The sequence below is a fragment of the Platalea leucorodia genome (assembly GCF_965183815.1).
Source record: "Platalea leucorodia genome assembly, chromosome: 11".
In the NCBI taxonomy this organism is placed as follows: Eukaryota; Metazoa; Chordata; class Aves; order Pelecaniformes; family Threskiornithidae; genus Platalea; species Platalea leucorodia.
This window is the reverse complement of record NC_138833.1, coordinates 16953592-17025680: the sequence shown is the minus strand read 5'-3', so window position 1 is coordinate 17025680 and position 72089 is coordinate 16953592.

Genomic DNA, 72089 nt, shown 5'->3' with positions numbered 1-72089 from the left:
TGGTACAGCTGTATAAAATGATTCCTCATACAAATACATGCTCTGCAAGTACATTTATAAGCATTTTTTTAAAGGCTCTCTTGTTAATTTGTTGTTTCTTCCACTAAAGGACTTTTCTTTAGCTAAAATTAACACTTTTTAAGTACTTCTCCCTTTTTAAAGTTTTTATGCAGCACTGAAAAAAACCAATTTTACGTTAGCTTGAAAGATTTTTATTCACTTTTTCAGTAGAACAAAATTTGAAAATAATTAAACTGTGAATTTGGTGAATCAAAATTATCACCTGAAAATGCCAAAACAAACTGGTTTGAGTTTTTGAAAGACTTTTAATGTTAATTTAATAAATGTTTTGATCAAATCAAATCTGATTGATTTGATTTATTGGTTCTGGGTTTTTCAGGGTAGAAAGGGATAGAAAGTTTCAGATCAGTTATTCACTTAATTCCAGTTAGGATTTAATGTTTTAATGTTAGAGATCTATAAGTATGTCCAAACATTTTTATTTGCAACAGGTAAATTTTAGGATTTATTCTCACAGAAATAAAATATTAGGTTGACTAGAATTCGATTATGTTGTGCTAATTCATTTTTTCTTTCATTAACTTAGCCTACCAAATGGCTGATTTGCTGCGTAAAGTCTTGCTTTGCCTAAGACAAAAATAGCAATTGCTCCGCAACAGAAATAGTTATGAGCAAGAGTCAACTATCAATAACCAGTAATTATAAAATTTTAGAAATGTAGATTAATTTCTCTCCAACTGAAATAATTTTAGCTAGAGTAGCTTAAAATACATCATAAAGTACAAAAAGAAAAACTACAAAATCAGGAGAAAATGCATTTTCATAGGGTGATGCCTTCTGTATTTATGCCGAGGCGGCTGAGTTTCTGCCCCTCCAAATGGCTGCCTGGATGTTTGGTTAAACAGATTCAACTTCAGTGAAAGTGAATCTTTGAGAAGTAAAATGAATTAATGAGATAAGAAATAGTGTTGTCTTCTCTGTAAAAATGGAACAGTCAAAGTCATCAAAAGAAAGGTGAAAATGAGAGCTACCCGCTGGACGAACCAACGCAAATGTGTGCGTGGAACTCAGGGGAGGGGGGTGCCATGTGCATCCTCCTAGTTTGTCTAGTCTAGCACAGGGGTTTTGTTGCCCAAGTCTGAACTGAATTAAATGTTGAACTGGTAAGTAGGAGTAAATTCACTACATGCTTGTCTGCACAACTGGTGGGTGTAATTTAGCAGTGATGCCTCAATGGCTTTCAAAGTGGCATCTCACTTAGAAAAAAATGGAATAGAAAGCAAGCCAGAGGTCTGCAGCAGTATGTCAAAGTATTTTATAGAGCCAAAGGAAACTATAAAACAAAACTGAAAAACCCTGACAGCCAGAAGAAATGGACAGCCTCAAGCAGCTTGCTTTCTGCTTGTGTGATTCAGCGTACCGCCTCTAAAAACACATTCTTTCTGGAATCTAAATGGGTACCGTAAGGCACAATTGTGTTTTCAGCTAGGACAGCAAAGAATTTTTTTTTTTTTTTGTCCAAGTTTACCTGGTTTGGGTTTTGGTTTGGTTTTTTTCTGAGCGAGCAGTGTGCAGGAGCATTGAATTAATGCGTACTTCAGGTAGCATTCAGATGCTGTACCTTAAGGGCACTTTTCACTATGTTTGGAGCACAGAGTTGTTGACCGGCTTTGGAAATCATGTGAAGGTAAAATACTTCTACAAAGGCATCACCAGAAAGGTTAAAAAGTTGAAGGTATCTAAAATGAGACCCTCTTTAAATGTTACATCTTGTATGTAGAAAATAAGCTAATGCAGAGTCTTTGCCTGAGAAGGAAAAAGGTTTCCTTGCTGGTACCGTCAATACTGCTGGTGCAGTTTCTCTATCAGGAGCTGCATCAGGCAGTGGCTGAGACCTGGAAAGCAGCAACTCCATCAGAAAACTGAGGGGCAGGTGGGGAGTAAAGAAACCTGAGGTTGATGAAGGAAAGCCAATTTGGCTCGAGTCTGTAGCATGTCATGCTGGCAAGAAGTGGGGGGGAACAATCCATGTCTTAATTTTATTGAGATAATTAAGTCATTAAATTTTAGTATTTAGATATGGAAAACTGAATGCAGAAACCTAGGTGCAGTTACCAATATCATTTGAAGAGGGATTACAGTTTTTTTGGCTTCTTAAAAATGCTTCTGTAAATTTGGGCAGATTCATTCTTGGCATGACTCTATTAACTTACAAGTGTTATTATCAAGAGCACCAAAATGCCAGCAAGCTGTGTATTACAATGAAGCCAGGGACGTACAACAAAAATGATTAAGGAGCTTGAAGAATTTAGAAGGAAAGATTAAAAGAACAAAATGTTTCAATTGGATAAACAGCGACTAAGAGTGGCTGCGATAATCAGCTACTGGTGTGTGAAAGGTACAAATGCCAAGAAGAGAACATAATTTTAAAATGGATTTAGCTAGAAGTAGTGGGATAAACTATAAGACATGGATGAGACTTTTTTTTCTTTTCACGTTTAGAGCTGTTGGACTAGAAAAATGTGTCCAGATGTTTGTCTCTGTCTAGGTCACCTCTTCAGGCACCAAACTCCAATTTCTTTTCCTTGCCTTTCATGCACTCTCCTGCCTGGGTTTGGATGTGTCTTTTACAGGGTACCTAGCTCACTGCTGTTGGGCAGCAGAGCACCTTAGACATAAGCAGTGTTCGAGGATCCACACATAAAACAGAAGAGACTGTCCCTGAGAAGCCCAGGTTCAATTGGCATTGATGGAAATGAGGATCCTGAGCGTCTAAACTACATTTGAGAAAAGATGTGCAAATTACTTAGAGCTGAATACCCTGGCAGATGGCAATACCTGGAAAGGCATTTACATACCTAAGGCCAAGGTCTAGGCACCACTGTCATTCATTAAGTTCCCATTCAGTTTTCACATAATTCTGAGGTTGCCTTAGCATGAATCCTTACCTAGGAAGCTTGCACTGGTGAGCATGTCAAAACCACCTAAAACCTGATGTTCACCAGTTGCTCAAAGTCCTGGATCAAAAGGAATTCCTGCTGATACTCTTGCTTAGCACAACATGCTTATCCACCCGTTCAGTGCAGCAATGGGCAAAAAGGCAAAGTGCACTCTGTGGCAATGGCATTGCAACAACTCCCAAGTCTGCCTTAGAAATCTAGATCATATGTCTCTGGGTGGTTTTGAAAATCCAGCCTGGATTAGTTAGAACTCACTGGGGATGAAGATACACTATGAAAAGCAAAATCTTCTGCAAATAAGTACAGAAACTGCTGGATACAACAGCACAGTACAGAGCTTTTCACCTTTAGCAGATGGGTGCAGACAAACAAGGCCAAATGTGCCAGGCACAGTTTCTATGATCAGCAGTGATGATGCTCCTGTAGCAGGGTTTGCAAAAGCGGGGGAGTGGGCATGACCTCAGGTGGTCAATCAGTGATGCTCAGCTAAGTGCTCTGAAGTGGTGATGCATAAAACTGCACCTGGAAATCTCTGAACCATGTTTATTTATGAAGAAGCCTGTAATCAGCAGCAAAACTCATGTTTGTTTCACAAATTGTATTGGGAAAGTGGAAGGAGAATGTCCTAATTGCTTTCTTGTAGGTAAATGTGTTCTTCCATTCATCAGGGTCCCACCTTAATTAACAGTATTGTTTCCTCTTGGTGTATTTCCAAATCGTGGTTATATAGTGGTGAATTTGGCTTTAACACAATCCGTCTGATAATTAAAGCTTTGTAAGGTGCTTAAATGAGAGAGGCAGAGAGAGCTCAGAGGGTATGTGAAGGGGTTGTGCTAAAGTTTTACTAATGAAAGAATTGGAAAAAAGTTAGAGAAGACCCACAGTATTAGAAGGCTGGAAAATGGCTTATCCTGGAGAAATCCCATAGGGTATATTGGAGGTGAAATCTGTGGCTTCAACCAAACTGCTTGTGCTTTAAGATAAACATGTGCAAAAGTCATCTTGTTGGTATTTCTGTAACAGTTACGTTCTGCTTGAATCTACCTCCTCTCCCCAACAAACCCAAATAGTTTGGAGCCCTGCATAAAGGTTGGTGCACAAGTTGGGTGCACCAGTATTTTATTCTTCATGCAAGACGCTGCTTCTGCTACTGACACAGTAAATATTGTGATGGCTGCTATTAAGGAATGTTCCCTTACCTGAATTTTTTTCCCAGTATGAACTCGGAGACTGCAACTATATATGGACAGCTGTTGAGCTGAATATAATTTCAAGTACATGCAGCTAGCTGTTGTAGGTAGGTGTACCCCGGGGTGTAGGGCAGAGTTATGTTTTACGGCACATGAGAAATGACATGAATGCTCTGGTGGAAATCTATTAAACTGTGGGGGGGAAAATACCCACAATGCCCATAAATACTGATCAGTCTCACTTCAGGGTTTACCCAATAGAATCAACACAAAATATATTCTACACATATAATGTGGCCAGAAAATCCTTCCTGTAGATTGGGTGCAAATATTTTACTGAAAGGGAGAGGAAGTTGGGATTATCATGAAATCCAGGGTGTTAGCTGGCTGGCTTTTGCTTCCTTAGCGCCTGCTCTGGCATAGTGAGATGCTGCTGGTATTTTAACAAGTGATTTTAATAAAAAGCATCATTCTTAGGCTAGGATAAGCCTGGTACCTCTGCAGAGAGTAGGGTAAAAGCTGTTTGTATGGCAACAAAGCACTTTATAATTCCAGCAACCAAAGAGGTAACATCATTTGCCCAACAAGCTTTTATTGCTTGGTGTTTGTTCAAAGCACTCTTGAAAAATGTCTTGGATAGGTTGCTAGTAGAGAGTCTTCCAAGTATTGCTTTGAGGCAAGGTGTGGAGGGGAGAACTTGTATGGACTCATAGCTCTTAGGGAAACCTTTTGCAAATAGCTGTTGTATAGCTCAGCCTGGTCTATCCTGCGGGCACACAGGTTGTCTTTGAGAAACATTTTTTGGCCACAAGAAGTCTGTCAGGAATGTTCTGGGGGCTTTCAAAAGCCTCCAAATAGGTGATAAACTGTACCGGAGGCAGGAAAATCCCTTAAGGCTTTGCTAGCAGTAATGTGTCAATGACCTTTTGGGAGCCCTCTGCCATTAACCAGAACTTGGGAAGAAGATGTATTTGAAAACAGCCAGCTGAATTTAGTGGATGTAGCTGTGTGGGACAATGAAAAGGCTTTGCTTGGTGCTGCGATATTGATCTGCTGTGCCACCTCATGCTCCTCCCTGTGATGCATTACACGTGCGTCTGTCCCAGCAAGGCAATGGCATTTCCAGTGCCTGTGTGCCCAGGGTCACTGTTATTCAGGGTTTCTGAAGCACTGCACTGGGCCTGACAAACTGTCAGATTTGAGCAGTGTCTGTACCCGGTTTCCTACTTCCCAGGTGCATACTAAGCTATGTTTTGCTGTCCTGCCAGCCACTCTTTGCAGTGAGGAACCTGATGGGACAACCTTGTGAGCTTGTCCTGGCCATCTGGCTGCCAACTGGGTTTGAGGGAAATGGATGTACTTGTTGGAAAGCCTGCATGCCACATTCAGGAGTGCTAATAGCAAGAGTCTTGCAAGAGATCCTTTTACAAACCTGTCAGTTTCCAACTCAAGTTCTTTTCCGTGTTACAAGCAGGATACATTTGCTAGCTTCTTGTTTCCATGGTAGGGAGTTTCATGTGGATGGGAATATTGCAGCTGGCATACAGTTTGGCTTGCGAACATCTTTTATTGAGGGTAAGAATAATCTTACAATGGCTTCATCCATTAAAACAAAAATGCAACTACGAGGAAGCAGATTTTCAATTAATTTAAGCTTTCAGTTGTGGTCCTAATCACTCTAACAGCAATGCTGTGTATATCAGTTGCCTCTTCTGGTCATTTGTTCCTTTGTTTGCAGTAAGTTCTTGCAAAGGTGAGATGCATATGACATCTTGCACAGAAATTATTAGAAAATCTGCCCAATGTTACTCACTATTTTTTGCTTTCCTTTACCACTAAGTAATTGAATTCTTACTCCACAAAAGCAGTCACCAAATTACTGAAAAGATTGTGTTTTTAGTGTTCATTCAGAACTAAGATATATATTTACCCATGGCTTTATGTTGCATTAAGTGTATGATCAAGGAAGCTGAATTGTTTACTGCATTGTTTTTCTCGTTTTGGAGGGGTCTGCATAGGACAAGCCCCGCAGATGATACTGGTGGCTGGCAACTGCAAGAGAGACCAAAGGTTGAATGAATTCCTGAGGTCAAATTAAATATGTTCATAGCTTTGATAAGGATTGTTGCAGATCAGCGTTGAAGCAACCTGTTCCATTTATCAGCATGCACATCCATACCCTGCCACGGCCCATCCTTTCCCCCTTCTTTGTTTAGAGGAAGGTTCCTGTAAATCCCTAAGCTGCCATTTAGTGCTTCTATATTAAGTATCCAGATCAAGTGACCGTAACAACATGTCCAGGTGAAGAGGCTTCTATTTAATGTAGATTATAAACCGTTCAAGAGAATGCTTGCCTTACTGTATTCATGTTCAATGCTTATGACACCTCTTTGGCTTTGGTGTGCTCCTACTTACACTGACAGGCAAGAGGGATGATAATGCAAACCAGGTAACATGTTGGGCAAGGGATCCTCATGTGAGAGTTTGAGGCTCAGCTCATTCAGATTTCTTTCAAAAGCGTTTCCATATGTCATAGCTGGGTGCTGGTGGCCATCAGACCGGTGAACCAGAAGCAACTGGTAGCAGATGCTGACCATTTGGTTCCCGCAGGTTCCTGTAGCCGCAGGCTCCGATTCAAAGTTTGTCCTGCATCTGAGAGCTTTGGGTTGATGTAGGTAGGAGATGTGTTAAGCTCTCTAAATCTAGGAGAGGCTTTGGATTGAGCATGGACTGGAGTTACACTTGTCTGCTACCAAAGAGACAGTTTTTGTGAGCCAGCCACAAACTGTGCTGGTGCTTTCTCTCCATTCCTTGTGTGATTTGAACCTTAGTGATAAGCAATGCACCATATTGTTATTTTCTGTAGATATTCGCTTTCCCTGACCCTGGGGACTGTCTGTGTGCCTAAAATGATGATGGATTTAAATGCTTGCGCTCATATGCAGTAGCCTGATTATGTGGCTTAGGGTTTGGGAAGTGTGTGTGGGGCAAAGAAGGCTGCGCAGTGACGGTATGTGGGGTGCCTGCTCTTGCATGTCTAATTACTACGCCTCCTGCAAAGTTTACTGAATTTTGGCCTCTGGGGTCAGGGAGCTTAAATAAAATCTTCAGACCCAGAGGGATAAGCATATTCTGTGATGCCATAATCAGTTTGGCGAATGAGCTTTTGCTGCAGCTTCAAATTGTGTCTTCAAATGGTGGTGCAGTTAATAGGATTTTACATGTGTTGTGAAGTTTCTGAACCTGTCTACATCGTTGTTTGACATGCAAAGTGCGATGTTGTCTTTTTATTAGCAGGGATGCATGCCTGACATATCTCCGTACTAGTGCTGTGGATAGACATCTTAAAAGCAAATTGTAATCGAAATTCTGAGCAGGATGAGATGAGAATTAGCTGCCTGTCTAGTGCTTTTCTGTTTATCTCCAAATGTCAGCTCTCTGTACCGAAAGTTTTGATAGGAAGGCATCTGCTGTTCTAGGCTAGAGAATTAGCAAAGGAGAGAATTAGGGTGTGGGGAGGGAGAGGGCTAATTGAATCACACTGCAGTGACAATAGCTCTGGAATATGCTCATGGTAGGTCAAAAGAAGTAACAAGTGTGAGGCGCAGCAAGAATGACTCATGCTGATTTGCAAAGAAGCCCCTTGTAGAAAGTCTTGTATTGCCAAACGCCTGAGACAGAGGCTGAAGATAGTGATTTCTGTACCTTAACGCAGAACGGGGAAGGCATCTTGCTAACGTAGCTGAGGACATAAGCTTACGCCTGTCTTCTGGTCTTGAACTCAAAGCTGCTTTCCAAAATGATCCAGCTACAAGCAGATGTTTGAGCAGTGGGACAATGGCAAGTGCATCGCTGTTAATCGCTTTGATTGTTCCTGCGACGTTTGCCATGCCTTATGTTGGAAATGATTTGCTTGTTCTGTGTGAGATTTAGTAATATGATGTCATCAGCCTCACAAGCTTCAAAAAATGTGAAGTCACAATTTCGCGAGGTTCAGCTGTTACTCTGTATTTCTGGAAAAGTTTTGGTTCAGTGTATTTATTCTATGATACATTTACAGGTATGTTTCTTTCCTACTTTTTGTACTTCAAGCTCCACTCTCAACAGTGTTCATACTTAAGGTGGTCTATTAGCTACTTGCAGTGCACTGAAAATAGCATGTGAGCTCTCTGTTGGTCTTCCTTTTCCTTCAGAAGCCACCCAGATCCTACTGGAGTAGCTGTCTGTGCATATATGTAGCTCCACTTTCCTTGTTTTATCCGCTTAGGGAAGGTGATTTGAATCCTGATGTAGCTGCCTGGTTGCTTTCAGAATACATTTGAGCTAAAAGATGTCATCAGTGTAATAAGGTACATTTTGAGAGTGACAGAAGAGGCTACAGTTGATAGTGTGCTACATGCTTTCATGAGATTTTGGGGATCAAGCTGTGAGCAGCAGGTTAATGGTGTTCTTGGCAGGATCTCTGAAAGTGAACTGAACTCACAGTAATTCCCATGATGACTCTAATTCAACAGGACTCTTTGCATACTTCAAGACCTTTATGTACTTCTCTGTAACAAGTCTCATAAAATACCATGTTTCTACCCTTATTTATTTTCCTTCTCTTGATGCTGAAGTCAAGAGTAACATACACTTAGGGCATTCAGGCCTTATTTTTCAATTCAGCAGGATGATTTTCTCTCTTCTGAGCTACCTTTCAACTGTACGTGCCAGTTCATAATTTGTAGTAACTTCTACATCCTTTGATTAAAGGACTTGACCCACAGAACATCAGCTGCTGTTCCATACACACTAAAGTAGGGATTGAGTTGCTTTAATACTTTATACCTTCTCAGTCAAAAATGTGTGTATAGATAGAACTGTATAGTTTGAGGTATCCTAGGTCCTTGTCCCTTGCCTGTGTGATACAGTGTGAATAGCATTTGCTTCAGGACTGAGATGTGCTGGCAGAATCAGGGTGGAAAAGTTTACGTTGTGCTTTCCTGGGTGGTGTGCTGTCGAAAGTGGGCACTGGGTCTCCAATCTTTTAACCCAAAGCCAGGAACTTGTGTTGAATAATCTAATACAGTCATCAGATGTGCTGTAGCAAGCTGTGGACTGTATCACCATGCTGCAGAGACCGCAGTACCACATTGCATGGCTGGATACATTGCAGCGGCTGTTGTCGCTCTTCTGTTAAGGAGAGTGCAGAATGTGCAGCTCCAAACCTGCTCGCTGAGCACTTTTCACAGTATTTTGTCACTGTTCTCACACATGCAAACCTCCTTCCTCTCCCTGTGGCTTTTCAATCCACACTCCCGGCGGGCTGTTTTATTTTTAATACCTGTTCAACACTGGAACTTTCTCACAGGTTTTTGCGATCCCTGGTAACCACACCAGTGCTGCTATTTTTACCAGGAGCTGAGAAATGCCAGCACAGCACTGAAAATTTTAACATTCCAACTGTGCAGCTGTATCTGCTCAAATCTTCATTGCGTCACTGAGCTTCAGCTCGGTCTGTTCTTTTCTGGCTTTATGTTTCATTATTTACAGCACACATTTTCTGACCCAAAATCATAATCTCTCTCAGTTCATTCAAGTTACAAAACTGTGCATGTTTGGTAATGCACCTCTAGCATGTTATTTGCACGTTCTTCTGTACCTCTTAGGTATCTGTGACCCATCGTTATAGCAGCGGAGTGACTCTCGTCGATGCCCCTTGGTCGTGCTGATTGCAGTACTGCACAGCACACAGCTCAGCCCAGAGCAGCACCGGTTGCTGTCTGTGTCTCCCACCATCTGTTAGAGAATTACCAGTTCTTTGCTTGTTTTCCTATTGATCATGCTGCTGGTGTATAGCATTACGATCAGCACTCTCTAGGGAGTGTTTGCTGCTCCTTTCACCTTCCTCTCACCTTCTTTACTACCAGTATTTCCATCTTGGCAGCAAAAATGGAAAGACCAAATAGATAGCAACCTTTTCCTCTATAATCTCTTCAACAACCTGTGGCATAAGATGAAAATTTAACAGCAAGAATGCTATTTGATGATGTAGTTGGGTAAGGGCTGTATTGTCATATGATAAGCAGAAAGAGCTATGTTGGAGCTGCTTGGGAAGTGAAACCTGGTTTTTTGAAAAATTTGAATTAATTTGGGAATTAAATTGTCTTCTGACAACGCTTTTCAATTCGCCTTCAGGAGTACCTTTTAGACAAAAATTCTTAAAAGTATATTAGAGACCTGAAAGCTTAAAATGCCGCCTGAGGTTTTCTGTCCTGCAGGATGAATGTTACTGAATAATCTTGTGTTCCTATGCAGTGCACTCCAGAGAGATGATACTTGAAATCTTTTGGATTGCATTTAAACTTTCATGCAACTTTGATGTTGTATCTTGCTTTATGCACATCAGTCCTGCTTATTTTGAGTGCAGTGACACAGGTTTTGCTCCACCTGATGAGGTTAATCCTCCCAGTGCAGCTAACGAGGGTTACCAAGTTCCTGTGCATCAGCTGGTCTGTATGAATACATGTGGAAAGCACAAGGAATTTCAGTTAGTGCACTTTTCCATCAAATTAGGCTGATTTATCTGTCTTTATTTCCATGAAGTGAGGGTGCTCTTGTAGAGAGAGACATACCATGGATCAGTTCATATTACATATTAGCCTAAGTATCTGACTGAAAGTGGCTGAACCTTAGGGAGTGAGGAACCTGAAGCTCATTAATGTTGATTGGTGTTGAGTAGGATGCAGGAACCCCAGATCTTACTGCCTTCCAATGGCTTTAGGAGCCTTGCAAAATCCCAGCTAAATCCAAACTACTTTTTTCTGTGACTCTTGAACTAAAACAAATGAGAAAGGTAAAACTAGAAAACAACCAAATTAATTTTTCTCTTCATTTCATGATTTGGTATTACTAATTTTTCCTTTAATTGAGATTTTAAAAAGAGAACCTGGTGCAATTATTCTGCACCTACTGCTGGGTTTGCTGCAACGCTCCAGTAAGTGGACAATCTATCAAATGCTGAAAAGAAGAAAAATGGCCTGAGCTATTGGAGAAGTTGATCTGGTTTTGCAAGGACTCCTCCGGAGGTGTTCCTATACTCCAGGCTGCAAGCAGGCATGCTCTTACACAAAGAGCCACCACAATGCTTGAAGGCTCAAACTGGTAAAGTTACTGTTTATAACAGATGCTCCATCAGAAATAGTGTACATCTCTGCGCAAGTGAAGAGTTATAGATCGCGCAGAGACCATGACAGTGTCAGCTCCAGCAGATAACCAGGAGAAGGTGACTCCCTGTTGCACCCTAAGCTGCCAAGATGTGCCTTGGGAAGAGGAAGATTTTCTGCTAACAGGATTACTTTAGCCACAGTGAAATACCAGTAGTGAGAGTCTTAACTGTTCCAGGAAAAAAGAGCTGGTATAGAAAAAATGCATCTTTCATGCAGGGAGACCTAAAAGGAAGAGAGAGGAAATAAAAACAGCGAGAAGCTTATGGTGAAAGGCCAGATCAGCATGCTGACAGCAGACCCACAGTGCTCTTGTTAGCAGTAAATGTAAAGCTGCATGCTGTGCCAGACCCTTGACAGCCACAGAGGCAGCTGTACTGCACACCCATTTGGCAGGTCTTGAAGGAGAGGAGAGACGACTCTGCAAAGGTGCCCAACGGCTATGGAGAGTAACTCAACGGTTATGAGAATATCTGTGCAATGACTGGAGAGAAGCAAGCAGGCGCTGAGCCATGGGAGCAGAGTGGTTGGGTTCGCTCTTCCAGTGCATCACCCCAGCCCCCCACTGCGGGCTGGACCTGGGGATGGCTCCGATCCCTGTGTGCAGAGCCCAACCTGCGGGAAGAGGTGAACATGACACAGGCCATTTAGCCAGCTTCCCAAACGGAGTGGTGATTATGTCTTAGCATAAAAGGAGGCGAACTGCAAAGTCTGGTTGATGCTGGAGTGAATCTTCTTTTGTTATTATGACAATGCAATCCAATATTGACTGCACTGATTATTGATGGCAAATTACAACTGGTTATCCCACTGCAAATTGCAACTGAGAACACTTTCCTAGAAATTTTCTACACTTGGTACCTGGAGCACAGTGTAGGCTTGTCCTGGGCGGAAAGGGGCCCTGCTGCTCTGCTTTTTTTAAGGTTATATGTACAAAAAAGTTATTTTTACCATCTTTTTTTATTCATTTATTTGTATTCTGTTGTCACTATAAGCACCATAGAGAATAAAGACTCAGTCTTTGCTTCTCAGAGCTTGCAGTCTAAGAAGAGAAGAAATATTAGGCCTTCCTCCCACAAATGGATTTGTAAGATAATTATAATACCATAGATACACTTTTTATAAAACAACTGCCTATAAAATCAGTATCAAACTGTTCTGTTGCCAGTACAGCTATTTGTAATTTTTCCAATTTCAGTTCCTCAAAATGCTAAATGGCAGTGAAGAAGAGAGGGGGAACCATGGAAATTTTTGATAGTATTCGTTCCATTATTTGTCTGGTTTATTCCTTATGAGTCATCCTGTGGCAGGGCTTCTTTTCAAGAACACATTGGTGAAATGTGGAGCGAGTGCTGAAAAAAAGGTGCTGTCACTTTTCTGTGGCTCCAACGCATGCAGGAGTTGCTGCAAATCTTTCAGGAGGAGCACTGCACTCTTAAAAATGAAATGGAGACACATGGTGTTATTTCATCAGGTGATCAAATGTAAAGATGATGGAAAAGTTGGTGATGAATTAAATTCTGGTGTACATGTTTAACCTGCAAAATGTACTTGTCTTGAGGCTGATTTATGACAAAGCTCTCTTATGCAAATGAGTTATAAACACAAGTGATGAAGTGCTGTCGGGTTCTCTTCATGTGTATCACAGACTAGGATCGATGTACAATAACTAATGTCACTAAGAAACTGCAGGAGAGGGTAATATAGGGGGAGAGTTTGGGAAGAAGTTCTTTTTAAAGAAATAGGACTAAAAGCTATCTTTGCCAAAATTAAGGGGAGTAAAATAAAAGGTCAGGATTAAAAGCTAAGTTTTGGAAATGTTTATAGCAGGAATTTGTCACCTGAGGTGAGAAGAAAAAAAAAGTCCTGTGGTGTTCTTGTCTCTCACTGCAATGAATGAGAGAGTTGTTATCTTGTACAGCATGAGTGAAAGAGCTGCTCACACAGCTACTAGTAGTTGTAAAACCAAATGAACCTTTGCATGGAAGTGCTGTGTAATGCTGGGGGTTTCAGGTCCATTACTGCCTACAGCGTAAATGGGTTTAGTTTGTTAGCTCATGCAATAGGAACTGTGTTGACCTTTACATGTCCATATGTTGTCATCTGTGTCTGTCTCCACCCTGCCTCGTACTGATCCTACTCCTGCTGAAATCGGGGAGAGCTTTGATATCGACTGCAATTTAACATTAGCTTCCTTAGGGTTTTTTTATCATCTTGAGTTTTGAATAGCGAGGTTTCGATCTTGCTCTGTGGGGACTGACCTCCTCATGAACTAAACATCTGGTATACAATACACATTGGTAAAAGAATTAATTTTAGCTCTGCGAGGAATATGTGGCTCTCAGGAGCAATGGGGAGGAGCAGCAGTGTTCCATGTACTAGGAGTATCGACTCCTTGCTGCATCACAAGTTCATATCCCCCCCCTTTTTTTTTTTTTTGTTCGCCCTGGCAGCAATGCAAAAGGATGGGAGAAAATAAAAAACCTGAATGTTAATCTCCTCCCCCTGCTTGCCTTTAGATACAGGTTTCAGAAATCATTTGTTTCTGTACAAATCCTGTTTTTTATACCTTTTTATTAAACAAAACCTCCAAATAAATTGTAGCTGCTTTCCTGCCTACCTAATCCTCATGTTTTTGTACAGATAAATCTTGTATAATTAGCTGTACCTCAGAAGCCTGTAGTGCCTGATGAGAATGAAATGAAACATCTCATCGAGCAGCAGTGAGCACGACTCTGGGGTTCAGCATCCTTCGCCCCAGCTTGGTGTCAGTGCAAGTTCTGGTTAGTGCAGCTCCCACTAGCTCACTTTTTTTAACCACTTCAGCCCAGTAGCAGAACCTTTTTTTCTGCCTTGTTAGGGTTGACGAAGAGTGTACTGAAGCTGGTGGGATTTCCATGTGGGTAGAAAAGTATTCTCTGGTCCGATTTCTCTCCACTCACCGCCCTCTATATGCAACTCCCTCAGTGTTCACCAGAAAAATACATACACAGGGAAAAACAAATCCCACCAGCTTGTATGTGGAAATGTCCAGTTGCTGAAAAAACAGACATTTTAGCTCATGAGTGTTAAAATACGATTCTTTTGTTTTCTGTAAAATTTTAAAGCAGTTTTTGAAATAAGTGAACTGTGTGTTTTATCAATCAGACACCTCTGTAAAATGAAGAAATCTTGCTAAGATACACTTCAGTCACTTTTGGTCTTGTATGACGAGGGCCTCAGAGAGCTGTGGGCAGCTACATTCATTGGCTCAGTCCCAATGTGCATAATATATTTTGAACAGATTTTTGATGTGAACTGTGTGTTTAGTCATTTTCCGTGTTGTATTCTCTCCTTTTTCTTTTAAATCGTTTGTTGTTAAACTGATATTTTATCTCTAAAATTAATACTTAGCACACAGTTTATGGGTTTTCATTTCAAATCACAGAGGTAAGATGTCAATCATTTATAATTCCCTTCAGCTGTGGATCATATTACAGGGACTTTGCATAGCACAGGAAAAGCTTGCCTTCTGAGTTTTTTGTTTCAAGTAGAGAAGGACTTGTTTTCCTTTTGGTAAATATGTGCATTATTTTTCAGGTGTTTCACAGATTTTTTTTCTAAACTATTTGAGTGGGAAGAGGAGGGCTTCCCCACTGTGTGACTGAACTAATGGTATTAACAGCAATAGGACTGACAAGATGAGGGTTTTTTTTAAGGGTGAACTTTATGTTGAATTATGTTACATCATAAAGCAGGATGTCAAGTTAACCTGTTTCAGCTCGTAGCTTTGACCCCTCTCTTATCTCTGTGGATCAGTACATTAGCACAAGGGCAGAAGCACTGCAGGATATATGAGCAAGGAGTATTATCCATCAGACCACTCGGGTGTTTTACTTGCTAGCACCATGTATTGGTTCTGGTAAAACAGTTTAAAACGAGCAGCCTTATGTTCTTTTCATAGTCCAGGCTCTGTGCAGTTGCTTCTGTCTCACTAATCGACACAGCTGAATTAGCCCATCACTTAGGTAGTTCTTCATGTAATGGTAATTGGCATCTAAATGTTAATTTCTCTTGCTGGTTTCTTCATGATCAGACAGTCCTTCTCCCCTTCTTCAAAGGTGGGAGACAGGCAGTTGTGTATAAAGAAAATAAAAGAAAAGAGCAATTGGTAGAACTGGTTTTAAACCGCAGAACTACCCTGATCCAAACACGCATCAAAGTATTCGGACATCAAACCAGCCTGGTCCAGAGTTCGTGAGAACATTTCCACTTCAAACTATACGAGCTTAATATTTTTCAAGGAAATTTTTCTTCTGTGTTATCTATCTATATATACACATACACATATATGAAAGACAAAAGAAAAGGAGGACTTGAGAATCAAACGTCATTTTTTGTTTATTGAGCAGGAAAGATCACATCAGGCTCTTCTTTATTCAGGCAGCTTTCTATAACCTCAAATTCTCCCTCTGTAAGGAACATCCCCCACCTCTCCACTGGCTTGTGACTGACACACCCCTAGCATCTCTGCATCAGTGACCTGCCCACTTGTCCTCCTAAGGGGCACAGAGAGAGTTTGGTCTTCCCAAAGTACTCAGCACCCACTTCACCACAGAAGTGGGAGAGAAGAGGCAAGAAAAAAGAATGCAAGTTCATCTTGGGAGCTTGGGACAAAGGCCAAAATAGGAACGAGTTTTCTGGACCTTTTCTCAAATAGCAGCTGCTGAAACAAACACTCCTAAAATTCTGCATTAACATTGTCTGTGCATAGCATGGCTTTTGCTTACTTTCCATACAAGATGGGTTAAAAATGTTCTGCGCCTTTGCTTCAATTCTGATTGAGTTGAAAATGAAAAGTCACAGGAAAAAAATTAATTTCTTGGGAAGGAAAGGGACTGTGCAACTGAACCAACTGAGCTCAGCTGATATTTAATTCTGTTGTTCAATTGCAATGGGTATGACATCTCAGACTTCACAGAAGTATAGAGAAAAAAGGACATACTATTATCTTAAGAACATGGCAGGCTGATAAAATTATTAGAGATGAGACTTTTGCAAATGCTGTTTAGACCTTGCCTTCCTTTCCCCAAATACAAAAATGAATCATGAGAGGAGGACAAAGCTTATAACCTCTCAAACACTTTCCTTTGGGTTTGATTTTGTTTCTCTACCATGATGGCCGTGGCTTTTGCCTGACTAAGAGTTCAGGCAATAAACTTGAGCATGAGTGAAAACTAGGTTATTTAACCGTTCTTCACCTGTAGCTGGCTCTGTGGTTCAGGGTGGTCTGGTTAATCGCTCCACTGATGTGAACTGCACCTTCCTTTCCATTTGCGCAACCTCTTTGAAGCTCTGCATTTCCAGAGGTCTGAACTGGGGGACTTTTAGGAGAACAGAAACTTGAAGGAATGTTGAGGAATGTGGAATTTTCTTGTTTAGTGCATGTAAGCAGATGACTTCTGTGTCCTTAAGTATTTGAACAAGGATTTCTGTGTGCTAACGCTCCAAAGAAAATGCCCATCATTTTTTCTTTACCAACATGATCCCTTCTGATTTTTCCGCTATGGTGTTCTTTAAGCAATCTAGGAACAGCAGTGGAAAGAAGAGGTTGCTAAATCTTTAAAATGAAGCTGAACAAAAAATGAATGCATTCCAGCAATAATTGGTTTCTGTACACAGAGATAAGCTGCCAAAATAACAAGACTGTGATTTGAAATGCTGGCTAGCCTCCTACGAGAAACTGTTGGTCTAGTCCTTAGCTGGAGTAAAAAATAATGAAATTCTGTAAGAGTAATGGTGCTATGGCAGCTTACATCAGCTAAGCATATGACCCCATCGCATTCAGGGCATAAATAAATATATTGGTGCAGATTTCTGGAAAGCCCAGAACCCGTCATTTTGAAATAACTCTGAAACCTTTTCCATGAAGACATGGTAATTTATGCAATCACCACAGTGGGACCTTGTTGATTTTTCAAAAAAGGCAAGAAAAAAAAGTGCTAGCATGCTCCACTGCCTCTAAGTTGTAAGGCTATAGAATGAAGTTGGCTGAGCAACAGATTAATAGGAAAGAAAATCAGAAATGTAATAAGCCATGTACATGCCAATGTTCCTAGGCAATTGGAGCGCTTCTCCTGCAAGGAGAGGCTGAGGGAATTGGATTTATTTAGCCTGGAGAGGAGAGGGCTTCAGGGGGATCTAACAGCAGCCTTCCAGTAACTGCGAAGAGGTCAAAGAAGACAAAGCCAGGCTCTCTGTTCAGATGCACAGAGGAAGGAGGAAAGAAGATAGCCATAAATCAAAGGAGGGGAGGTTCCAGAGAATCAGATTTTGACTATGAGGATAACTGAATCCTGGCCCAGGGGGCTTATGGAATCTCTGCTCTTGGTGGTGTTCAAGACCCAACTGCCCTAAGGAACCTGACCAGAACTCAGCATTGACCCTTCCTTAAGCAGAAGGCTAGACTAGAGACTTCCTGAGGTCCCCTGCAGCCCAAATGACTCTGTCATGCCCACCGGAGGAAAGGGAAGGGTTTCATCAACCCTGGGTCAAGCTCACAGCATATTCTTCTGTTTTCTGATTTTGTGTTCATGGAAGTTCTCTATATTCACTTTAACATGGAGTAGGACCAGGAGCTTGGCATGAAAGGTTAAAATATGACATAGAACACAAGTATGAAATTCTTCAAGGTCCAAGGCTGCCCAAGAGTTTTCACATACAAAAGTCTATGCATTCAGTGTAAATACAACTTAATTCTGTGTGGATTCAAGAGAACAGCACATCATCTCTCTGAGGCACAATTTCTTCATTGAGATAGGGGCTCCACTGGCTTCTGAACTGAAACAAGCTCAGTGGCTGATTTCAGTGTTGTTCTAAACACCAGGAACTTTAAAGAAAGGCTATTATGTTTTGATAATCATTTAGCTGCTCTTAGATCAGGCACTAAACTCCCAAGGATCCTCATTTGTGCAAATTATGCCCTGATGCTTTGAAACATACTTGCGCAGGACCTGGCATGATGCATGATCTGAATGCTTCAACTCTCTGTGCAGGCTTCCCTGCAATAACAGGTGTCCAAAGAATAGGCTGGCATCACTCACTAGGTCATTAGAGACAGAAACATTCCAGTGTAATTTAAATTATTTTTAAAAATGTACAGTGTAATGCATAGGATGGGAGTGAATAGCTTTTTTTAACACAAAAACCTCTGCATAAAAATGAGTTGAAAATACTCAGTGATGCATGGAGCAGAAATAAAAAGAATTTGTGTTTTGCTCCCCTACTTACATACATCTGCTGGCAGTAATTGAATATATCATTCCCAGGAGGAAAGAGAAGCAACTCACCTGCTAGAATTCATGCATTAATTGGTATGAATATTAAGAGTCTCTTGAGAAAATACATGCGGGGAGGGGGGGTGGGTTGGTCAGAAATAAATGAATGAAGAATTGCAAATACACAGTGGCTAAAATGTTTGAAATCCTAAAGTCAAAGGCTGTGACTGTCACAGTACATTTACAGTAGATGTTTACCTTAACAGATATATAACGCTGATTTATATTGATGTATGTACCCGCTATTCACCGTGCTAGAAATGGAAAAAGGCAGAGAGAAGTCTATAATCTATGCAGCTGAGATTTCTCCAGGTTCATCCTCTCCTCTTTCTCCAATTATAAAAAGGATGCTGAACCTCTTAGCTTTGCTGTGCAGTCTCTTATGCTGTTTGAATGTTTCCTCTTTAGGAAAGTGGAATTTCCCAGTATTTTCATTTTCTGCCAACTAGTCCTAGAAAATTTTCTTTGGTCTGTTCTTTTGACATAGTTTTTGCTAGCAGAAATCTACAACCTTGAGCTATAGCAGGGAAAGCCCAATGAACCTAAAAAGTGTCAGTATTTTTATATGGGATCAGAACTTTTCATTTGAATTGTGAGCAGTTTGGTCTTTCTTTCAAGAAAACAAAACCCAGGCAGTGCTCTTTGCTTTGTGTCATGTCTAGAATATCTACAGAGAGAAATTAGGCTTTACATCTGCAAGCAGTATTTAATGTATGGTGTACTACTGATTATAGTATAATGTGCTTTTGGCAACTGTGAGATAATTATGAAGAATCAACAAAGATAAATGATTTCATGAAGCTGAAATTGTGATCAAACCATTATGTTCATACCTTTGTTTACAGTAAAGTCTTATACGTGGCTCCATGGAGTTATATGCCATGAAAGTGGTTCAGAGCTGCATTTTGTGTGACTGATGGGGTGATTTGGTGCCTGGTTTTACAGCGCTGTCATCCCTGCAAATGCCATCTTTAATTTGAATGCTCTGTGGTACGTTTCAAGGCTGCTAGGTACCCTGATTGCTCTGCTGTAACCTATTAATATTCTTTATGAACACTATGTTAATATCCATTTTTTAGAAATTCTAGAGACTACAGGAGTGCAATAAAAGGACAATTACGAAACTTGCAGATACATCGATTCCCCACCCTGGAATATCATTGTTGTGGTGGATTGCAGCCATGTAGCTGTGATTATGATGATAGAACATAAAATAAATCTAATCCAGAATGCTTAACTGCAGTTACTGAGACAGGAATTTGTGTTGAGGGACTTATGCAGATTGCTCTGCAAAATCTTGTGGTTACTTTAACCAGCTTTTATTTTGCTTATTAGTATTAGGGTAATTTAGTAAGTCTTCAAGAGAGCTTCAACCACATAGGCAGTGGCAATTCCAGGAATATTTTTGATCTTTTTATCAGCTATATGCTGAATTGAGTCTCATGTTAATTTAAAAATGTGAAAAAAAGGTATATACTGGCACATAGGGATGATGTCTGTTTGTACTTCCTTTCAAGAGAGCATGCATAACTGATAATATATGTTAGGAAACTCAGTTTTTTTGTGAGCTGACTCTAGGCATAGTAAAGCAGCTGTGTCAGGTGGATGCCATTTGATGGGCTTGCAAACAGGGAGGTATTTTTTCCTGTCTTGGGACTGATGACCACAATCATATGAGTGCTCATAGTTGTCTGTTGCAGCTTTCTTTGTTCTGGACTGCTATAAAAACAACCTCAAAAGACAGGGTCTTCAGATACGATCTGAGCAAACTTCCAAACAAGAGACTTACACGCACTGGAAGGTGGAGATTTGTGGTAAACATACAGTGATTTTTTTTTTTCCTGTACTAAACTGTCTCTGGAATTTTTAGCTTTCCGTATAGTAATTGCAAAAATACCTTTCTGTGCTAGTTTTACAGATACCAGCTCATTTAGCTGTTAAAATACTAATACTTCCTGCTTCTTGTAATGGAAGAAATGCACTGCTTTTAGTTTCTCTGGCAAAGTAGTTTTAAATTGGATTTTCCCCACCCTTCTCTGTGAAGTCATAGAAAGTTTGGCATTCTCTTTGTGCAAATATTACAATCATCTAATCCTGTAAGCTGGCTTTATTCAAAATTGTTTTAATCTGTAGAATTTTGGATGCCGCTTAATTATAAAATGGTAAAATGTTTTTTAGCTTAATTTAATTAATGTTTATGGAGTATCTGCATATAATATGCTATGACTGAAAGCAGGTTTTTGCACTGCATAAAAAAAATGCAGAACTTAATATTTTAGTTAATTTTAGGGCTTTTACAAAACAACACAGTTTGACATCCCGCAGCTGAGGATCTGGAATGTTATCTTTACTACATGGATTTATGACTTCTTTGATGTTTAGATCTTTTCTTGTAGCTGTGCTTCAACAGTTTTTAGTGGTGTAATCAATGAAAGAGATAAACTAAGTGCAGAAAAATGTAGAATTGATTTTGTGATAGACTTTATTCTTCCAACAGATTATGTCTGCTTGTGGATAGAGCAGGTCAAGAACTTTGTGGCAAAATTGATTTCATTGGAATGTGCCAGTTAACAGAACCAGAAATGTGTCATGAAAATATGTCTGTCCTGCAAAACTTTGTTTTTCTGGCATTTCACCCTGATGAGCTGCTCATGAGCTTCCAGCCCGCCAGGTGTGTGTTGCACATGGGAACCTCAGAGGTTCACAACTGACAGCTGAGAAAGGTAATGGGATGTGTTTAACTTCACGTGCTGGGTCTGTGGGGCATATCTCATTTAGAAAATACCAAAATACTACTTCCAGCATGACCTTTTAATTGCTGTTTAGTGGGAAATAAAAATGATTTTGAACTGAATTGGCACAAAAATGAATCTCCAAGTATTAAAAAGTTGCTTAAATCAGAGACTTGAGATACGATTTATTGGTTTGTTTATAGTCTAAGTCTACAGAGGCTGAAGGCAAAATGAGCAAAGTAGGGCTGCTTTCAGGAGGGCTGGCAATGAACTGCTGTGGCAGCATCAGTTGGAGCTGGACAAAAAGATTGTAATTTTGGAGAGTTTTAAGTATTAGGAACTGGAGTTTCCTACCTTTGAGCATGCTCAGGGCTGAACTCCATCTGTTTGGACAACAAGCACTGAGCATGGAGAATTGCCTGCCAATGCCCAGGATTTTGGTGGTGCTGCATAGCCCCATCCTTGTCCTCTGCAAGGGAGAGTGGTCTTGGCCAAACCACCCCCAGTGCTGCAGAGGGCCCCAGCCAGTGGGTCGGTCTGACTTTGGCACGCTGTGGCAAAAGGACTCTTGTGCAGACATCTTCCACAGACACCTCTTGTCTCGAGCATTACTCGCTTTTCATGGCATTCTCCTTTCATCCCTCAGGACTTGAGAGGTACAAGGAAGGGTGAGCTGGCTCTCTGAACTGCTGAGTTATTTCACTCTATATAAGAGGGTTTGCTAATTATGTATGTTCAGACAGTAAGCTGAGGGTGGCTGTCACTTATTTATTGGTTTAAAGAAGCATCTTGGAGAGCCTGAGAGAAAAATGTCTACTTTCACTAGCTGGAACCCCTCGCTCAATAATAGGATTTGAAAGTCATCCGTCTAATAATGAGCACTGTACGTGCCACTGGCTCCTTCCCTTAGCTCCAGCTTCCTGTATGTGCTATCAGCATGAATAAATGATGGTGTAAGAGATAAAATATCTCTTTGATGAAGTTGGGGGACAGGAGCTTTGAAATAAGCAAGTCAATCTGAATGCACTCTCATTCTTTCTGAAGTGAATTAGGGGCTATTTTGTGGTTGTCTTTGATTCTTAATAATGCTTAGTCAAATATTAAGTGGTCTGTTAACTGGGGAATAGCATAACAAGAAGTTTAAACTTGTCAAATCGCTTCTGGAGAGAGCTAAGTATTTGTGGACTTTATGGTTCCTGCATATTTTATTATAAAATCATATTTCGTTTATCTGTCTCTTACACAGGTTCATCTCTAATAGAACGAATTGTAGCGGGTAAAAGGACAGAGTCAGTCCTCAGATACAGAAATCAGGTGTGCCTCCTGGAGGGACCACGTTTGCGTGTTAATTCCACTGCTCTATCTACAATTGCAGGGCAAGGCTGTTTTCAGAGCTGCCTGAGAAGGGATCATTCAGCTTTGCATGTTTGAGGGTTAGAGCTGGCGCTTATTCTACACCAATAAACTCTCCTTCAACCTGAATGCTCAGATCCATATACATGTGCAACTCTTCAAAGTCTAAAACTGAAGCATAGACAAATAGTGTCTTCCCTTTTTCATTTCCATTTTCACTGGAATGAAACAGTGAGAATGACAGCAGAAAAAAACAGAGGAGGAGGAAAACTAACTCAGACATAAAGAACAAAAATAAAGGAAAAAAGGAATCTGTATTATGGCTTAGTTTGTTCCAAATGTTATGCCAGGGTGGTTGTTTTTTTTTTTTTTTAAAATAAATTCTTGCTTTTACATATTTCTGCAGGATAAGGTCTCTGGAGAAGGCAAAGACACAGAGCCAGTGCTGTGGAATAGTTTGGAGGGAGAGAGATGGGATGCAGAAGACTGGAAAACACTAAGTTGTGTGCTCAGATTATCAATGAGGGCAGAATAGAAAGGGCGGCTTTTCAAAGGAGGGAAATGAAATGAATGCCATTTGTCATTTATGCTAGGTATGAGATGTTATAGCAGTAGATACCCCCAAACAGGATCTGCCTTCTCCATCCCTCCTTACCCCTCCACATGCAGTTCTGCTTTCAACACTACAAGGCAATTCTCATAACAAGATACACAGAAGAGTACAGGTCATCTTGCAGCCTCTTTTGCCACAGTTATCTGTTCTCAGAATGGGAGATGCTGCTTTGATCAAAGTGCCAAATGATTCTCACTCACGTTACAATGAAATGTGACCACTGCTCACTATTCCATGGGACATTTTTGTCACCTCTCCCCTCTCGTCTCTAATAGCAATATCTAGCTGCTGCATGCTGGATAATGTGAATGTCTATTCACATTTCAGCTACAGTGCGATGACTTGTGCTTGACAGATCTCATTATGTCATAGATCATCTAGTCTAAAATTTACATAGGCTTGGATTAAAAGCCATTAGGCAGAAGTCTTCCACTCCATGTGGTTTCAGGTAGGCAAACCCCTCTCCTTATGTCTCTCTATTTTTTTAAAATATAATCTAATACTGGAAAATTGCAGAAATGTAACAAAATCCAATCAACGTAATCAGGGTTGTCAAAAACTGTGATTGGAAATCATAACCTGGATTTCCACAAAGCAGATGAGTCACAGCTGGTCTGAAAACAGTGTCTCAGTGTTTTTAGACGTTTAAAGCCAATATTCTTTCTCCTCATGAAATTTCATTATCCCTGAAGTGATGCTCTCCTGTTTTTAAAGCCTGCATTAGTAATTGAATACTGGCACAGACATCGACAAAATGAACATACACCTAATGAAAATCCGTAACTTATTCACATAGTTAAATTTCTTTTCAGTTGTCACCTCACAAAGTTGTTACTCTCCTACTGTATGGAGAGACATTGTGCCAGAGATTTGCAAAGTCCTTTGGGCATAGTCTCCAGAGGCTACATTCGAACAGTAGAGGCAATCTGTGCCCAATGAGAAAACTATGTGTACGTTTGTCCTTGCAAAATTGAAACATATGGTAAACAATGGGTGCCTAATTAGAGCCACTCAGGGAAACTCGTTATGTGACCCAGGTATCTGAGCATGATAATCCAACAGATAACAAAAAGCTATTCTCCATCACCTGCTGCTTCTAATATTACCCAACTTAAATAATCTTAGGATGAGAAGCTGACCCATCCCTTGCAAGTTCTGTATCTGTTTTGGACTGCTGTCTCCTTCAGACCTGGGCTTGCCTTCTACCTGCATGCTCTTTCAAACTGGGTTCTGTCCCCTCATGCCATTATGATTAGCTTTGTTGGAGAGGTGGCCATTTTGATAAAACAAACAAAAAGTGCTGGGGTTTTTTTCTGCTTAAAAAAAAAAAAATACTTAGAGCTAGGTCTGTCAGTCACCAAAGAAATATTCCTCTCGGCTTAAAATCAGACTTCTTACTTCCATTGCATGCTTATTGGAAAGAGCTGGAGACTCTGCAAGGAAAGAAAACATTAATCTGCTACTGCCTGCTAGCCTTTGTCTGAAAGAAGGGACTATGAATTTAGTTTTGTTTTCATAAACTATATGTTATGGGACCACATACAAATTCTGCAAAATTAAGCTTGTCTTAAATACATAATCAGCATCCTAATTCCGTATATGTTCTTACAATACGATCTTGCTGGAGGGATTTCCACTAACTGCATTTGCAATGCTTTTTCCTTAATATTTCAAACTAAATTCTGCCTGTATGCCAGTCCGTCACTGAGGCAGACCAGAAAGAGGATTATTATGCAGAAAATGTCTCATAGGTTATATACATAAACACTCTTTGGATGTGTTTGTAGGGATGTTGTGGAAAACACAGAACTGGGTGGAGAGAGACTGCAAAAATGAGACTGGCTTAACCATGGTGAACAAATGGCTTAAGACAGTTCTGTAGATCAACTCATTTAGATGGCAAAACCAGACAAGTGTTCAGGCACAAAAGCCTGCCTTCAGGGATGAAACTGAAACAAACTTCAAGGTAAGTGAAGGCTTGGAATAGTTGCCCTGAATTACTCATTTTCTGAGGTAATATGAGATAAAAGCAAGGCTGACACCTGAGGAACAGAGGAGGGTGTTGGCAAAATGAGAGGTGGTAGGGTCATTTCCCTGTGGGACAGAAGGACGGGCAAACAGTTATCACTCACAGAGACAGAGGGTTTACTGTAGAAAGCCATATGGAATTGACTGTAATTTTTAGTATCCAGTGTGGTTATGAATTTTTGTTCTTCAAAGGTATTTTGTAGGTCTCCTGAGAATGGCAAGTGAGAAGCTGGCAATGGAGCTGCTATTATTTGGGAAAGGTTGATGGCTCTGACGAAGTTTTGATTGAGACTTCTGATGCAGTGGATGATAGATACTACATGCTGAGGCTGCACACATGTAGGACCCAGGGATTCGTTGGCACTGGGGCTCACTGTGGTGGCTGCAGAGATATGTTGGCAAGCATATGTCAAGTTATGGTATAGGTTCATTCAATGTGTATTGATCAGTGATGTCCTGAACTCATTTGTGGATAGCATGTGATGATGATCACTGTCACAGCTGCATAGTTTTCCCATGGTTCAAATGAGGGTGAATTCATCTCTGATACCCAACAATTTTTTAAATTCCTATTGAGAAAGGTGTTTCAGCCTTTTTTTTGTTCCATTGTTCATAATCTATTGGGACTTATTCTACAAACTTACTGGGATTCTGCTGTCCCTCAAGAAACACAGGAGTGCAGTCAGCTGCTCACAGCAATAGCAGCCAATATGTGGCTAAGCTTTTCTTGATTTCAGCTGTGTCCAAGTGTCTCAATGTGAAATCATTCATTGAACTGATATGTCTCCTTTCAAAGTCTTCAGTACTTCTGTGTCATGCTATGCACATTAATGACACCAGCTTAAAGGAAGTACCTAAACAAGATTAATTAATTAATTGTTCTCCAGTTGCAGCAGTTTTTTAGTCATCTTTATTTGTGACAGAGTAGTCATATATTTCTCCTCTTTCTAGGGAACAAGCAGAACTGCTTAATTATTCCATTGCTGTACAGATAATAAAGGGATGAAGCTAGGTAGGTACCTAGTACTTTTGGAAATCTGTGCACTAATGAGATTTTCTACATGGGCAATTTTGGAGAAGTTGTTTCTGTACTCAGCTTTACAAGCTAGGCAAGATGTTCTTTTGATGTTCCACCAGAGAATTGATTAAAATGCCTCAATTTGAAAGATTTCCAAGGAAAATGTAAATATACAGTAACCTAAGTGTTTATCAAGGGTGTCTTCAAGTCCACGGTATACAGCATACAGGTACAAGTCTTGAGGGATGGAGCCATTTTTTTCTGCAAGAGATTTGTATGGTAGCCACCACTGGGCGGTGAATATCCCTGGCTGCCAGCCTCTGGATCAGCCAGGGCTGTTCTGAAAGTCAGTACTGATCCACACATGGTAAAAATCTGCCCCTCCATTTCTGATGACTGAATAGGTCTTTTAAATAGACAATCATAAGATGTCTTCAACAAATAAGCTGGAATAATAGAGGAAGGGTCTTTGTTGTTCTACTTCATTTTTGGCTCTGGCGTTCCTTGAATCTGTGCATTAGCAGAAGTAACTGGTGAATTGTACAAGGGTTGGCCAGAAAAGGGGAAGGAGAGATAAAGTGTCTCTGCACGAGACACATCAGCTGCAGTCCGTCTGCTCAGAGGCATGCTCAAATTAAGTACCTGTGTGGCACTTCTTCCTTGTACATCTCTCAACCAGGGTTTGTCCCTTCCAGGCAAATACAGTCTGTGATGTTTCTGCTGACAGAGAACAATTTTAGACCCATCTGTTCGAGCAGCAAGAGACCTTATAACTTTGTAAGTCAGCAAGAATGACTTTAAGTTTTGCTCTTTTTCCCTTCCTTTTCTTGCCCATTATGGGGTTTAGGTTTATATTTTGTTTAAATTTTTAGGTTTTTTGTAGCCTGTTCTCTAGGTTGCTCTTTTGTGCTCTTCCATCTCATACAGTGATGAATACCTATTCTGGCCATCACCTCTTTTTATCATTCTTTTTTTTTTTTTTCCCCAGGAGGATTGGGTTTCCTTATCTGCTTTTCAGTAACGTCTTTTTTGTCTTTCTGCACAATTTTTGTCTGAGCTTTCCAATAGCTCTTAATGAAATATCATTAATCTGGCCTTGATTCTTTGGCTACTTAACCTAATCATTCCATGATGGGATTGAATGAAACACATTCATTGACGGATTACGCTGGGAGGAACTTTTGTTGTTTATGGTTTACCTGTTCTTTGGAGAAAACACTTTCATCTCCAGCACTATCAGACTTTTATAAACACTGACTGTGTTAATGAGAGTGAGAAAAGAAATTGTGTTTGTGCCAACAGTGGGAACAAAATATGTAATTTCTCCATTAGTCTATCAGGTTAGCTCATGTAAACAACATAATTAAATTTGTCTGCATGCATCGTGCTATATAAATAATAATGATAATTAAAAAACCATGTAAGGCCCAAAGATAACAAGATTATGTTAGGGAAGAGCTAGGAGGGGGATGGCAATATTGACACAAACAACGATAGGCTTAATTGATCAGTGCCAGAGACAGCCTGGACATCAGTGACTGGTGGTGCCATTTAGGGGCTGGAAAATGAATGCAGACCCAAAGCTGAATTTCCCACCACCCTCAATGCTCTGTGTCCAAGGGACAGAGTGTCATAGAACGGAGTAAAAGCTTTATCAGTACGGACACTTCTCATGCGCGAAAGCAATTTTAAAGAAATGAAAGAGTTTGAACAAGAAGCAGGCTTCAATTTCAACACATCACTAAATGCTTTTCTGAGCTAGTGCTTTCAATACTTTGTTCATAGGCAAAAGAAGCGGTAACTAATTCATTGTCTTAACCCTTTAAATAAGACTGTGGAAGGGAGTTTGTGGTTATGAGATTCCTGTGTGGAACAAAGATTTTGGCTGCCGTTTAGGAGTTTTCATAAGACGTGCTGTATGAATTCTGAGTAGCTCTGATAACATGTCAGTGGTGATGTAGACTCCTGTCAAATGGCTGTCATATATTTCTGCGATCCCTGCTAAAGCCAGAATTCTCTGGATATTGCCCAAGATCTTATGGGAAGAGTGTAATATTCCCTTTCTCTCCCAGGCATGGTTGGATTCAGACAAGGCTGGTGCAAGGCGAGCTGCAAGAGTGGCTCCAGACAAGCAGGAGAGCAGCTCTGCGTGCTTCACAGCCCCGGTGAGCTTCCTTAAATGAAGGGTTCTTGGTTGCCATATGGAGTTTTCCCTGGGCTCTGATAGTTCTGCTGAGTGCATACATAAATTGGATATAAATTGGAAATGCACAGAATGAAGTAATTCACAGGCTACACTAAATTACAGAAATGGTCAGTGCTTTGGCACACACAGACGAGCAGCTGGTAGATGAGTTCAGCAGAGTTGCCTTGATTTTTGGATTTAAAGATAGAGCTGCTGGATTGCAGGAAACTCGAATGTGGGGTTTTTTTTATACCTCCTCTCCCTGTTCACTGATGTCTCCAGCATGCACCAACGATCATGGGCTCTGAGCTGTTGTCTGAAAGAAACAGCGTTAAATAAAAGGGAAAGAGAAGTGTATGAAATTATGAAAATGCAGCACTGAAACATAGAAATTGGTGGATATTTGCAATAGTATCGTTTACTTAATGTTGTGTTGATCTGATAATAGCTATATTTCCATTGTGGAAAAAGAAACATAACTTGATGCTGCTTTATCCTTATTTATTCCCATGAGACTACCTAGATTGTCAAAAAACTTAACATGCAAATGTAAATGTATATGATTTAAGGGCACAATGGACCATGAGAAAGCCATGAAAGTCTCATGAACTGCTGTAACACCATCTGTGATTGCTCAGTGCAGTTGCCTGTGGAATAGGAATAAGGCTGACCCAGAGCTGCAGACTACAGAGCGTTACCTAGCCTGCATCAAGGGGAACTGTGACTCTAAAGGTTTAATGTACACCTGCCTTGCCATGGCACTCATGTTCACTCTTACAACATCTAGGGGGCCTGCCAAAAAAAGTTCTATTCACACACTTCACAACAATGAAGATCCATATTTCTTCTAGGGAGGAAATACCCATACAGATATTGCTTGATGTCTTTTTCTTAAGGATGTTTGCACGAATAATATTCTTTATTTAGAAATACAAAACCCTATGGATGTTTGGGGGTTTGCTATACTCTTCACTATTGAGATTTTTATCAGTATTTTTCTAAAACTCAGTAATGAAAGATAGAAGTACTAGATGGACTCTGAAAAGCTGTAGATTTGGGACTTCACTGAAAGCCCATAGAAGGTTTAAAAAGTCAGTGTCCTTCTGTACTGTGTTGAAGCATCTCCCTATTAGGGACTGCAATACACTTAAATCCAAATCTTCAAAGACAATTATAAATCCTATTGAGCAAGTATTAAACATACAAATATTGTTAAAGGTTGGGACCTCAGTCTGTAATTGTGGATTTAAGAAGATTATTGTGATGGTGTGAGATTAACAGTACTATGTCTAGAGTAATTAATTTCAAACCTTAAACACAGTCTGGTTCTTATGCCTAGGGAGGATGCAAGGCACCATCTTCCTTTTATGTAGAAAGCGTGAAGTGTGGGCAGGATCATTTCAGTTCCTTTTGCTCTCGCTTCCCAGAAGTGGTCGAGGATCGCTGTGCTCAGCCTGTGAACAGCAGTGTGACCAGAGGAGCAAAAAGACTTTCCCAGAGATGCACAGCATCAGCACAGATACCCCAGCTCCTGACTCAAAACACGTTATTTCTCCTGTTTGTCAGTTTGTGCTACTTTGACTGCATCTTCTATCCAATAATCACGGAAACTAAACCTACCTCTCTGAAGGCATGTCTGGTAACCCATCCCTGGTTTTGAGGTAGTATTACTGAAACTCGAAGGAGGGGAAGACCACAGACAGATTTGCTGTGAGTGTACTGCTGTCAAATGACTTCTGGTTTTGTACACTTTGATTCACAGTTTGGTAGGCAGCTTAGCAAATCTCCACGGCAACCCCATGTGTACCATAAAATTGTGAATTATCTTGTTTAGAAGAGGTTCATTAGGAAGATTAATGAGGTATTATTTTTCTCTCATTCAATGTCCTGGTACAGAGGGGGCACAGTAATTTTCCCAGCTGTGCACAGCAGCAATTGGTCCTCTCCAGGGTCCCCAGCATCACTGTATAGCGATCAGTTAAACTGCTCAATCTTTGGAAGTGTTATTTGTCAGCTTAATTAGCCCTAAAGGAAGCACTTGTTTTAAAATAGGACAACAGTTTTGTTTTTCCCTGAGAAGGACATAATGTCATTAGCAGTGGCAACTTGTTTAAATCAAAGAGCTTTTAAGCTGAGTTTTATATGAACCCCTACTAATCTTTTATTTTTTTTTTTCCCGTCCCCTGAAGTCACCTGCTTGTCCATACGCTGTCTCCTATGAGTTGCCAGCCTCATCAGTATCAGGTTAGTGCAATTACATGGTTCTGCTATGGGTCAGATAGCATCACACAGCAAGGAAAGATAAGTAAGATGTCTTCATCAAGAAGATGGGGTAAGCTATGAAATAGTCCTGCCATCTAGCTCTCATTTTCAGCTGGGACATTTCTCTCTCTGGTTTATAGCAGAAGAATTCAGAATTTCTTATTGCACTGTTCTTCCAGGGTAAAAAGGTCAGAACAGGTCTCAGAAAAAGCCACAGGAAGACATAACTGTGGGTGAGTCTGGTATTACGTGCTTGCCACAGACAGATATGACTACAAAAATCAGTTTGGGCTAAAAATAGCTACTGAGGTTTTTAGATAGAATTAAAATATGTGGAAGGGCTAGAACTTGATGAGCATCAACAAACAGATCTTGTAGTCCTATTCTCAACCCAAGGATGATAGTCTCAATAGACTTCATTCTTCAGAGGAAATTAGATGTTCTTTAAAAAACAAAAACAAACAAAAAAAACCCCAAAAAAACCCCAAACAACAACAAAAAACCCAACCAAAAAAAAAAAAAACCACAACAAAAAAACCAAAAAACCAAACCAACAAAACCCAAAGCTATCTTTAAAAGAAAAAAATTCTACCTGAACATTCTATTTCAGTCAAGAAAATGTCTCGGTTTCAGGAGGTTCTGTAATTATGATCACAGCTACACATTTTTTTCGTATTTATTATTCATACTATGCGTAACAATTGAGTTTGATTTAGGTTTTTTTTTATGCTGTGCTTAAAAATACTAAGCTTTCAAATGTGTTTACTGGTCTGTATTTTCTGTCCTAAGCAATTATTTGCAAAGCTAGAACTCTTATAATTAATATGCTATTTTCAAATTGCACTAGTTGAGGCTGGTTTTGGTGTGCGTAGGAGAGAGAAGGGCTAACTATGCATTGGTTCAGCAAGGATGCTTTTCAAATGTGAATGATCAGCAGGGGAAAAATCAAATGCCTGAACTTCAGTGCTGTATGAATGACGATTGCTCGTTCTGAGCTGGAAGGGGAAGGAAGGACAGGGGAGATGGGAGTGCAGCACATGCCGACCGTGCAGCATCCTGCCAGGGCTGGGTTTCAGCTGGGGCTCACACCGATCTGGCTTTCACAGTGGTGGGCCAGGATTTGAAAACAGGGTAGAACAGAAAAAGCCAAAACAACCCTAGAGCAATGGGTCTTTGGTACCACTAGGAGAAGGTTCATCTGCCCAGTTACAGGCCACTATGGCTGAGCTCTGCAGCGTGGCTTTGATCAAGTGGTCTGGCCCTTGGATAGCATGCTTGGATTTTCTTGCTTTTTTTTGTTTGTTTTGTTTAGTGGTTGCCTTGCATTGTTACTAATTCCCAGAATGGCTGTAACAGCAGCAGCGTGGAGCCCAGTGACAGCTGGCCAGCGGCTGTATGGGCATCGGGCACTGCGCAGCCCAGCTCCCCGTGCCAGTAGCTCTGCTGTACAGGTTCCTTGCAGTGTCCATCAGAAACAGCTACAATGTCACCAGCAAGGCTCCTGGTCTGCCTACAGGGTGTTACAAGTGGACCGTGCGCTGCCGATTAATTGCAATTTCAGACAATTCTCGTTATCACCATGCTATTAATTACTTTAATGATACATTCATTTAGATTGAAAATATGATACCAGTAAAGTTTAATTAAAAAAATCAATAACTCATTAACACGTTATTGCTACACCTACATGCGTCACCATATTAATCTCCTGTGTCGGAGAAGCAGTTGTGCTTCAGCTCTGTGTCCATAGATCTTTTTGTTAGAAGCGATTTGTTGGTAGGATAATCACAAAACGAGGGTTATTTAGTTAACACTTTCTTTCTTTAGAGACTATGGACCACAAGGCAGATTGACAAGCTGACAAGTACCCCAGGTAATATTCATTCTATTTTTATTCAAAGAGAAAATACCGTTTGGGTGTTTGTGCGGCTGGTTGAAATTCCTTCTTTTCACAGTATGCAGGAAGGAATAAGCCACCAAACTTTTAATTAGTGGCCGCAGTTTTGGAACATAGCCCAGGAATTTTACCAGTAAAGCAGCACACCTTGATGTTAGGGATGAGACATCCCCTCTGCTGCTGTTGTACCTTGATACCCGACATCGGTTTCAAGTTTGACATCTGCCTGACTCTGCCCTGGCATTGGCGCTGAGGGACCAACTGCTGCTTTCACACGCCTGAAATGTATCAGATGGTATGACTGAAGGTTTAACATAATTTTGGGTTTATATATGAATGCATATGTGTGTGCATGTATGCACACATATATACATGAGCAGAATGATGTTTTGTATTTCTAAGTGGGACAGATGGGAGAAGGAGCAACAGTGAGCTACTGGAAACCATCCAAATGTTTAAATGAGAAGTGAGCTGAAGAAAGAATGTTTCTGAAAATGTATTTGTTCCTTAGTGGATAAAATACACTCGTTACTGGTGTGCTCCCATGCATCAGTTCGTATAGTCTTTAATTGAATTATCCCTGACTGATATAAAGTCATAGTCTCTCAGACAACAACAGAGACTCATGCTGCACAACAGAAATCTCGACAAGCTGTGGCGACCATTACTATGCTCTGCAGACCAGTAGGTCCAGTCCCTGACAGACCAGCAGAACTCTAGTCAGAAGTTTCTGCATCCCAGGCACCAACTGAGACACCACTGCCTGCTGCTCCAGGCTGAAAAGCGCATCCCGGCTGATCTCAGAAATGGAGCCCAAACTGTGCTCCCAATTCCAGCTGTTGTTCCAGGAAGAGCAGTGTGTAACTCTGGATTTACACCTGTGAAACAGAAACCTACTGGTTTTCAAACACTGCAAAGACTCCTGTTATGTGGATCTCTTGATCCACACCAATGCTGCCGCTGCCCGTGCAAATGGGTTGGTAACCGGGGCTGTCTGTGGCACGAGGCTACAAATAAAAGGCAGTTGCCTTTCAGGTTGTGAGTTCTTCCTGTTTGGTGGCGGCATTATTGACTGCTAGCTCTTGCCAAATACTATGATTTTTTTATTTCCCTTTGTTACAGCATAGAGTAACAGCAAACTTGGTCCCATGATCCTCTCTATGCTCTGAGGGTACCTGACCAGCACCACCTGGGATCCCCCACTGCTGCCTGTGTCCTCGTGGCCCCATTTCAGCCTGGGGCCATCAGTCCCTGCCCCAGCAATACCATAGCAGGCTGATCACCATGCAGGTAGGAGAAAAAGAGCAGTCAGCTGAGTGGGGAACCACATGCCTGCAGGCATCTCTTCCTCGAATCAAACATCATTGGTTATCCACCTCTGGTCTGATACATGAGCATTAAGCAACCAATATGAAAACTGGACATTTTCCAGCACTGCGAGGCTGCAGGACTGAGCAGAGACGAGGTCTCAGCTGGTGCCTGGGCAGCGCTGCTGGCATTGCCACGCATCTTCCAGAGGATGTTGGGGTCTTCCCTATCCATCATAAATGGATGCCTAGAGAAAGGTATGATAAAATTTGGATAAAATTTTAGAAGAGATTATCATAACTGACATGTAAGGTTTCTATTTCTTCTCCCCCCCCCCCCCCAATACCTGAGATTGTTTGTGAATTAGCACTGGGCTCATAGTAGTTATTGAACTTAGTTTAAACAGTCACTGCACAAGCAGCTTTGTTTCTGATGCTATTTAAAGCAGTGTGCTAAACCAAAAGGGTCACCTAATAACCCGGTCAATGCCTGTGACCACAGGTACTGTCACAAACCTTGTCTTCAAAGAGTCCCCGAAGGAACATCGTTCTGATGTAGGAGTTCCCCAGATTTGATGGAATACCCGTGGTAAAACAAAAAAATTGCAGGTTTCAGTTCACTGCAGTATGAGTGGAAAGATGAGGCACACACAGCGACAGGAGACAGGGCTGGGTGTTAATGGAGCCTTCTACGAGGAAAACCAACCACCAGCTGTCTCTCCAGTCTGTTATTAATAATTCTGCCAGTAACTGATTATTGAACCTGTCCCCTCTCCTCTTTGCCCTTTGTTCCTGTTTGTTCAGCTGCAGCAGGACACACTTCTGCTGGGACTAACCAGCTGCGGTCCCGCTATTGCCAGTGACGCAGGTTATCTCTCCAGATGTCTCCTCCATCCCCTTAGAGCTTTCTTCTAAAGAACCAGAAGGTCAAGGACAAGATCTGACACAAGGTATTTGCTCAGGTACAATGGGTTTAGGGAGGGAGAGTTTAAGGATATTTTTTTCCAGCTGATTAATTTTTTTAGGAGATTTTTTTTTTGCTGATTCATTGTTCTTTTATACTTAAGAAAAAGGTACATTTGTATCTGCAACAATTCAAACTGGTTTTGTCATTTCACTAGACCCCATTTTGTAGATTCTTCATCTAACTACTCAAGCTTAAGGCCCAAAGTTCACAAAAGAAACCCTTACGGGTACACCCTACTGCCAGGCATCAAATCACATACCAAGTTTCCGAAGCTATAACCATGTAACAATGCTAACAACAATTCATTATTAATAATTATGCTCTAGCCAATGTGCAGTGCTTTTCATTTTCATTGTGCTGTATGTACATTAACTAATAAATCTCCACAATATCCCAGTGAGAGTGGTAAGTGCTGTTATCCTCGTTTTATGGATGGCAAAATGAGATACAGAGAGGTTAATAGCAAGTCTAATTGGACAATAATTACCCACTTACCACACTGAAAATTAAGAAATAATCCTCCCATTGTCATTACATCAGCAGAACAAGGAGAGTGCAGCGTTCACATCCTCCCTATCCCACCATTTAGCCAAACAGCTTACATGCAAATGAGAGCAAAGGGAGTGCAAGAGCAGATAAATAAATTGTTCTTTTTTTGTTTAACATCTATTTTCCATCACTGAGTCACTTCAGGATAGAAGAAAATTATTAAACTTCCTCTGAAATCTATTAGAAGATGATGTAAAATGAAGTCAAGCCCCATTTGTAAAATGTATATTTTGGAAAAGAAACGGAAGAAATAGAATTTAATTACTGCTATGGACTGGTTTCACTTAATTTTTCTGAGGAGAAAAAAAGTGTATCAAAAAGTTTTCCATCTTAGGGAAGGCAATGGGAAAGCCAGGATATCCGGAATTCTCCTGTGACAGGTATGCTCATTGCTGTGTGTCCTTGTGGGGGCTATCCTCATCCCTCCTCATCTCTCCTAGGCCCGTGCTCCCAGAACTTTAACACAGTTTTTGAATCAGATATCTAACACTCGTACTTCGATTCACAGCCCTCCAGTTGTCGGCTGATACATTTGGCGATATCTGGTTTGAGCATTTTGCCTATGTGTCTGCCGTAAGTATGCAGTGACCTTTTACCACTCATTCCTTTCCAAGAACAAGTATCAGCATAATTGTTTTAAACCAGGAACAGGTGACACGAGCCTTTGGGACTTCCAAGGTCCTGTTGTCCACATTTAAAAACAGATGTAGAAGTGCGAAAAACAGGCAATAGGCTGTGCTTTACCAGAAAGCATCTGCCAACCGCAACAGTACCCAAGATCATCAGGTCAGGCATATTGAAGGGATATTACACACTCTGACAGGTCTTCACTCTTATCTGAGGCCCCAAGTGGGTGACAGTAACATCCAAACCACAAAGCAGAACATGAATGTCATATTAATGATTAATCTGCCCACCCCAGAGAAAAGGCTGCTGGGCCTGGGGCTTTATGATAGCATCTCCACCAGGGCATGTCCTCTGTGCCTATTGCAGAGCTCTGACTGCTGGTGCCATGTGGATAAGGAGATAAATGCACCTCCAGACATCACCCTTCCTCTGTAAATATTTATCTCCTATTAAAATTGAGGATGGGGGGAGTACTCATACATTAATCAAATTTATTTTCCTATTCATTAATCCCAGAATTTACATATTTCCTTTCCTATGCATCAAAATTCTCCAAACAAGCATCACTACCAAATAATAGACCCACAGCTTGCTTAAAAGAAAGGAAAGAAAAAAGGTCACCAAAGGTCTGGGACCCAATTCCTAACTCACATGGACTGTGTTAACCAGCTTTTTATTTTCCTCTTGCTTACATGAGTACAAGCCAAGAGCTGCTCCGGAGGTGTTAGCGTAATGACGTCAGCATTAACATTGCCCCCAAAAAGCCCGGATTCCCTGAAGATGGCCCTGACTACAGGAACAGTTTTACTTTCCTTCAGAGCTGATAATGTTCCTTAAGTGTTTTGTCCCCAAAGAAACTGGCTGTAAGTTTTGGGGAATTGTGGCACTTCAGCTCTGTGACTCCCTGGGAGAGAAACCTGCTGCCCTTCTCCTGGCCCATTTCTATCCACACAGTGGTCAGGAGCCCCAGGCAGGCAGGATCGGCACAGCTCCCCCATGAAAGCACCGCTGCTCTGCACCCCTTGCCCCCCAGCATCCATGGGCAGAGCAAAGGGCTGAAGGTTTGCCTTCTGCCGTGCACGGGAGCTCTTCAGGAGACTAACGGGGCTCAGGAGACTAATGGGGCTTTGAGGACATTATTTTGGTCTTGCCTGGACACAGAGTGGCCCTAAAGAGCAATACTGTCTGCTTAAAACCACCCTGCACTGACAAGCAGACAGCTCACTTCACCTTCTTCTATCTCTGTGTATATGAATCTTAGAAAAATGGTGAGGATCTGTAATTTATCTTTAGGTTCCTTCATTTAAGGGGAAGATGCTAAAACAGTTACTATCGCCTTCAAGCAAGTTTACAGCTGACACATTATGAGGGTTTCAGTTGAATCAAGACACAAAATAACTGCTCAGAGTCAAAAGACACTGAGTGAGGGCTCAGCAAATACAATTGCCTCATGATGAACTGTCAGTCCTGGGCACTGCTGGGATTATAAATTTCCAAGGTTTTGATGGTACTGAATTTTGCCAGTAGAATGAGTCTTTAAGACTTTGATAGTACTGACCTTTATCAATAGGATAATGATATATTATCCTAAGGGGTAATAGAGCATGATACTCTATGGTTTTATATTTGCATAGTCCCCACTGATTTTACTGGAGCACAAGATATTTTGTCCCAAAAGTGATGGTGACTTGGTGATGAGACTATGAGATTAGGAGTAGCAACTAAGGCTATACATGGGGAAAATGACAGGCTAGAAGCTTACTTCTGTAGTAGAGTTTCAGAATAAATTACCAGAAAATGTAAAAGGTTTGTCTCCTTTCCAAAGGAGATCCATTTTTACCGGTAATTACTAGGTTTTGTATTAAGACTTTTAAAATGCCTTTTTAATTGGGAAAAAAAAAAAAAAAAAAAAGTGGGGAGGATACTTCTGCTCTTCTTAAAATCACTCCTGTGAGAGCCAGACCCTGCTCCGTGGGGAAGGGGCCAAGGTGGCCAGCACCAGGGTGGGCAATGCGAGTGTGCAGGATGGCTGCAGGGGGGACCCAGAGAAAAGACCAGTTTGTTCGTAGGCTTAAAAAAGGAGACATCCCCATATGCACCTGCACCATTTAATGCAGGTGGCTGCTGGACCAAGGTAGCTCATGAGGAACCAGAGTACTTATCCAATCTTGACTACTGGGAGGTGACTGGAAAATGCCTTGAAAAATTGTAAAATTGTAACTTTGGATTCTCCTTTGGTTTTGCATCTTGTCCTGTGATTTTGGACTATGCGTAACACTTCCATGCCGATTTCCCTTGTAAATCAGAGCCCAGCAGTGTTTTCAGAAGAAAGGCAAGATAGCAGTGGGAAAGCACCTTTGCTGAGGGCAGGGCTGGTGCCTTTGTGCAGCTCCTAGCACAGCAGTGCTGTGTTCTTACGGTTTCAGAGCACTCTGCTTTAATACCCATGTTAAATCTAGCAGCAAAAATACCTGTGAGATTGACCACTGTTTCAAATGCTGTTCCAGTCACCCTAGATGTAACTGTTTTCACTTCATCATTCTCACATGTGCTGGGTTTTTTTTTTAGCTTTTATTTTCCCTCCTACTTCCATCAGAGTGTCTGCCAACTACTGTTCCTTTAATGGAGATCTTATGAAGTCTAAAATACACAACAGTTGGTTTTCATTAGTCCATTGTGAAACGTAATAACTCATGGTTTTTGCAAAAAGCTTTGCGCTGACCTCTGATTTAATATCCTGGATATTAGGGAAACAAAGCGAGTTTTCCACAAAGCCAGTTCCTCAGCAGAGGTCAGTGCCAGGGCAGCTGGGGCAGGTTCCACTTTCAGTAATATTGCTCAATTTAGAAATACCTTTCAGTTTTAGGTGGTGCACCTCCATGTGGTCCTAGGCATGTATATTTAAAAATTGTGTTTTACCTGATGAAATATAATAGTGCTTCAACCAGTTGCCAGAATATATTCTTAAAATTGTTCTGCTAATGTGAGTTCTTACACAAACAGCAGACTGCTGTAAACATCTGGAGCCGCGTGGTCATCTGTACACAACCCAGAGACCATACTTCCTTAGAGGTTTCCACTGAAGGAGAAACTATATCACTTAGTGGTTCTAGTCTGTATAGAAATAAGTGCTCAACAAAAACAAATGATAGAAAAGTTTTTTTTAAATGATAGAAAAGTTTTTTTTTTTTAAATGGATTAGCTGGTGGCCAAAGACCTAGCACAGCTGACAAAAAGTGTTGATTAGGTTGGTTTTAATAGGCACTTCTTTTTTGAGGATATTCAGGGCATTGATTTTTAAACTGACTTGTTTCTTGTCTCTCTTTTTATTAATTGCTTTCTGTTTGATGCTCAGGAATTTCATCACAGCTTCCATGTTAAACTGATTCACATTTCGTTTACTGCATGTTCCCATATGTCTGTATATATATATGCAATACATGTGAGTATGCCAGTTCACACACACTGATGTTTAACCAATAAATAGAAAGCTATATATAACAGCTTTAATTATCTAGATCTGAACAGTGAAATAGAATGTAAATTGAATGAAATTGCTTTATTCCTTCTCTCCACACAAGAAAAGAAAAGCTGGAGAAAATATAATAGTTTGAACAGTTGCACCTATGCTCATATAAGAGCATGCCTGCTCTATCGTTTGTTGTCAACAGTAGTACTCTGTTAATTCTTTTTTTCTTAATGTTTGCTCTTTCTTCTACCAAGTAAATAAGACCATTATACCAATGATAGTCACTGTATTAATTTAATATTCTGAATATTGGGTCTCTAGTCACTCAATTAAAAAAAAAATTTTCTTCCAAGTCAGCATTTCAAAAGCTGTTTTGATATATGCTGGAACTCAAATTTCAGTGTTATGAATGAAAGAAAATCATATGATATACTAGAGAAAATGTTTAATTTCTTTTTGGTTAATATCTTTTTATTTCCAGTTTATAACCAAAATACCTATTTGGAAGATGGCACTTAAAAATCAATTTGTAATGAAAAGCACTGATTTAAGATTCCTGTGGGAAATGAGAAATTCAGCTTGAATTTTTATTTCAGTGAGTGAGTGTAGGGGCTTCTGCACATAACAAATATGAGCCAGGTCCAGTCTTCGCAGAGGGGAAAGCACTCCAGTTAATCGTTTAGTCATTTGGAGGTGATGTGACAGCAAAATGGTTGTAATGATTTTCTTCAGTGACTCCACTTAATCCATAATGGAATAGATTGGAGGAACCTGATCTCAGGCACATCTGGCTATTTAACGGACTGCAGCTAAATGACAGGGGTTGCATCTTCTGCTGGGGTTCACCTCTCCAGCGCTGCTGGAGTGCAGGGGCCAGGGGTGCAGAAGCATGGGTGGCAGTTCCCAATGCTGCTCCTCCACCTTGGGGAGGGAGAGGATGTCCTTCCACCACCTTCAGGGGTAGGAGTGGACGTGGTCCAGCCCCGTGGTCGGGTTTCTGTGGTTTGGGGCTTCCACTGAGTGTGTGATGTCCAATGTGGTAGACACCTTGAGTGCTGAGGTACTACTCTACTTAAAAAATTGAGCTTTAAAAAGCTCTACCAAACCAAATTGTCAAAACCACCTTCATCAAAAACACAGAATCATAGAATTGTTTGGGTTGGAAGGGACCTTAAAGATCACCTAGTTCCAATGCCCCTGCCATGGGCAGGAACACCTTCCACCAGATCAGGTTGCTCAAGGCCAGCCTGGCCTTGAACACTTCCAGGGATGGGGCATCCACAATTTCTCTGGGCAACCTGTTCCAGTGCCTCACCACCCTCACAGTAAAGAATTTCTTCCTAACATCTAATCTAAATCTACGCTTTTTCAGTTTAAAATCATTACCCCTTATCCTACATGTAAGGGAAGCGTTAATAATCAGTGATTATAAACATTCAGGCCCTCTAAGTATTGTAGAGGTTTTTAAAACTGTATCTCTGAATTAATTTGAAAATGTGGGTCAAGTCCTAAAACCTCTTTTTAAACCCTAAATGCTTTCTGAAAGTTTTACCTGAAGATACTGCTCTGTCAGACACCCAGAATGGACAGGAATAGTTACATACAGGTAGAAATAAATGGCTATCTATGCAACTTGGATTTCTGGTGTAGTACTTACAAAACTAAAACACCAGGATAGCACTGCCTAAATAATCCTGTTTCTGTAGGTGTTTCATGATCAGTACCACATAATTTATTGCAGAATGAAACTTATGAAATTCAAAAGAAACATAGTATTTTCCAGATTTTTTTTCCAAAAATCTATAACATCCAGTATAAAATCATCATCTTTATCTAGTTGTGAATTCTGTAGCACAAATGTAACTTTTGATTAAATTCTATGAAGGTGATCAATAAATTGTAAAAATCTATTATTTGCAATTAGATTCTGTAGAACTGTTCCATAAGTACACAAATTGTGAGTGCAAAGATCAGCCTTTTAATGCATCATTTTTTTATGTGAATGTTCCTCCTAGTAAAAAATGATGGCAAACAAAAATAGATTTTCTGTCATGGGTGGAATTGTTCTTTTTCTTAATGCACTCCAAATGTTTCTGTAAAGCATCATCTGCTCTTTAAATACATATTATAGAACATCAATGAAAGTCAATACTTTTGTCAATGAGTAAAATATTAAAACTAATGATCTGACCTGTTTCTTATTTAGCAATTGATTCTGTCTCTCTTGTTTTGTTTTCCTGAAAAAACACGAAGTTAGGGATTTGGTTTTAGAATCAGACAGAACAGCCCAGGTTGGAAGGAACCTCAAAAGATCATCTGGTCCAACCTCTATTGGGAAAGGGAGCCTAGATGAAACTATCTAGCACCCCATCCAGTCACATCTTGAAAACCTACAGCTGGTGACTCCACCATGTCCCTGGGGAGGTTGTTCCTGTGACTGATTGTTCTCATGGTAAAAAAAAAAAAAAATTCTCTCTTAAATTGAGATGAAATTTCTCCCAGTGCAACTTATACCCATTGCCCCTTGTCTTTTCCATGTGGCCATATGGTTTTCTTTTCTAAAAACAAAGTGGCAGGGGATGAAATGTTTAAAAGCTGTTTCAGCTATCTCTTCTTGATCCAAGTAATTATTCTGTCTATTTTTCTGAGCCAAAAGCTAACAACAGAGTTTATTCTGGTCAGCTGTAAACAAAGCAGTGTGCTTCTATTTATCAAATTACTTTGCTTTTATCGGAGGGTCAAGATGAAAAACACTGACTGAACACCTGAGATAAGTGGCAAGTAACACCAGTGCCCAGTGCTTCCCAGTACCCTGCCTAATACTCTGGCAGCCGCCCCGCTTTCCTCTGTGGACCTTCTTCCTTCTTCACGGTGTGTTAGAAGATGCACTTTTTCTTCAAATTGGATTTTTGATGAGTATGTTTAGTTCAAGACAAGGTTATCTAGCTGTAGTTTTATATCTGGGTCTGCTGCTGTGCTGATGTTATGTGGCATGGGAATGTGGCTCCTGCACATGGGGGTGGCTGTGCTCTCATGGCCCCATGCTGAGACACAGTCTGTCCTCTTGCATTGGTGTTAGGACACCTTACGCACATCCATCCTGTGGGATAAGGGTCGAGTCAGTGGATGGGAGCGGTGCACAAGCCTGAAGGTACTCCGTGTGGGAGCGGGATGGGGCGCGGGCAGTGGGGACCACCACCACGCCATGCCAACCCATGGCCATGGTGGGCACTGCTGTGCCACGGCTGCTGCTGCGCTTCTGCTCTGCAGTCAGAGGGGTTTTATTCAATGGTTGTTGCCATTCCAATGGGTGGATTAAATTATGCTTAAATTGGCTTATGTGAATCAATCTGTTTAATATAGTGCTGGAAAGGTAGGGGCTTATTTTTTTTACATCGATGTTGCTTTTAGTGGGAAAATGGTAGTTTTGGTGTATAGATTTTAATTAAGACTGAAAATAGCTTCTCAAAGATATAACTAAGATTGGATGGAAAAATTCATTTTTGTATGAGTCTGAACTGTCTGTTTCAGTAATTTGGATGATTAAAAATTGAACTGGAGATTGAAGATACTAGATTAAATAAACACTAGAGTATTTTAAGTTATATTTAGTGCTGTTGCAAGTAAATTAAATATGTGGCTGGCACAGGAGTGAAAGGAAGAGAAGCGATGTTGCACCATCAGTTCTGCTTTCTGAAGGCTGACCTGTACATTTCAATATTAAATGGCTTGACCTGATGTGGTGTTTGAAATGTTTCTGAATTATAATCAGTGCTGCCCAGGGAACCCACGTTCCTATGTAATAAGCTGTTACCTGTTGCCCTCAATTATTCTTAGGTTACCAAGTACAGTTCAACAGTCTGAAAATGTAGTCAGCTGCGAAGAGGGAGGGAGAAAAACCTGAAGTCCACGAAGGGCAAAAAGAAGTTTAAAAGGTTTAAATGGGCTGAACGGCACCACAGGCAGCATGTCTCTGGTCACCGGTGCCGCTGCTGCAGCAGAAACGGCGATGGCAATCCTCTGCTTATAGAGATAGCTTTGCAAAGGAATGCCCTCTGTGCCTCGGGGAAGGCACGTGAGCCTTCTGAAGGTAGTGCTGGGAAAAACAGACTTGTAAACATCTGACAAAAATGTGCCTTTCTAATAAATATTGAAATACAGCCTTCCCAGAATTTGGGAGTATTAGTTCTGGCACTGGTTCAAGCCTGTCTCTCATTGAGTGATTGATTTCTTTATTTCTGTTCTCTCCTGTCAGCCCCTGGGAACGTGATTGAGTTAAATCTGGAGAACCTTAAAAGCGCAGTGAATTTATCAGGGAACGGAATGAGGGTACTTGGGTGGAGGCAGGGCAGGGCAGGGTCTCAAGATGTGCATTTGCCCAAGTCCTGCAGAACAAAGTAATCTCGAAAGTCTAATTTCATCTGCTCATTTGAAAAAGGCTGTGTTGGGGAGGTTGGGGTATGAGAGGTGGGATTATTTACCCCAGGGGGATTTATGCAGGGGTATCTCTATGCTATAAAACATCAGGGCTTGGTGGCTGGTCATCACTTGGGTCTCCATTGGCATCAGTTGGTTCCTGCCACTGAACTTCAGAACCCCATTTTCTGTTTTTATGAAAGAAGATGGTGTTGAGCGAGTCTGCTGTGTCTGGCAGAGTATTTTCATATCCTTAAACTGGATTATGCTGTACATAATTTTATTTATTTCTTGCTCGTTCTTTCCTCCTTAGACCATTGCGTTCAGGCGGACCAGCAGAAAGCTGCTGAATGCTGGGGCAGAAAAGATGAAGATCTGATGCTGAGGACAAACAAAGATCAAGATGCGCAGGTGACACAGTTGCTCATCAATTGGCATTTACTGCATAGTTTCTGTATTTCAGTTACCGAATTTAAAATTTAAATCGCTTTTGTAATAAGCACAATATCACAATAGAAGGAAGCGAGGACAAGTGACAATAAGCGGTATTTCTTGCTTGTGCCAAGAATCTAAATGTAAAAAGCAGGTGCCACAACAGCGGCTGTGCAAGGAGGATGAGTTGCAGTTGGCAAAGCACAAAATTCCTCAGAAGAAGAAAAGAATCACAAGCATCCAAAATGCCACCGGGGAAAGCTGGAACAGCACTGTTTTCTTTCAGATTAAGACAATTTTACCACCATTTTTCAAATAACTCACATGTTGGATTTTTGTTCATCCTTGTTTCTCTCAGCAAAGGACAAGCTGCCACCCAGCACTATCTGCTCTGGCGCAGGGAGTATTATCTTGCTTTGCAGCCTGCATGGCATTTTTCTGGAGCAGATAAATTAAAGAGGGTTAGTGACTCTCTGCTATTTACATATGTAATGTTTTTGTTTCCTCTACACATTCTTTGTCACAAAATTTAACCATCTCGGTAATTGCAGATGATGGCCGTTGGCTGATGTTGGTGTCCAGAGCCATAACTGACTGCTAGGAAGTGCAAGAAATAACTAAACAGTCAGTAATTCAGCACAAAAACATTTCCTCATAGACTACATGCAAATAAGTTATTAGGTTTAAAGCATTTGGAAAAAATGCATTACACTCAGTTAAAATAATGGTTATCTCACCAAAAAGTTACTAGCAATCCCTTTTTGTTTATTTTACCAAAAGTTGTATTCTTTTATAAACTGGAATTGCTTTTATACCTCACAAGAATTATAAAACAATGGTTTTTGGGTAATTTTCATTGTTATTTGGGTCAAGTCTTTTAGTCAAGCAAAACTGCTGTGAAGCACAGGATGCGATTTTTGATTAACCATTTTCATTCTAGGACAGACGGTTCCACAGATCGCAGCAGTCTGCCAGTACCTGTCCCTAGGAGCTCTCTGCCGTCCTGGACTTTCTCCAGAAGCGTGGAAACAGGTTCAGCCAGACATTACTGAGAAGCAGTCCAGAAATATCCTGTGGACAGAAGGGATAAGGGCAAGGTTACTGTTTGGAGGGTTTGGACTCATTCCCATCTGCTGTCAAGGTAAACCGTCTCCTAACCTTGCAGAAACTTTTACATCTCCAGCAGTAATAGTGTGTAAAGTGAAAGAGTTACATACAGTTTAGCAGGAAACTGTATGATGCATAGAAGAAAAATAGCTTTTAATTTTATACTCAGTTTTAATTGATCACTTGAGCTAATCTCTTTGATATCTACCTGATGACTGGTTTAGCCTGGTTTTTTTAATGAAGGGTTGAGCATTGGGTAAGATCTTTTACAAATACGATTAAGGAAATGCACAAAATCGAGATAGTTATCTAATGCTGCACTGCTCACCTGATAGAGCAGGAGAGAATAAATGTTAAATGCAATTTAATATACAACAAATTTTCAGCATATGTCATCCCAATACATCAAGAAATTTTGCTTGCTTCTGGCCAGGAAAATGTCCTATTCATATTGATTAGAAAAAATAATTACACTGCTCATGCTTATTTACACATTCACAGTTTGCTAGAAAAAGGCTGGTTTTCCACCATTCACTTACACAGTTCTTTGAAGAATTCCTGCTATTTCGGTATCAGCAATACTGTACCTGTTGGGGGCTCTCATAACCATGCAAGAGCACAACCTGACTGATGCAAGACCAAAATATTTTTCCTTCCCAGCCACATCCAATGACCACCTATATTAATGAAAAAAGACGTATTAAACACATAAACACTGGAATCAAGATAATTCTTATTCTTCTCTTGCAAATGAGGTTGTAGAAGAACGGATTTTTCAGTTTGGGGCACGGTCGCCAGCAGGTTGCAGCCCTGTTTCCCAGGCAGACACGAGGCTGGCGTGGTGCCCTTGAGTGCCGAGCACCGCGCTGCCCACGCCTCCCTCCATCTGCCAGCCAGCCCACCCACTCGCCCAGCAGCCCGCTCGCTGAGCAACTGTGGAGCAAGAAAGACTGAACACAGCTTTTAAGCCTTCGGTGCGAGTTCCACAGCCACACGCAGGATCCTCTCTGCACGCTGCGAGGAAGGGCAGGGAGCCCATCAGCATCGCTTCTCTTCTCGGAAGGGCAGCGTGCAATCCACACTCTGCCTTCAGGATTAAATAAGTCAAGTGAGTTGAGGACCTTCCTCAAAACTGCTCCCTACGTCACAGGCAGAATCCTAAGCAAGGTGGAAAACATTCACATACCGCCCTGTGAACACTGCCCTGAAAAACATCCAAGTAAGAAAATCCAAATCAGAATTTAGCCCTCCCACATTCTAAAATAATTTAAGAAACCTTAAAAAATTAAATTGCTGTCAATCCTGGATGAAAGGAAAGGTAACATATGAAAGTTTCTCCTAATCAGTTTATTCTCCCAGGAAAAAGCAGAAAAAGAGAAGAGTTTTTCCTGTACAAGTGGAGCTATTGTTTCTTACTTCAGTATAAAAACAAATGAAGCATCTGGAATTACAGTGAAACTCATTATAAAGAGCTCAGTTAAATCTTCCAAAAAATTTCTAAACCAAGCATTTCAAAAAAATAAAAGCCCTTGCTGACTAAAGAGAATAGATCAGAACATTTGGGGGTTTAAAAAAAATGTATCGTATGTTGGGGAATAATGATGATACTGTGTCATCGCACTACAGGTATAGGAATGTTTTATCTATAAGAATATACCAGTGGTCCAATAAAAAAAACCTCACCTGTAAGTGTAGAGTATATATTCCCAAAGCATCCACAAATACACAGGCTGTACCTCAGTGTCTGCACAATAGCAATAAAGAGGTAGTTACACAGTTGTTTAAATTTAAACAGCTTTTATAAAGACGGATTAGGATTGAAATAGGAAGGAAAAAGACCATCATGATTAATATAAAATGAGTGGAAGAGAATAGCCCCAGAATCACAAAAGCACTAGAGTGGGACACAAAGTGGGAGGTGGGGTAAGGAAATTCAAACATCATCTCTCACAAAAGTTAGAGGCACAGTGGGATGTGGGAATTTCCCCTTCAGTGGAAAAATCAATAGGAAGAGCCAGAAGGAAGGGAATTATTGGATTATAGCATCAAAAGCACTTAAATTTTCCATTCTCAGGTAGCCCATCTGTATTTGATGGATTTCTAGTGAGTATGTCCCTTTAGCTTCTGCAGCTAAATTGATATTTTCATTTCTCTAATCTTCAGGGTTGTTTTTCAGGTGATCTGAAAGAAAACAGCAATGACTATTAATACATAGTTTATCTATAACATTTTTCGTGGTTAGCTTTCAGAGCAGTTATGAAGTTACGCCCTTTCTGCAAGAAGAACAACTGAAGTGGACGCTGAAAGACAAGGACAAGAGACAGGACCCAGATTGGGCTCAAGCCCAGTTTGGTTTCTATTCTTTCCAATGAGTTATTGAGAAACGCCCTTGTAGTAAGTCCATAAATAACTCGGTGTCAACGCACCAGTTCTTCCCATCCCCTGCTCAAGTCGCTGCACCCACAAAGAGCCGTTCATCTGGTAAATGCTGCTTAGCATTAGGATCTCTTAATATTTCACAGGCATGTCCTTTAGGCACCTGATTTCATTTCCTTCATATGCCAGGTGTGGTTTGTCCTTTCTGAACTGCAAGCGAGTGCAATCACTTGTCTGTTCATCTCACCTTGGGAGTTGCCCTGCTCATTAAATGCGTGTATTTGTTATGGCTGCACGTGAGCTCCTGGATGTGAGTGCAGGTGTACAGAGCTGTGGGCGCAATCTCCAAAGCAGTCGTGCGTGTTCTGCTCCAGCTCACAGCTGGGTGAGAGCTGCTGGAGCCGGAGGGCATTGGGAGGACATGCCAGCCCGTTCAAAGCCATCTCAGCGCACCTGCAGCGTGCTTCTGGGCTGGGGCATGGTATCCGTATGGAGGGAAATAATTTTCTTTTACCTTTTAAGCAAACAGATCTCAGTTATTGCCATCTTAACCTGGCAGCAATTGTTCTGACTGGTGGTCATCAGGCGGGTTTGCAAATGCATCTTCAGATTTCTTGAAGTGAGTGGTTTTGTAGTTCGTGCCTTTCCCTGCACCTCACTTGTCTGACCTTATCCTGACATATGTGAAACCTGTGCTCCTGAGTCTCAGCCAAAACTGGACCCCGCTCTTCAAAACCTGCAGGAGAAATCTCTGTCGCAGTTGTTTTTCCTTTCTGCACGGCTCCATCCTTACCACTCAGGGGTTGTAATTAATTTTGTAGTGCCAGGCTCTGGCTGGCTTGGAAGCAAAGATGAGCCTCCTTTCAGACCTCATCCTGACTCTGGTTCTAATTATAGGGGGCTTTATGGTACATGCCTTTTTACAAATATACAATAGCATTGTGACCAACACTCTCTGAAGACTTTCTGAATTTCAGTTGCTGCTGGCTGGCTGTCCTAAAACCTGTTTTCCTTTCTACCAAGGCAAGGTTGTGATGAAAACCTTTCTTTTGGGTTTGGCAGTCATGCTCTGGTGAGTTCAGCACTCTGTGCTGTCTGCACTGAATTTCTTCTCCTGTAAGGCTCAAACAAGTCTTTTCAGTGAACATTTGAATTTTCAGAGCAGCATTAAGAATCAAAGCTTCTGCCCTAGTTTGCATTTCTAGAACATTGTTTATTATCTTTTCCACATATCTAGGAAAAAACACCGATTTCCAATTAAAAAAAAAATCCTCCAGAATACAGCAAAACCAAAGGATTTTACAAGGTACATGTATTGGAAGGGAATATCAGTGCTGAGGGAAGGGTTGGGATAGCACATATCAAAGAGAAAACTTGTTCTTGTGCACGTACCCAGTAGTTACGTATTGTCCTCCATATCCTGTTCATTTTCACTGTGGAGTTCACAAAGCAGCGTGTAGACCTTATGTACGTCCTTTAATGTCAGCAAGAATTCTTTAAAACCTAGGTGCAATGTAGGAAAATGTAGATCAGTGGAAGGCTAACTAGCAATGGTGCGTGCAGGGCTGAGCTTATGGATTTGCAGGCATGTTTCTTGTTAGTGACTTGATTAACTGAAGCCACCCACTGGGAAGGGGAGAGCTGCTAGCACAAGGCAAGAGATGGTCTGTTCCAATGAAAAGTCATGAAAATGGTCAATTCATGGCAACAAAGCAATGACCCTCCTCCCCCTATTTCTTATGTTAAGTTTAATGCAGCTGTTCACATTTCACACAAGGATATTAAGAAACAAATTAGCCTAGAAACTTAAATTACTTGCAATCCCAACGAGGCCCCTGGGAAGGGATAACCAAGCAAACAAACTTCTTAACATTTCCCCAGCCAGGCCAACTGGCAGGACGGTGCTCTCCAGAAAATTAATCAAATCTGTTGCCCGGAGAAAACTGCCCAAGATGACTTTCTCAGTGTTTACAGGAACTTCTGCCAGGTGTTAATGCTATTCATGTGGTGTAGGGGAGTGGAAAACTATAAATCATGCAAATAACAGTGGGTTTATATTGCCCTGCTAAAGATCTTATGTGTCTAGAGACAAAGTGGAGCTTCTGCAGCTATTTCAGTCAGTGCAACGGCAGGACTCCGTCATTTTGCTGCAAAATTGATCTGTATGCACTAGAGGTTTTCAGTCTCGCTCTGAAGTTTCTTATGTGAGACTGTTTAAGATCATAAGCCAACCTAATGGGCTTTGGCATATTTATGTATCAATTCTCCTGTTCCAAACAGGGTGGAGCTAGACAAAATTACAAATTATTGTGTGCATTTGCCTTTTATAGCAGAAGATTATGCATACACAGCTTAGGACCGTAATAAAACCATAATAAATAAAATACAGTCCCCTCTCTGAGAGCCCTTTTCCAGACATGTCTCTGGTGCACCAAACCCTGTGGGACGAGGACACCTTTGACTACCTTTGTCTGTGACAGCAGTGCTCATGCTCATCTTTCAAGATGTGACCCATATGGAAGTGGAGTGCTGTGAGTGTAATGCAGCTGATAAGGTTTACTCATGTACTTTACTGTTTGTGAGTTTTGCTGGCAATTACTGGAGCAAGATAAAAGTGTTCTGGGAAGATAGGAGCAGGAGAAAAAAAAAAAAACAAACCTCAAAATATGCAGAGGAGTATCTTAATTTTACAGATGCACATAGCATTGATCAAAATGCCACCTGCACACCCTGGCTGGTACCCTGAATTATACAGTTTCCCTGAGCTTACAGGATGCATAAAATATACGTCTAATGAAGCAGTCACCAGTTTGCAGATCCAGAGGCTTAAGAAGTGGAGTATAGGATATATATGCCCAGTGCCTGTTCACAACAGATTATTTGAGAGCAAAAGGGATTCATTTCATCATAGTAACTACCTTTAATTTTTATGGCTTAGTATGTGCAGTCCCAAAGTGTTCAAAATAAGTTCAGATGCTCTCTGGAGTCTTTTGGGGATGTGCAGGTCCTTGTAGAGTATTTAGTAAAGCTGGGCATGCTTAGTAAAGGCGAAGCATTTAGCAGCATAAGCCAAGGTTCTAACATATTAAGATGTAAGAGGAGGTGCCAGAGGCCCACTGCCAGTGCAGGAGGAGGCTGAGCATGGCCAAAGCCATGCAGAGGTGACTGTGGAGCGGGATAACAGCCACCAAATATTGCTGTAACATGGAACCTGGTCAAGACTTTTTTCAAAACACTTGTCTGAAGTTAGCTCGGGTACGCACTCACTGGCTGAAGTTCAGGTCCTGAACTGAGATCTTGTGGGTCATATCGCCTTTAGGCATGCCTGCATCTCTGCATTGACTACACAGGGATCAGGGGATGGCTGCACTTCTCACTTAGATGTCTTCGGCAGGAGGAGGGCAGCCCTGAGTCTGTCTGTGCAACTCAATGTCTGGCTGGGGTCCTCACAAACTGGAGGGTTGAGATGGTGATAACCATGGGCAGTTCAGCTCTGTCCTCTCTCTTCAGCCCTTTCTATGCAGTTCGGGATCCCGGGATCCCAGCATCCCTCCAAATTTGGGGAAAATTTGATATTTTTCTATCTTTCATTTTCAGAGCTCCTCTTGAAAGAGCCTGATACTGTGATCCTAGGGGCAGTCTGAGGCAGGGAGAAGCAGGCAAGAACGTGTTATCCCCCCTGCCCAGAGCTCTGCCCTTCAGCACCCACATCTGCTTGTGATAGGGATGGGCTACACATTCATGAAACATTTTGGTTCAATTTGAATTTATTTTCTGTAATCATTAACAATAATTTCTAATCAAAATGACATCAGCTGATGGATGATAATAGTCCCCTGGAATTGAAATGGATACTTTCTGAAATCTTTAGTTCGATCCTTATTAAAATGTCAGTGACTGCCAGTTTTAAATACACATTTTTAATTGTGAAAATTGTTGTTATATGAATTACAATCAAGTCCTAATATGCCCAACTTAGGACAAAATATATTGGAAAATACATTTCAAGCTATTGCTTGGACTGCAGCCTAATACATCTTAACTGTAATAATTGCTTTCTCTGAATAGATTTGGTCACACAAGAAATACTTTACTAAATTTTAGGAGGGAAAAAATGGAAATAAAGAACAGGCTTTTTTTCACACTATTTTTATTTCAGTGTGTATCAAATCCTGTTTTTATAACTTATTAATGATAAATTGATCTCAGGAGATATTAACTCTGTATTTACACAGTGTTTAGACATGCTGGGGGCTGTTTTAAATGTACCAGCTGCTCAGATCTGATTTAAGTACACAGATGTTCTTATTAGCATAACATTCAAATTCAATGCCCTTCTTATCTGCATCCTCCAAATGTACAAAAACAACAGCACCAGCAGCACAGGAGACTCATGCAGGAAAAGCCCCTTCTCCCCATGGGCTGAACTTGCAGCAAAGTCCAGCATAACCACCCCATCATACTTCTCTGGGTCCTCTCTCATGCGTAGGTCACCCCTGGGGACAGCAGGTGCGATCCCAGCATGGAAAGGTGCATGGTGGTGGTGATGGAGAGATGGGGCTTCTTGCAGATGACATGGTGAAGCTGGACGGGCTCAAGGCTGAACAACCCTTGGGTTACATGTAAATAACTAAAAATGGAGACAACCCTCTGCTTGGTTTTGTTTTGGTGTACTTGGTTTTGTTTGCACGTTTATTGCTGCTGTGCTTTCCTTTGCAGTGATTTTTTTCAGCTCTGCTCTTGCCCTTGCTTTGTATTTTCGAGGCAGGAGCTGTAACGGGAAGTAATGTTAGTGGTCTTTGAACCAAAGGAACTGCAGATAATGACAGCAAATTGGTGTCTGGCTCCGTGAATTGCATGTTACAGAAATGTGCCTGAATCACAGTTCAGGACTGGAGTACTACAGAGCTGAAAAGGTCAAAGCCAAACCTGGAGTGACTCTTTTCTGGCATGTTTTAATGTATCAGGGAGGTCTATCCATCTCTTTGGTGACAAAGCAGCAGAAGCCTCGTTATGGCTTTTCTGACTCATCTTGGAATTCTCCTAGGCTTTCATAGTAATCTTCAAAGTTAAACAAGTTCATTTAAGTTTTCTTTCCTTATTGGGTATTTTTAAATATACTTTCTATTGCTAATCACAATGAAAATTACAGCAATTATGACATAAAGCAAATTTTACTGCAGGGGATATAAAACCCTTTTACAAAGGGGCTGTTCTCTCCAGGTAGCCGAGGTGTGAGAAGAACCTTTAGCTCCTCATTTTCCATTTTCTATTTCAAGTCCTACATTGTTTCCAAGAGAAAACACTATCTTTTGATTATTTCAATATACCCATAGAATCTTAGAATCATAGAATCGTTAAGGTTGGAAAGGACCTCTGAGATCATCAAGTCCAACCTGTTGACCTAACCTGGTCCACCTCTAAACCATGTCCCTAAGCACCACATCCACATGTTTTTTGAATACTTCCAGGGACTGTGATTGCACCACTTCCCTGGGCAGTCTGTTCCAATGCCTAACCACTCTCTCAGTGAAGAAATTTTTCCTAATATCTAATCTAAACCTCCCCTGGCGCAGCTTGAGGCCATTTCCTCTTGTCCTATCACTTCTTACTTGGGAGAAGAGACCGACCCCCTGCTCACTCATGAGCAAGAATGTTATGAAATTTTACCAGGAAATCTCCATGTATTTCAGCTCAGCCTCCTAAACCACCACACTTCATGGTATGAATAAACACCTGGACTTCTGAATATTTTAGACCAATATCCATTTTTTTTTTTTTTATTTGACCTTCCACTATGCTTTATGGCTGTTAAACAGCTTCAGTCCCCAACCATTTTCTCACTGGGATGTTTTATGTATATGATTTTCCACATATATATTTTTAGTCTTCATTTTTCCTTGCAGCAACTTTGAGCAATACCTCATAGCATTTGATGCCTGCATTTTAATACCTTGTGGGTTTAGACTGTATGGTTTCAATAACTGGAAGCTTTACTCAAGAGACCAGGACCATATGAGGAACGCAGAAAAGGAGGCTGTTTGGTGGCTCCTTGCTCCCCCATAAGAAACATCCAGCTACCCAATAGAAATATAAAGAAATGACAACAACAGAACTGGAAATAACTTCAAAGTCAAACTGATATTTTGTGAAAGATGAGGAAAATGTTACAAAGGAAATATCAAAGGCTCAAGAAGGATTTTCCTAGGCGCTTTGTTACAGAAGTCTTTACCACCCCCTGCAGAGGCAATCAAGACTAATGGGAACATTAGCACAGCCGAGGACTACATATCAAAAGAGTCCCTGGAGCAAATAACACCCAGTAACTAGAGCATCACTAGCACCGTACTCCAAACCACCCCCCTCTGTCACAGAAATGAGTAAAAGGGTCGTAAACAGCAGAGAGAAAATTTTTGCCTTGTGACTGCAAATAAGCACCCAGCAGAGCTGTTAAAAGTTGCTTGCTGAAGAGAAAAATATGATTCTTCCAGTTTTATGGGCCATGTTCAGATAGCTCTTACTCCTATACCATAAATCCAATTTTCACATAGATTAAACGGAAAGCCATCACAGGCTCTGCTGAATAATGCCCTGGATTGTCATGCCTCTGCTGCCTGATGTGCACCGAATCAATCCTCTTCCATGCTCACGTATGGCTTTGCAGTGCAGTGGCATCCACGGCTGCAGTGGTTGCCAGCAATACTGCAACACTTGCCACCTTGGATGCTTGGCTTTACAGCCATACTTTCCACTCTAAGCATGAGAAATACCACAAATACCATCATGGATGTTCACATGGGGTCTCAGTTCTTGCATAAACACTTGGATCATTTTTCTAAATTTCTGAATTAAACTTAACTTAAAAAAAAAAATAGGTTGTGCTAGAGTTTAAGCTAAAAATACACAGCCAGAGGTGGCTTGAGCAATATCTGATTCCCCTGGAAGAATGCTCACAGAGGTAGCTGCACTGGGGTACGGTCCCCACAGTGTCCAAGAGCATGTGAGGAGGAAACAGATAAATGCATCTCAAGTATGGCATTTCTCATCAATTTAGAGAGTGTGTCTTTGTGCACTGATGGCAGCAGCTCACAAAATGCTCGAGTTCAACTGTTGTGGCAAAGCTGGAGATCCTCCCAGGAGCTGATGGCTACACTTGCGGGGAACTGTTGCTTTGCAAAAAGTGCTTTTTTCCCGAGTGTAGCGTTAAACACTGGTTCCCTTCTCAAAAATCACAGTGTCCTGATTGGTCTCTCAGATACTCTGATGTTTGCTGATATCTCTATAAGTGTGAATAACAGAGCTTGAATCTAACTGATTTGCAAGAATTTAAGAATATTATGAATATGAAGTATGCTGTGCAGGGGAACGTGGTGCCACGTAAAGTATGCTGTGTGCCATGATTAATGTTAAATGAAAAGAAATGCCACTGACTGTTACGTGTTTCAAATAAACAACCTGAGTTAGCTGATGCAGCAAAAGGTACTCTGAGGTTTCTCCTTGCTATATTTAGATCAAAGGAAAAGATCAAATCTCTAACCAAATACTGCCTGATATACGTAAGATATTGCATCACGTATGGGGCAGCACCTCAGTCACTTAGATATCAACATTTGTATATTTTTCTTAATTTTGTTTTTATTCTTCAAGTCTTTATGGGTATTTGAGAAATGTGGCAGGCTTTCGGGGTGTGCATCCATTGATGGCCAATTTGAGGCACTTCTCTGAAGGCATGGTCCTGCTCGCATTGCAGTCAGTGTAAATTTAATCCTCCCCTGGTTCAACAGAAACAGGGTTGGATTTGTTTGTTGTTCTGCATTCCTGGCACTATTTGCTTCTGGTCTGCATGCTTGCATTTCTTTTAATGATGACAATTTTGTACAAATTTGCTCCTGCACTGATTGCTGATCCTCTGTCATGTTTTGCTGGGTGCAAGCACACAGGAAGTATTCACCTGTATGCTTGTTTCATCATTTAAATTCCTTTAAGGGAGGGCTTAAAAAAAAGCATCTCTATTTTTATTATTCATGTCTACGTGTTGAAACTAATCTTCTTATACTAATGTGAAGAACAAAATCCCAGGCAGGTTAAAATCATTGGATTTGGGGGGTTTCCTTTCACCCGGGATTGCTGTACCCTTGTTCTTAAGCCATTTCTACCAGACGGTGTCTTTGAGGGAGTGATACCTGGCTTAAACTTCTGAAAATACAACCAGGCTGACTCAGGGCAAACCACCTTCTGCTAGAAAGCTTTGCAGAGAGATCTGTTTAAATGCCTGCTGTTCTGTGCCCTCCAGTTCAGCGCTGAATGCTAAACATGTTTTGTTAAAATGAGAGTGAGCTTGAATGCCTTGGACTTGAATCTTATGTGAAAATGGGTAGCTAAAAATAAACCTATAGAGATTCCTGGAAGCAACACTGGGATGTGGGTGGGAGAGATGGGCAGGACGTTTTTGAGATGTCAACACTTTTCTCACTCAGTTGGGTTGAAAAATTCAAATTCTAAAAATTTTCCTGAAACAGTATTCAGCATTACAAATTTGAGTTCTCAATCAGAGCATCATATTTAGCCGTTATCACACTGTAATTTCGTTTGGGTTTGTTCTTGGAACTTTTTTAAACCAGAAGTGAGCAACAATTTCTGAAATGTAAAGTCACTTCAAATCAGAAAATATTTTTTCAAAAAAAAATCAGAGATGCGAGAGGCTTGTTGAAGCTAGACCATCATGCACAGCCTACTGAGATGATATTGCCCAGTAATAAAATGGTTTTTTTGCAAAAGTGAGTGGTGAACAGAGAGTGAGCAAGCTGGTACCCAGTGCCCCACATTTCCCTTCATTTACCTAATCCCCAAGGGAGTACCTGCAGCCTAACCCACAGACTGAAAATTACTCTAACAAACAGCCCTGTTCCAGGTAAAGGCCCGTTCTACAGGAGAGCATTTGCCAGACCCACATGACTGTGTTAATGGAGCAAACACTTTGACAAGTTCCTCGTGTCCTTGTTTCACACGTGTGGGGTTGCCTGGTGGGCCCGGGCTGCCTGTGGCTCTGGATGTGCTTATCTGTGTGATTTTATTCAGGTAACAATTTCAGCTGGATGTTGACAACTGGAATCAAATTAGTGTGGGCATACTTGCAAAAGGCCATGTTTTATCGCGGTGGCATAGATGAAGCACACTGCTTCTATAAATGTTTTATGCTGTCTAAATTGCAATTCAGTATAGAGACTAAAAAAAAAAGCGCTGTAGTAAAACCTACTGTGGTCGTGCCGCAGTTCTCCTCGCCTGCTTCTGTGCTCGCTCAATTTCTTCCCTTTCCATCTAGTCCCAGAGCTGTCACCAGCGCATTTCTCTCTTCAGCAGATTTAACTCTGTTTCTGTCTGTCATCTTCTCTCTCTCACTATTAGGACCTCAGCTGCTTCCCTGCTAATTGCACCGCCTTTCGACATAGGTATTTTCATAACTCCAGTAAAAGCTGCTTATTATTTCACATGGCGATTTCCAATCTGTTGTCAGATTAGTTCCTGGCAACCTGAGTGCAAGCCACTGACGGCTGGATAGCTTCATGCAAGTTTAACGAAGCACAAGGTAAGCGGAAATACAATGCAGAGAGGAGGTCAGCAAAATTGCTTAATTAATTAAATAAGAATAACTTTAATTTCAGTAAGGGAGTGTTATCTTTCTGGAAATGCACCTAGATGCCAGTTCAACTGAGAATTGACATGTGAGCTTGCATTTAGGTGCATCTCCAGGAAGATAAAAGTCTCATCTAGCATGTGACAGGAGACGTTTCATTTCAAATGAGACGGACAGTCCACGCACTTGGGATGACATTTGGACATGTGAATTACAGATAAAGTCAAGGTGTTTATAAGTGAGCACTATAACCTTATATTTCTGAATGACAGAGAAAGCATCGCTTAGGGGTTGAGAATAATTAATATTTGGAGTTCCCTGCAAGACCTTTAATCTATTGCCACAAAATACACTACAAAATGGTAAGGTTAAGCTTTTTTTTTGTTTGGGTTTTTTTTTGAGTGGGGAAACTGAGAATGACAAAAAGGTGAAGGATCTGCCTGTCTTCTCCCTTTTCCTTTCTCTCCAGTCCTGACTGAGCACCTCCACACGCAGGGAGAGCATCCCTGGGCCCGGGCTGGGAGGTCGTGGTGCAGCAGCGGGCAGGTAGCCGCTCTGCCCAACCCGCCCCATCACACTGCTGCTTGCCCTGAACATTGTCCTTGTGAAAGTGCTCTTCTCTGCTGTTGACTTTGCTATTTATCTCATTCCGGACTAGCCAAGCCTTCCCTCCTAGCTACTGTGCCCCAAAGGCAGGGACAGACCCAGTTACAACCATCGTGCTTCTGAGCAGACCTTCCAGCCCTCCCCGCCTCTGCATTCAACCGCTTCACTGAAGTGGTTAATTTGTTTTAAAACACTGTTGTTCTCATGAGTTATCGGCTGACTCCTGCCAGCTGAGTGGAAAACTGATTTAATTTTCTAGTTTAAGCATGGCAGATGTGTGTGTGGGAGGGCTGTGAGGGAAAAGGGGAGGTTGTTGTTGTTTTTAAGGTGACCAAAATCTGGTCCACCAGATTTAATCTAACCTACTTTCAGTCCTCTGAAGTGGTGAAGGCTGACACAAGGCTGCTTTCATGGCAGGGACGCACAGCAGGGTGTGGGACATGGAGGCGCGTGGCAGGGGGTTCCTGCAGCCGTGGGTCCATGATTGGGCATGGGCACAGCCGCCGACACTGGGGTGTGATGAGCCCAAAGGGCAGAGGCGCACGGGCAGTGTGGAGAGCAGCTTTCAGCTGCTCAGACCCCACACAAGGCCTCCCAGAAGCCATGTCCCTGCTCAGTCTTGCTGCAGAATTGGCAGCAGCAGGACAGGCTCATGTACTGTGTTTTGCAAAAAACCTCTGTGTAACCTGTTCATCCCGTTGCAATCCCCTCTCGCCTCCGATGCACAGGCATGCCTCTCCCAGGCTGCAGAGGATTTACACGTTATTTGTTTCACTTAAAGCATGTCTTGCTTTAGCATTCAGTCATATGTTGTGAAGGTCAGAGTTCTGCTTTGAGCTTGGCCTAAAAGGTGAAAAGCTGTAATAAAAAAATTGTTAGTAAGCTTTTTCACTTCCCACTGTAGATACAGACAAGACTTGAATGATGCCGGCGGGAGCTGAAGGAGAGTTAGATTTTATTTTTTATCCTTTTCTTTCTGTTCTCCTTCAACAAGAACAACCGGTTGTAAATACTTGGGATGTAGGCTTCAGTAATTGAAAGGATAATTTGGCACAGGAAATATCCAAAGATAATGTCTCATGTTAATCAAAAACCTGTGATAAAAAACCAGTACAGTCTGTTATTCGTAATTAGTCCTATCTTGAACTATGGAGGCTAACAATATCCAAAACAGCAATTTTAGCTCCGGAACAGTGAGCCATCACAATATGCAGCACAGCAGGAGACAGAACTGCTCATTGACTGCCAGCTTTGTCCCCGCTGCTGCATCTCCTACATGCGTATCGCACCTCTTGTTTACTTGCACCAGCCCCTCCTGTACCAGTCATCTGTTTTTCAAACACTCTGCACTGTGCCTTTGCCTAAGGCAGAGGTAGGAGACCATCCCAGGCAGACGGGTGCAATGGCCCTTCTCCTCTGGGAATGGCAGGCAGTGGGGAACTCCAAGGAAAAGCAGTTCAAGGTGTTTCCCTTCTAGGTTGGTAACGCTCACCCAGGAATCTAAATTTCAGTGTTACTGGTAACAGGTTGTTAATAGAAAGAAGAAACCAATGATCAAGGATCTCACAGTGGAAAAAATGTGTCCTACTTCAAATTATTCTGCACAGAATGCAATCTTCAAAAACATCGTTTTCCTTTACACTTGAAAATTACAGTCTCTGCTTTTGAGTTACTGGATGAGGAAACAAGAAGCAGCATTTGTGTGATGACTGAAAGAGAGATTTCTCTACACTATACAAATGAAAATTCATTACAAATATAATGCAACAACAAAGAATGCAAATGTACAGACACGGGTAAATGGTAAATAAATTCAGCAGAGAGAAACACTGTATATTTAGTGGAAAATGACACAGTAAGGTGTCTGCACATTTCAGATGAGAACCACATTAATTCATTTCAGAGCTGGTTTGTTACTATATTTTGATAACGGTGCTACTTCGCGTGGTAACGGTGGAATTAGTTCTGAAAGCCTGCTCCATCTTCTCAGAAAATATGAGCGTACAGCAGTGAAGTAGTGGTAACAGATGGCAAGGGAGGGTAACCTGGTTTGGAAATGCTGGGGAAGATGCAGAGCACTGGTTTGGGTTGATGGTTTTAAGTGTGACTTGAGGTCACAGATCTGGAGATCTGCAACCTGCTCCATCTCACTGGAGATGTCCTGGAGCAGGACATGGAGCCTTTCCCTCTCCCCCATTGTGTTTAGAGGGTGAGTACTCAGCTGCCTCGGATCACATGTGGCAGAGCAAAAAGGGGAGATAGTGTTAAGGTTTACTTTGTACATATCTGTAAAGCATTTTTAAATCACCATAGGTAACGTAACCTCAAAGGTCAGAATCAGTTCATTTTGAATCATGCACTGCAAATACATTGCAGCAGACCACAAGTGAGCTGTAACCTCATGTATCAGTACTCCCCTTGTGAACCTCCTGAGCCAGACCACAATGCTCTGCACTGGGAAGGCTTTGGGAGGTCCTCTCAACGTGTGTCAGTGATGCAAGGGTTGGAAAGGTGGTGTGGTTTTGGATTTTTCTTTAAATCAGTACAGGAACTGCTATTGTATCATTGCTATGTCAAAAATTGTTCATCGGAGGTTTGAGGAGGTTGTTTTTTCTCTACCCCTTTTAACCTTCTCTGTTTTTGCAAATTAAAAGAAGTTTTCCCATCAGATTCAATTTCTACTTCAAATAAGTAGCGTTTATGCTGGAGAAAAACTCTTCAAACCACTTAGAAATTGAGCAGTAAATCAATGGCAGCTTCAGAACAAGTTAGCAATGCTGAGAAACTGAAATGAAGTCATGGATTGATGGGAAGGTTTTCAGAATGACACACAAGTCAAAACCACATCTTTTCAGTTCAGATTTCTGGATATTTGTCTCTGAGAAGCTGATCCTTCCTTGACTGGCTCAGAGAATCAACAAACCTCCATGAGAAGGCAGCTATACGTTGTGCTCTGAGACTACCCAATTCAGCAGCTATTTAAGCACACTCCAGATTTTCCAGCACCAGATAAAATCCCACTGACAACTTGTCTCCATGCCTGATATGAAACATTTGCTTACCTGCCTGGTTTTAGATAGGACTAAACCCCTCCTTTTGCTTATTTGTATGTAATATAATTACGTACAAAGAGAGCATGCGGAAACCAGCTTTTAGGTGCTCTAAGAGCCAGCTTCCAGCCCTAAGAAAACTAAGTATCTGGGGCTAAAGATATACAAAAAGATACACTGTTGGTAATCAGGAGTAAATGAAGCATTAAGAAGGAACCAGCTGTTCAGCGAGCAGAACTGCACCGTCCATGAGGAGTGAGGGTGCACCTGAGGCAGCAGAAGCTTTTCTGTTCCTTCTTTTCTTTTTTTGGCTCTACCTTGCAGCACTTCTAGGCAAATGAGAGTGGAGAAATGACAAAGGGATTTGAGTCTCAGTTCTGATGGCTGTAGTATTACGTGTAGGTTTCCCTACTGCAATGTATCTTAAGTATTTTTAGGGTAAAAGGACCATTGAGCAAAGATTAACCATTCTGGAGCACTAACACTGCATGAAAAGACATCATCATATTTGGCAAGTGCTTTCTGTTGACAGCAACCTGTTATTTGACTTTAGTTATTTATTTTTTATTAAATGAGAGGTACATTTCCATGCAACACATTTTTACAGTGTTAACCTGAGGAATGGGATGTATTTCAGGGGACACAGGGGCTGTTACCTGTTTTGCCTGTCTCCTTAATATGTGCTGCTCATCACTCCATCCTTTTTCACACTGAAGTTTCTTTGGAGTGGCTGACACCCTGTATTTGTAGGTCAGGCAGCAACAGAAACAGAGTTTCCTTTAAGTACCTCACTTAGGAACAGGATATGGAAATGATCCAATTAATCATCTAGGATTTCTTGCAAGCACATTAGAATGAGATCACAGTGTTCATGCGAAGGAAATTTTTCCATGGCCATGCTTAATTTTGTTGAATAGTCTCAGTGCTGTCACATCCTGACTCTCCTGTACCTGGTGGTTCATGCTCAGGCTTCTCTTGTTCCTAGTCCCTTCACTCAATTAATCCTTCTTCCTTACGCTAGCGCTAAAATGTCATCTTCTGCACTGGCTCAACATGTCTGTTTTGTGATTAATTTGCCTTGTGCCTGAGCTCTGAGCCCATTTAAAAAGCCTCAGCAGCCTGGGACTTCCTTCGAGGTTTTCCATTTCCTTTTCTTATTTACTGTAGAAAATTGCTGATGGAAGAAAAAAAAGAAGTCCCCCTTTTGCTCATGGAAAATACATCAGAAACTGGATACAGCTTCAAGGAATAGCTGAGGTCCCTCTGGCTAAAACAGGAAGGCTGAGACAAAAAGGGGAAGATGACAGTGAGAACATCTGGATTTTGGTCCCAAGATATCCATGTAATAGACTGAAGTATTGAAATACATAACCCACGGTGTTCTTAATCACCCTGATGCATGTGGGCCCTCGCTGAAAAAGAGGGATGGAAAAAGGGGAGAGAGGATAAGCAAGGTTTATATAAAATATTAACTAATGTCAGGTTATCACCCAGAAACCTCTTTCATAGAATCATAGAATGGTTTGGGTTGGAAGGGACCTTAAAGATCATCTAGTTCCAACCCCCCTGCCGTGGGCAGGGACAGCTTCCATTAGACCAGGTTGTGTTTCCTACAGTATATTCTTTCCTCCCTCCCTGACTTTGGTTATTCTGAAATGCTCGCTCTCGTGCCTCATTACAAAGCTCCAGCATCTTCATGATGAAATAGGGTTCAGCAAGTACAGGTTTCTTCTGGAGTCAGGGGATGCTGGAGCAAGTTTCCATTTTGCTCAGCCTGTCTCTGTGACCTTGGCAAGCCTCTTCGTGTGACTGTTCTTCATCTGCGAGTGGCCAGTACCACCTTGCTTCCTTCTGCCGTGGGTGCAAAAGCACTCAGGAGGTGCAGATGCTCATATGTGATACAGTACAATGATACTATATAAAAGTTTTCTGCACTGAAATACTTGGAGGTGACTTAAAAAGCAAATACATGATATTTTTACAGTTGGATGTGTTTATCACTGTATCACAGCAGTAGCTCATGACCTGAGTAACAGTTATAAAAGCACTTTTGAGCTTATTTGACCATAAATGTTTTGTGGCTTTTCTCTGTTTCCTCCCCTCGTATTTTAAACTCCTGAGCTGTGTCATCATTATTTATTAGCATCTGAACTCCAGCATGGTGCGCAGAACTGCGCCAGGTAAGAGGGACAAGACAGTGCCTCACTGCAGGTCCAGAAGGCACGCAGGGCAGGACGCTGCTCTGGGGAGCTCAGGCAGTCCCAGCTGATTTCACATTCTGTGGCAGAATTCAATTTGGACACCCTGTGTGAAGGAAGGTTTCAGGATCAGGCGAAATATAGTAGCTCGCTTTCAAGCATTGTAAATTTTCAGGTGGGCAGAACTGAATGGATTGCCCTTTACCCAAAAATGTAATTTCTCTATTATAGAAGAGTAGCATTTGTAAAGAGCTTTAACCTGGGTAGCCTCCATGGGCAGTCTCTGACCAGTAACAAAGCAGTGTCTCATGGGGTATGAAGGCAGCAATAAATTCTATATTGACACTGAACAAAATCTAGCATCTGCTGCATTTTCCTCTATGTAGGAGGATACTTACTGCAAGGTAATATGCTGGCAATTCTGAATAATTCAAGTAGCCAAAGGCACGTCTAGATACAGGCATACGTGTTTCAGACCTGCATCCTTTCCTGAGATCCCTTTCTTCAGTTCTGGTACCCACTGAACCCTTCTTCTCCTCTTTGTGAGGATGTGGTGCACATCTATTAAATTATGAAGCTTCACCCTCTTCAGCCTGTGATTAGATTACCTTTGCTTTTACCCCAGAGTGCCAATTAAAAAAGAATCCCATGCGATCCTACAAAACAGCATGAAAGTAAACATGGGAGACTTGTCACGAACTGCTCCCTTTCTGTGTCACCGTGCACACCAGGCATGACTGTTCCTGCTAGTTGAAAGTAATTGAAACAGGTGCTGTATTAATATTTATAAGTCCTTGCTAAAACACTATTTGATCTGCTCATGAGAAATGCTGCACGTGGGGCACTTAATGTGACCTGGCTCTCAAGTGCCCTCCATTCTCCCATGCTTCTTGTGCACATTCTGCACATTGCCAGTGGAATTTCATATTATTCATAACTTGCTTTTTATATCTCAAAATGTCTGAAGAGGGACATCAATGTCCCTTTTCTCCCCAGATCTGGCCAGGGAGCACTGCTCTCTAAAAAGGAGCCTCTGCTCAAACAAGCTTAAAAATAATAACCAAACAAGCAGGGCTAAAAATGCTGGCAGGCAGCTGGGAGGACGCCCTGCCTCCAGTGCAGGCTTGAGTCTGCGGGATTTGGCACTCCCGGCTCTGCCGGTGCCAGGAGGGAGGAAATTCTGACCAAAACCAGCCAGGGACAAAACCCTCCACTGGAGTCTCAGCCTTTGCACAGCCAGCAGCTCCCTGCTCCATCTTGATATTCTGCTGGTGTAGCAGTCCGTAAGTACTCGTCAGTTCTTTTCAGCATGTCATTACTGGGCTATTAGCTGCCTGTGAACTGTGTAATTGAGACAGAGCGGATTATGTGTACACATGAGATGTTGCCTCATGTCCTCGCCTTCCCCCGGACCTGCTGGCACATGGCCCCCGGTGGTGGCCACAGCCGTGGCCGCCTTATCCCACAACATTGCTTGTTCATTGGCGCTGGTGTCACGCGGTGTTATTTCTGCAGCTGGGTTGAATGGGCAGGAGAATAATGAAAGGTGAATATTGTAATGACTTTTCACATGAATTCGTACCAAATTTTGTGAGGAATGATGGATAACTTTATGAATAGGTTGTAATAAACCAGATACTCATTTAGTAGGAAACAGCAGAGCCAGGTGAGCCTTAATTCCACGACTCTCTTTCACTGAAATGTCAATGATCCAAGTATTTTGATTGCTTTTTCTCTGTTGGCAGACTCAGAAACCAAAATGAATGACTGTGAAGTCTCAACTGACCTCTCGAGAGCACAGGGACAAAAAACTTCCCAGCCAAACCCACTGTGTATCAAATGATGTGCTACAGAACTACAGGGTCTGATCAGGTGATCTGCTCTCCTGGAGCACCAGGTGACACTATGGAATGTAAACACATATCGTTTTTTCTTTAACGGTTTCAGTAAAAAAATAGAATAAGAATGTAAAGCCTGGGGAAAGATGGACAGGAATATTAAGAAGCATCCATTGCAGAGGCTTAAAGAGTAGCACAGATGTATGACAGTGTCTTGTCTTGGATATATTTTGAGACCTTTTCCAATTTATTATTTTGTGACAGTAGGATTCGAGTGTCTAAACATAGATGTGGCTGCAGCTTACCACATGCAATGATGCCTTCTGGTCAGCCATGTACCAGAAAATAGAGGAAAAATAACAGTGCTTGCAGAGCAGTGGTTTCCAAATGGTTGCTTAGGCATTTAAATAATTAGGTCTAGGAATTAAAGCAGGGCACGACATGCCAAGGTGCCTAGGAAGAGCTGGTCAAAACATTTTTTATTAAAACAGGAAAAATCTGTTTCAGTAGAAATATTCTTTTTTCCGGGATATATTTAATAATTTTCTTTGAAATGTTAGCGATAAAATTAAAAATTCCCATGGAAGAACATGAAGCGTTTCACCAGATGATCATGTGGGCAATAAACATTTATTTGTTTTGGTGACTTACTCAGTTTCTGGTCCCTTGTTCCGTTCCTGTCACTTAATGGTGACTCAGTAGAAGCCCCTGGGAGCCCGCTCCAGGCGACGTGCAGCAGAACCTCCACGTGAGCCTCTGCCCGCAGCAGCAGCCATTTGCTGGTGGTACAGCTCCCTGGCAGGAGGAGACCACCCAACTCCTCCTCCTCTCTGCAGGGCATCTTTATTGTGCTGACCAGTGCAGCAAGCCCTCCCCCCCACTGCCCATGAAGAGTGAGGCTTCCCACAGCAGCCTTCTGCTTAGAGACTTCCCTCAACCCAGTAGAAAGGAGAAACTGGTGCTGATGGTGAGAACTCACTGGTTATACTTCTCAGGCAAGGCACCATTTGGACAAAGGAAAACATCTTCATGGAAATGCTCAGAGAAGTGAATGCAAGTGAATAAAGGCATGAATTTAGATAAACTGGCACTAAACTTTATTTTGAGTGTCCTAAATGAAGGTAAATTGAACCAAGGTCCCTTCGATTCCAAAAGCATTTTAGAGATTCAATGGTTCAGCTAATTGTTTTGCCTGATTGATAACGCATAATTCATTGTGAATTTGAACTCCACAGAGTTCAGGTATTTTTTTGGTGTGACATTTTGTTTTAGTTCTTTGTATGTAGGGAATCATCACATGGATGTAGGGAGGTAGAGAGCCAGAAGGAAATCAACCTGCTGGAGGATTTGCAGCAGACCTGGAGTCAAAAGACTTTTCAAATCTGTATTGATTCAATATTTTTTTATTGCTCTGAACTACTGAGAATACTGAAGGGGATTGACAGCTAGAGGGATTTTATATATGCTGTCAGTGGTGCCGGCTGAGAGCGAGGTGAGTCAGGGCCATCTCACGCACGGGCCATAGCACTGGGGAGATGAGACCCACAGTGACGATGGCTGGGTGGCCCTGGCACAGCGCACGGGGAGCCGGTGGTACGTCCTGCCACAAGGCACCCGCACAGCTTGCTTGGCTGTAGGCACAGCTGAACCTACTGCTGGGAAGGGAGACGCTGCTGCTGAGCTACCCGTGCTTAGCAACAGGACTAAGGCAAAGGCTCATGCTATTAAATAGCTCACTTTGTTATGCTCAAATCCATCATATTTGGAAATACCTGTTCTCTGTCCACTTTTTTTTTTTTATTATTTTTTTTTTTAATCTTGGAGAGTTATTTGCTTATCATAGAGGAGCATTGTGCTTAAGGGAGCATGGGTTGAGTCTGCACTTGGTTTGCTCTTCTAGGCTTTTGCCTTGTTCTTGTCCACCTGGTACTGCACGCTGTTACGGCTCAGCTCAAATGCACCAGAACACTCTTTGGGATGCAAGTGCACTTTTCTTTTCTCCCACGGATGCCTACTGGCAGCTATATATCAGTAAGAAAGATTTCTCCCTACATAAAACCAAAGTAGAGGTGAGGAGATTTGTTCTGCCAGCGCAGTGATAAACCACGAGAAACCAAGCTCCATCTGCCAGACCCGGCTAGGCAGATCTCCGCAAGCTTTCACATGTGAAGTGGAGACCAGCAGCATTGCTGCACTGTGTGGGCAGGAATGAGCCAGGGAGACATCTCCCAGCATGGGGAGAACAATTCTCTTCCTTTCTCAGGCAGTTTTTTAAGTATTAGCAACCATGGTAACTGGAATAGAAACGTAACCAGTGTGCCGTGCATTCAGCTTGACACAATTATCTTTGCAGAACAGTCATGTTAAAAATAAACACAACTTGCACCAGATTCCTCAGCCACCTCGCTCTGTGCCATGCGGGAGACCTGCTGAAAGTTTGGTGCAGTTTGGACAAGTGCATTGCACTCTGAGGCCTGTGCAGTCGGTTGGTGTTGATGGCATCTGTGTCCATCACCATCATTTCTCCTTGAGCTGCATCTGAGGAAGAAGAGAAAGACTTTGGCAGGGCCCCCTTGTCCAGTAGCACGGAGACTGTGCAGAAGAGGGAGAGGGCTCCGGGGTGGACATGCTTTTCCCCAGCTAGGAGACATCAGCATCCGTGGAGTGATGGGGGCAGCAGAAGCCTCCACGTACCCAGGGGGAGGTGAGCAGCTCTGTGTGTCTGTGGTGGGCATCTGCCTTTAGGGCTGTTTTGTGGCAGCACAAGCTTCTTTGAAGTTAAACCCAATGTAATGAAGGTTCTGGCCATGGTTTCATCCATTATAGCACTGCAGCTTTAGCTCTGCAGTCCAACACAGATACAGGCTATCTTGCTGGTAAGTTCTATGCAGACTGAAGTGCACTGTGATCGTTCTTCTAATGCTTATTCCTGGTTTTGCGTCATTCTTATGTTATTTAGAGATATCCTTAGCATTCACTGAATTTATTGCTACACCAGTGCATTTTCCTACTAACCACGGCTATTTTTCCACTCAAGATACAACTTTTGAAGAAGGTAGGTAGTGTTTTAGCAGGACTTACTGTATTTAATATGGCACATGTATTGCCATGCTAAAACATCTGGGATCAATGTTTGCTGCTATAACTGTTGGCCTAGATCGGTAATAATTCAGATTTGATTGATAACAGTGCATCATCCGTTGACAGTAGAGCAAATGTTGGATAGCAAGGGTCTTGCTTTGGAAATCTTAGGTAAGATCAGTTGAAGGTGCACAGATTGTAAGCTGTGTCTTAAAATAATTGCTAGAAATAAGTTTAGGAAGAAAAAAGGATTTGGATACTTCATTTTGTCAATGACCATACTGTGATTTAAAACTCAGAATAGTTTGGATTTGACATCTCTGCCTCACATCACTGTATACTCTACAAGAGATGGCAGAATGTGGGGAAAAATCATTATCAAAGTGGTCTTGTTTGAAATCAGTCATTCATCATTAGTTTGTGCATTTCAGACTGCATTCACACTCAGTGCTGGGCATGCAGTATAAGCCCGACATGCTTTTTTCATTTGTAACATTGTGATGAATTCCTCCTCCATCTTCAGCAGATGAGTAGGATTGAAAAAAGAGCCACGTCAAATACTCCTCCGGTTTTGTTCGCAAGTGGATTGCCGAGCACTTTTTCAGGAATAGGTCACTGATAAATTCACAGTGGCAAATATTTCAGAACACAAAATAACACAACTCAAATTGCTACTAAGGTGCTGCGGTCTTACTTCCAAACCCATAAAAGAAGTTTCCTGCATTTGCACCAAAGTGGGTAAGGACATCCCAGCTGACTGCAGAGGGAGAGAGGGAAGAGTATCTTGTGCGCCATATCGCTCCTTATCAGAGTAGCAATTAAATCATCAAGCAAAAGCATGTGGAAGGAGGGAAGAAAGTTTGAGTATAGGAAGTATAAAAATTATCCTTTTTTCCCTTGTCCTTTTTAGTAAACATTGTGGAAATCAAGGGAAAGGCATAGATTGCAAGCTCTTAACCACTAAAGATTTTTGCAAGAGTCATTTCCGCAGATGTCTTATATTCCATATATAGATCTTGAGTCTATGCTTTTAACGGACTGACAAATGTACAATAACCCCAGATGACTGTTACTTCATTGCTTGGCTATACAGATAAGAGGAATGCTATCTTTTGATTGAGATCTTAAATCAATTGTTCCTTTACCCAGCGTCTAGTGGTTATTATCCAAGGAGAAGATAAAGTTCAGATGGTAAATTGTTAATATTGTAAGAAAAATGTCTGTTGTGTCCTGCTTAAAGTTTTCTGTCTAGATGAAATACATTCTCCTATAATATTTAAGATTGTGTGTAATCCATCAGAGTACATATTTGATCAGTGGCCATATTTGCTTGCTCTGTCAGTGCACCATCAGGTTTTACAGTGTAGTTCTGTAAAATCTGCCTGCAATCTGCACTCAGCAGTGGTAGGGAGCAGAGCCTCACTCTCCATGACTCCCCTGGCTGGTCTGGTGCTCCTCCTGGGCGAGGGATGAGCTGCTGGAAAGCTGGGCAGGACCCTGTCCAGCTGTTTGGGAAAGGAGCGAGCCATGCCACAGCAGATCCCCATGCCCTGCACCAAAATACCAGGGACTGTGCTGCTGCCAGCACAGAGCTGGAAAAAAGCCCAAATGGGTCACTTGCTTCACGCTTGCCTATCCCTACCGTTCCCCATCGGTGACACATGGAGGTGGAGGAGAGCAGGAGCTTTAGGTCAGCCTTCAGGCAGGAAGGCTGTGGGATGGAGCAGCAGGGCATCCTGCCAAGGCCATCCCTACCAAGGACTTGCGTCAGGAGAGAGAGTCCTGGCCTGTGCCACGTTACGAGTAAATGCCAGTGTTCAGGAGCGCAGAATATACATCAGGCAGATGAACAGACATAGTATAATCCTGTGCATTCATTCACGTGCATTTCCTATAGCTTCTCCTCCGGCATTACGCACTTTGCAGTGTTGTGCTGTCTGTGATGGCTGCTGGACCACCGGACCGTTTGCTCTTGAGCCACCAGCACTTCGAAAGTGGAGTCCTTAAATGCTTTCTGGGATTATTCATTACCTTTTCAAGTTCCATGACTACAGTAAAAAAGGAAAACCATTTCAATGTTCTTCCTTTATATCTTTATGTTACCAAAGATACCAAATTTCCTCTCAAGCACTCAAAATACATACTCGCACATTCGCTTCCTAAATGAGCAACAGTTGTAATTCTTTATCTACTCATCTCTGATTTAGTTTGGGTCATAATATTGTATACCAATTTGCTATTGAATTTTCACCTTGTGTCATTGAGAGAAATAGTTCTGTTATTTTCTAATGGTGACTCATGTTGCACCTTATGAACTTTAACTAGTCTCATGGTCATTCTTATTGACACATTGTTGTAGGCTCAAGTAATTATTCATCCTTGGGAAGATGTATATCTTTTATTGAAAGTATCCTAAGAATAAAACAATCTCCCTATTAAAATGTCTGCCCTATCACTAGAAGATTAAATACTTATCCTTTTGACCAGTTCATGGTAGTCCTTGAGAAGCAGAGATCTAGCAAAAAGTACTAAAATCTACTCCGTGAAAAGCTAGCTGTTAGAGAAGGTATATAATTAATATGAATGTATATAACTAATTCTGATACATTTCTATTTTCAATTAATTTTTGTGGTTTAGATCTGACAGTGATCACCAAGGAAACTAAAAAACACTGGTGGCTCTCCACATCTCCAGCAAAGTTGAGTTAGATGCTGCTGGTCGGGGGCAGTGTGCTTCTCTTGGGTCAAGGACAAGAAGCATCAAGTGGTCCCAGGTAATGGCTCTCCTACTTGTCTCTCTCTTCAGTTTAAAGCCATCTCAAGCCCCCAGTGTGATCTCTGACAACTGGTGTTGAAAGGTGGCCTCTACCACAACCAACCTGGGACTGCAGGCGGCAGACCAGGAACCCCAGTGTCTTTTCCTGGCCAAGAGACAGGCACAGGTACAGACAGGATCTAGCAAATGGGACTCTGCTCCAGCTGGTATCTTTGGGTGCTGCCACAGCAAATGTGTACAGAAGTTGACAGCTAAACTCTGTTGATTTATTTGTGCTCCTACATGCTAAGTATGAGCTCACACAGGTATGGCTCTGTGTCCTCTGATTTGGCAAACAGCTGGATCAAGGGGGACACCCTGAATCCAAAATGTGTCTGCTAAGATAAGAGCTCAGTGAATTACAGCAAACCCTAGTTCCATCAAAATTGATAGGAAAACTGAAGGAAAGCTCACAAACCAGGATTTGACCCCAAATTTGGTAAGGAAGCAACAAAGCGTGAAGAAACTCTGCCTTAGCAGACACTGGTTACTACAGCCATGGAGCCCAACTCCATAGCGAACTCAGACCCACGTGTATGGGGCTGGATCCTTCCCCTCACATGCTCCTGTTGGCTCAGATTCAAGGACCTGACATAAAAGAGAAACCCAGTTTCCACATTGTCCTCTCAAACCCATTTTATTTCCCGTCTCCTTAACCCAGAATTTGTGGCGGTGTCAGCTGCTGCTGTTGTGACAGATGCTGAAAAAGGCTGGCAGTATTTTTGGTGCTAAAAACAGTACTTCTTTGTTGACAAACTGTTAAAAAAAAGATTTACTGTTATGGGGCTGTTTCTCCTCAGGGTCATTTTTCTAGAGGGAATAACTTTGGCTCTGTCA